Genomic DNA, 71,162 nt, shown 5'->3' on the forward strand with positions numbered 1-71,162 from the left:
CCGCAGTCTCCCGTTATCAAACCTCAGATCTATGAACATAAATGATCTCCAGAATTCCACAATGTGAGATCCGACTTGGTTAAAAGACCATAGAAGCACGCCAGTGAGACAGTAAAAGGCCAAGCCTGTGTAACGGACATGGACAAAAACAAAGACATGCAATTAACTTGTCTTGTGATAAATGGGGAATACTGCACAGTCTGAATGTATATAGTTAGTGCTTCAGTTTTAAAATATACACATCCTCCCACTCAGTGCAACATTGGTCTTGGAACAAATCCTAAACAAAATTGCACCAGTTAATTACTAAGATTTTGAATGTTTAGGTGATTAAGAACCAAGAATTGAGGAATTTGATGCCGTCATAGAAAAGACTGCATCTAACGAATCGCCTACAGCTAATTTATATTATATTACAGTGTGTGACACAGGATGGGAGCTAGAGTGGCCGGCTGACATAACAATGGATTTACTGGCACATATCTCAATTGTTCATCTGCATAAAAACATTCCCAGGGCACTGATTCATTTGTTAATTCTCAGTAACCTAGTTTACAGCACCTGAACATGGAAGAAATTTTTTTGACAAAAAAAGGAATAATACACTTTTAGGAAATTCTTTCAGAAAAGTTTTGTACCCAGGCCAAATAAGAAGAAATCTTAATTTAATGGACATAAAAAGAGATCACTGCAAGGAGAACAAAATATGTATCATTCCCCATACTGCCTAAATGCAAAGAAAAAGACTTTGAAATCCTAAATGAGATATATCCATCTAAGGAATGTATTAGACACAGATTTATGACTGCCATTTCTGCAAATCTAATATTGAAGCACTTGTCCTACAGCTGTGTATTCATCGAGAACATGTGGTCAGATGTTTTAGAACTGGCTTCGTTCTAAAGAAATATGGAACACTTCACGTTTACAAATATTACAACATGGTGTTACTGTGAAGGGGGGGGGGGGGGGTCGTTAATAACAGAATTTTTGGAGAAGATGAACAATCCCCAAACTCTACAATATGATGCTTTAGTGTCTAAATACAAGCGGAAATGATCCCTTATTACATTTTTATTTATTTATTTATTATTTAAATGTGGTCTTCATGAATGTGATTATTCATGTTAAGGGTATAAATAAAGATTTCTCAAAAAAAACAAAACACTTCCGGGTAAGCTCTAATGCGAGGACAGGTCGAAGGTTCTCATTTAATTTGCTAAAAACGTCGGTGACACAGGAAGACTCCAGAGTCCGATTCCCCAGACACGGAAAGGGACAACATGGCGACCACCATCAGCACTCAGCGGGGACAGGTACACCGTGGGCTCCGAGTTTATGTTGTTGTTTGCCGTGAGGAGCACTGGCTGACAGCTAGGCGGAACTAGCTGGACTGTAGTTTATCAACATCTCTGGCTGTTAACTCACTTCGTCGTTAAAACGGCAACACGCCGTTTGCAACGCTGACACTACTGCCCGCCGCCAGCGAGGAAACACCCTGTCGTGGTATATAACGAGTAAATGTTAGCTTCTAATAGCTAACGGTCTCCGGGTTTAACGCCAATGAACCGCTACCTGCAGTAGCTCATGCCCGGTGTTTCGGTTTAAGGAGTGACCCTGTTAACTGGCGACTGCGTCGGTTGTTGTCGTAGTTACGACAGCTGTTGGAAAGAGCAAGAGAACGTTAGCTGTCATCGCAAATGCCTCTTTGTTTAGTTTTTTTCTCCATCAAAAAACACACGTAGTCTTGTTTGAGGAAACGTGTCACGTACTAACACTCAGTCGCATTTTGAACGTTGCTTGTTGTTGCGGACTTTGTTGAAAACCGGAAGAGAACAAGTCGCCTTCGGCAGCTGGCGTAACTACGATAACAACAGACGCATTCGACTGAGAGTCACCAGTCAACAGGGTCACTCGTTAAACCGAAACACCGGGATTAAGTCGCCAAGTAAATACACGGGTCTGATGCAGAATGTCGACTGTAAAGTCAACAACAATGGCGAATAAGATAGTAATAAAAGTTAGCAAGCTAGTAATAAAAGTTAGCGAACTAGTGGATTTCAGGAGTAGATTGGGGGTAACTTGAAGTAGCCGAAAAACTGCTCTCAAGTAAAAGTGCTTACTTTGTGTAAAACAGCAGGCCTACTTAAATAGAAGTTCAAGTCATCAAAACAATGACTTGAGTAGTTTAAGACAAGCAAGTGAACTCATCATAACCCTAACCCTGATCAGATAATCTGCTACATGTACACCATGACAATATTCCCGGTTTTAAATGCACCAATAAGTAAAGATGTTCTGATAATTAGAATATTTATTATAATGTGGATTTGGCAAATAACTCAGCAAATTGTTATACATGGACCATGTCTGTCGTGTGCTGGTGTTTGTTTACACTGCTAGCACAGGAGCTTTGGACTGCCAGGAGGAGGGGGAGGAGGTTTAATAAAGCTTTATTTAAGCTCTACAGCCAGTAGACCGCCAGCTGCACGACTAACTGAACTAACTGGCTAACAGCGGCTACAGTTAGCGGTTACTGTGGCAACGAGTAAAGCTCTCTGTCCACCAGGAAGAGTTGAGGCAGAGCAGCCGGAGGACATCAGAGGGAGAAATATTTTCTCTATAAAACACAACCCAGTTTCACCAGAATCAGTGAATAAAGTTCTTTTTTTTCTTTTTTCAGTAATTAGTGAGGCACAGCCCCCCAGAAACACTCCTGATAAAATTGTAAATTCATCAAATTCTGGTTAAAAACAACAAGGTATTTGGTGTTTTGCAAACAGAAACTGTGTACGTGTTTATTTGCACAAAGCGGGGGACGTGAGATCCGATCACAATTGGTCACTGGAGACGCACGTTAATACCGGGCGGGAACAGGGCCTCTGTTGTAGGTGCTGATCAGAGTTCAGATTAAGATGCTGGCCTTTTTATGAGAGGATTTTCCTGTACACTATGATCTTTATGCTCCTGTCAGCCTTCACATGAACACTAATATTGATGTTCTACAAACACACGACACACGCACTCTCCCTTCTTGTGCAGTACTTCGCAGTGTATCCATTCTGGCCCAACGTCGCATTCAGTATCAAAGAGTTTTACATGAATGAGTCTGCGTGGACAGACTTACAGCACAAGGGAAGTGATTCTATGAAAATCTGTCGTTCTTAAATCTTAAGTCTCCTGTTCCGGGCATGTTTACCGTATTGTGCAAACCTATTGTATACACACACACCACATGTTGTGGATCACGTGCACGTGACTTGCACAAGAAGGCCATAACATTAGGATGAGTGATTTTTAGACGATCACAAGATTCGAATGATGACTGTTGTTTTTGACAGCCTGTGTTTCCGGCCAGGAGGTTCCTCGTGTTTGTTGTCATTTTATGGTTGCTTTTTAGTTTTCTTAAAAATGATACTCACCCAAAGACATGAACACACACACAGACACACACACACACACACACACACAGAATAATAGATACCACAGGCTCAAAACAAGCAAAATCCCGAAAGTTAAGCCTTTTCCGTTCAACTTAGAAGTCATACGTTGCCCTTTTTGGGATAAAAATAAGTCGGAAACCTAAAAACCGCACTCCAGTGTTTCCAATTATGTGTTTCCAATTCCATATTTCCAATATTGAAGTTGTAGCATTGAACACATTTCTAGATAAAATCCAAACTGACTCTACTATTATCAGTTATGCTGCGATATAGTCCAGTATTTTAAACTTTGAACCCTAATTTCATCCCAACAAATATGTGCATTTATCAAGTTCTTTCGCTGTCCGTCGGTCTCAGGCGTGTGCTTTCTCTTCGCATCGTCACTCTGAATCCCTGTGTTTTATGTACGTGTGCATTCAGGTGTATATTGGGGAGCTTTCCCAGGACTTCCTGCGGATCACTCCCACCCAGCAGCAGCAGCAGGTCCAGCTGGACGCCCAGGCAGCCAGGCAGCTGCAGTATGGAGGCTCGATAGGCACCGTAGGGCGACTCAGCATTACTGTGGTCCAGGTAAACACACAGGCTGCCCCTCTCTCCATCTCCACACTAATTTATCCCATATGCCTGTTTTTATTGTGTTCATGTAAATGTAAATGTCATTCACAACAAGAATAGCTCAACAATGTGTGTCCTCCCCATTGCGCATTTGAAATGATCAAACTGTACACCACCGTCCGCTGAGTACATCTGAATGCGCGGGCCAGCTGGACTGTGACTGCATCGCCTAACCGAAGCCGTTCTGTTTGCCTTGCTGTCCAGGCCAAGCTGGCTAAAAACTACGGCATGACCCGGATGGATCCGTACTGTAGGATCCGACTGGGCTATGCGGTCTACGAGACACCAACCGCTCACAACGGAGCGAAGAACCCACGCTGGAACAAGGTGATCCAGTGCACGGTGCCTCCCGGGGTGGACTCCTTCTACCTGGAGATCTTTGATGAGGTAAGCGGGTGGAGGAGGTTGTAGGGGCCGCAGGGTTGTGGATCATCTCGACTGCTAAATATGTACAGCACTGCATTTTCAACCATCAGTGCAGTTCATGCAGTCGTTTGACGTGCCCCCCCTCGGCCCTAGTGGCATATCTAACACAAATCTAAAAAAGGAGGGATGCTGTCAAATCCAAAAAAAGTGAGAAAATGTTTTCTGTTAAATATGTGCAAAATTAGAGGCACTTCATGGCATTAAGAACCCGAAACAAGCTTGGACCGGCAGCTACCTTGGATTGCTCTGTGTATTCAAGATTTGCTGCTTTTCCCCAGGCAGTATTGAGGCACATCTCCCAGCTGACCGACTCATATGGCGATATTACACCTCCTGTTTACATCAGCCATGATGGGAACCCTCTTTCCTAGTATACCTAGTAGAAATCCCAAGTTTTAGATACTTTTTGTTTTTTGATTTTACCATCTTGTTACACCCTTACTATTATTATTTGGGCACTGCATATATGGGCAAATACACAACATCAAGGCGCTACAGAGCTGTTACTCAGGTTTCTGAGGACACAGCAGTCAGGTTTAAGAGACGGGTTCTGTTCCAGACAACAAAAGGTTTTAAAATGGTTTTCAACTCGAGCAGCAGCCCCATGGAAAAAAAAAACAAACCCTGTTTTGTTCCTTCCTTTTTGCACGTGTGTGTGTGTGTGTGTTTAGTGATCTGTTAAGCACGTAATTGGTTCTCTGTTTCTTATTTGCTGTCCAGAGAGCGTTCTCCATGGACGACAGGATAGCGTGGACTCACGTCACCATCCCCGAAGGCCTGAGGGAGGGCAGTGTGGTGGATGAGTGGTTCAGCCTCAGCGGCAGGCAGGGCGACGACAAGGAGGGCATGATCAACCTGGTGATGTCTTTTGCTGTGAGTACACTTGCAGACAACCCCGTCGGACCGACTGAAAAGTGTTCGTCCTGCTCCTCTTGACTTCTGTTCAACAGCCACCATCACCTCGGTCGGGAATGTCTACTTGTCATTGCTGACTTTAGCACTAGATAAGTTTCGGTTTCGGTCACCATTTATAAGGAGGTCATGTGACCCGACAATACCACATCCACCGCAGACATCAGATTTAAAAAGACCATTTTTTGATTCGGCGTATCTACGCCGTTAACCAGCCCCCAGCCAGCTTACTTTGTGCTGCAGCTGTAAGCGGCTGTGGTTCAGGAGGTAGAGCAGCTGGCCCACTTCGTCGAAGGGTTGGTATCCTTGAGCAAGACAAAGTGGCCCCCAAATTGCCTCTGATTGGCAGAGCAGCACCTTGCATGGCAGCTGCGTCACCATTAGTGTGTGTTAGACCCAGCCAATTTTGGCCGAGAGCGCCCTAATAAGCAGTATGGGTGAGAGTATTTGTGGCACATGTTATTGAAAATACTCTGTCGGCTCCAAAAAACTACAAGTCGACTCTTTGAGCGGCATGACGCTTCGCTGAGTTTAAAAACTCCTATCATCTCTGTAGTGGAACACACACGCAGTGGTTTGTATAGTGACTGCTGGTGGACCTGAACAGGTCTAATTTGGACCCAGCCTGACTCTTAACATTAGGATGGTCCCACGTCTGAGAGCCGAGTGGACCCCGGTTAAGACCTCTACACTCGAGTCACCTTTTTAAAAGTGTATTCTGACATTGTGTTAGTAAGTTAATGAGTCTGGGATATTCACTCAATAATATTGTTTTGAATAATATTTTGGGACTATTTTTCCACACTGCGTGCCGGGGCCTTCAGCTTTTATTGTTCATGCCTGTTTGCTTTGCTGCCCTCTGCTCTGACGGTGTGGGTGTTCCCTCCGAAGACCTCGGTGGTCGTAGAGTGCGGGGGCTGTGGGGATGTGAAATCATTAGGAGTTGGATGTCATATGGTTCAATCCCATTTCAGTAGCAGCAGCAGCCACCAGCTGCAAAGCTCTCAATCTTGTCTCTGTGTCCTTTTTGCCAGTCCTTACCGGCAGGGATGATGACTCAACCTGTTGTCCTAATGCCCTCTGTGTATCAGCAAGGAGTAGGATACGTGCCCATTGCAGGTCAGACACACACACACACACACACACACACACACACACACACACACACACACACACACACACACACACACACATGCACACACACACTCCTAACCTTGTATCTGCTACGTTAAGGCCGGCTCTTACGTCAGCACCGTGTGCCCTGTGTGTTGCTAGGAGTGCCTGCAGTCTACAACCAGGGCATGGTGCCCATGGCAATGCCAGCAGCCATGCCAGCTGTTGGGGGCCAGGGTCCAGTGTGCAGCGAGGAGGACCTGAAGGCTCTGCAGGACATGTTCCCCAACCTGGATAAGGATGTGGTTCGCACCGTGCTGGAAGCACAGCAGGGCAACAAGGACGCGGCCATCAACTCTCTGCTGCAGATGGCTGAGGAGCTCTAACTGCAGAGCACAATCTCGCAGTGGACATGCCAACACACGAACACACACACACACACACACACACATATGCATGCAGACAGACGTATATAAAAACAGTCTTTACTCATGGAGAGATTGCCCGCCCTTTGCACATACATACACAGACACACACACATACAGAGTCCTCACACAGTGTGGTTGATAGCTCACTCACATACTGCAGCTATACCTGAGCTCCCAACAGCTCAGCTGGTAGCCACAGAGATCTGCCCCCCCCCCTCCTTTTTATTGACTCCTGGTTGGCCTAACAGTACATGAAGCCTGGGCTGGCTCTGCTAACACGCCGCTGTCCGTCACCACTGACACCTGATCCTCGACGCATTGCAGCAGCTGCGCTCACCTTTGGCTTTAAGAAGCCACTGGTAGTCGATAACAATGGCAGATTGTATTTGGGAAATTCTTTTAAGTCACGACAGGATCAGAATCAGGTTTGTATCACAGTAGAAACCGTATTGAATCGGCAGTAGTGAGACTTGTAAATCTTACTAGCCCAAATCATTCACAGTATCCATGGTAACCCAGTCTGTAACCCCCCCTTCCCCCATCCCAGGGTTTGATTTGCACTGTTTGAGCTGTAGTGACTCATGTTCGCTTCATCTTCTGTTTATGTCGATGTTGTTAATAGTGTGTAATAGAGAACCTGTCTGTAGTAACCTGCAGTGAGCTGCCTTCTGTTTCATCTGAAACTGCGAAACGTTTAGCGCACTCAAAATCTGATAAATTATTATGGATGTTTTAAATGATATCGAATTTTATATATGGTGAGAATCGAGAACGAAGAAACGACCCGAGGGACTGAGGTTGAGAAGAAATGTCCCCGCTGAGCACCACATCGCTCCACCCGGAGTCCTCCTTCACGCTGGTAACAAGTTTGTGGAGTTTTGATAAAGTTTTGATACAGGTGCGGCGAGCTTTGATGAGAATGAAGAAGCCACTTTCCTGATTGTTTCGAAGCTCGGCAGGATGTCGGCTGTGGAGCTCTTTTGAGACGGCCGACACCTGAACACGGCACGCGCAAATGGGGAGTCGTGACTAAGGAGGGAATCAGGGACGACCTGATAATTGATGAATCGCTTCTGAGTAGTTCCTGAATAACTCTGGATTGAGGACTATATAGTAGATAATGATGAATTACTAGAGAACAGACTGGGAGACACTATATTAATGAATCATTAGGTAATGATTAGTTCATCAGGTATCTGTGAATCGGACTAATGAACACTCTCTTCGTAAGTCGTTCCTGATTAGCTCTGAACTAGCAGCCACTCATTCTTTTAACTATTAAACTATTAAAATCCAATCACAACTAAAATAAAGGAAAGGACAGATAATCGTGATGTAACAAGGGACTACGCTGTAGCTAGTCAGCATGATGTACCATTTTACTTGAGAGTAACTAATTATTAAGTAATATAGTAGCCCCCTGTCCTCTAGTAGCTCATCATTATCTACTATATAGTCCTCAAATCAGAGTTATTCATTTGTCAGGTCCTTCATGATTCTTTCCTCTCTCGCTCCTTTTCTGTGGGCCGTATTGGAAAGTGTTAACAAAACTTTGGGGGGGGGGGGGGGGAAGGAGCTCCTTCATTCATGTTACATAGTTGGATGTAATGGACAGTAGCTTCTTACCCCGCAAGCCGAGCTTTATCTGTTTAGCCACAATATTTGTACGCGTTGTAGTTCCTAAAGCTTTCCACGGACACCTGTAAGTTACGAGATTGTTAATGTGCTATCTGCCAAAGGTTTTCGTGTAAGAGATGTCGTCTTATGGTTGTGACTTTTCATTTGTGATTCCAAAACGATTGCTGTCGAGATCCTTAAAATGTCACAGTCGTTTTAATTCTGTGTCATGTGATTCTGTTATTTGTTCAGTTCACTGCCGCACGGCATCCGGGATTCCAGACAGCTTGGTCTTCGGTTTGCAGCTTTTAAAAAGGTTCATTTATTAAAATCCCTGACGTGAACGTCAAGCCAGAAAACAAGATCAGTAGTAGGAGTGTGGGTGTTTAGTTCTTTACACGAGAGGCTGAAATTGTTTTAGGAGCAGTGTGAATCCCAGCTGGTGTGAGGTAGTTCTAGCTGTGGGAAAGGAAAGCCTTTCTGTGAGGTTTTGGACTGAGGTGATGTGACTGATTAGACACCACGACCTCGCCTCACCTCACCTGTGTCCAATGTTAGCAAGAGCTAAAGTTGTGCCCTCCGAAATGTCAAACTGTCATCAAAATGTTGACCTTTTGACCATTTGCTTAGAATGTGCAGGTGTAAATATTCAAAGAGTGAAATGTGTTTTTTTGTTTGTGTTTTTTTTGGTCATTCCCATTCCCACGGGATCAATAAGAATGTCGATGCAAGTGTTCGTAATGCAGAAATATAATTTTAATAATAATCATCCAAGAAATCCTCAGCAGAAGAAAGTATACATAACATTAGTATGTGGTGACACACATTGGGCTATAAATAATAAAATGTGGTAAGAAAAAGAAGATGTAAGGTTTCAGTCTAGCGTAAAGCGGTAATTCCTCGGTCAGCGTCTCCTGCGGCGCTGCGGTTTGGACGTCGTCCCGTCAACGCACTCTGCTTTGTTGCAGCGGCACGTCTCCACTGCGGTGTAGCTGTGCTGGACCTTGGAGCCGTCGGCGCAGACCAGCTCCACCTGCTTCTGACTGGTGATGGCCTCTTGGCAACACTCACACTGGTGCATCATCATGTTTGCTGTAGCGGAATACCTGCACACACACACACACAAGAGACAACAGCTCATTCAATAGTCGAACATAAAAGGGGTCTGCATTGCTATCTTATTTGGGGTTTTGTGTCAAAATCTAGTTTTAAGATCTTCATTTAGTTTACATTGTGCTCACATGGTGCTTATTGCTCATTAGAGTTCCACATTGGCAAATGTTTGCCCTGAGGCTTCCAAACAGGTCAATCTCGCAAAAAGTGGCGCAATGTTCAAATCTAGGGCGAAGACACCCAACCAATACATGTGTGCAAATGTGCCAAAAACTTTGGGTGAGCATTGCTGTGGATCATCATATTAAATGATGCCATTAGGACACGCAGTTGCTACTACTCAAGTGACACCAATACCGTGTGTGTAGTGCACAGTGCGCACATGGACTGCAGCAGGCTGACAGCCACCCGAGAAAAAAACGAGGGCCCAGTCATGAAACCGAATTCCACCTGAGATAAGTGAGCTTCAAATGACGCTGAAAACCTTTGCAAACTTAGTCGAACTCCCAAATTTGGGGCTGAAGTAGACTCACATGGACGAGCTTCCGCAGTGTCCAACGCAGGACGTGATGTTCACCGGCTGCGCGCTCTTACAGCCGCCCACCTCCAAGACTGTCTGCTCACTCTGGGCCTCACAGACGCTCCGGATCTTGCCTGGAACGCACATCAGCCGTTAGGCTCTTAACAATGGCACATGATGCGCAGCTTTTGTCCCCCTAAGTCAACTTTGCATTCTTAAAATGTATTCATGATTCGGTAGTTATCATTTGAATATTGCGTCTCCGCTAACTTACAGGTTTTGCAGCATCCATTCGCGTCAGTTGTCTCAGTGCCCTGGGGGAGTAAGACACAGGTCATGTTGTGTGTTAGACATGGACAGTGTGCGGGGAGGTAGGGGACAGGGGACAGGGGTATCGGTTGCAGAGGCTTGACAAACTCACAGGTTCACAGTCCAAGGGGTTGAAGGGAGGACAAGTGGTCTTGGTCTCCTTGGTAACAGGCTGTCCGTTAATGTTTTCACAGGTATACTGCACACATTTGTCATTAACGGGAACAAAAGTGCTGTTGACCTGTACCAAAAGGGAAAAGCACATTTCAGATATCCAACAAAGAGATAATCCTTCATCCATATATATATATATATATATATATATATGGATTATTAATTGGTAGAATGAACTATCTTGCTACAGCTAACATGCCTTTTATGTAATGTGAGGAAACACTCACATTACAACACACAGTACTGACCTCAATGGTATACGTTGTGTTGTCAGGTGTGGTGAAGATACAGCTCTTCTGAACACACATACCGCAGCACTTGCCAGGTACAGTCTGATACTCATGACCCTGGAGACAAAGTGTGAGAGAGTAAGGGACAGGGGAAAAAAGAGGAAACTCCTTTTTGTAATGTTAGTGTGTGTTGTTATGTCCTGTGAGTGAGCTTACTTCAGAGCAGTTTGTGTTGCAGACAACAGGTGTGCAGGTAATGATGTTCAGCTTGGTGACGGGATCCACTCTTGGGCCACAGTAACACTCCTGGCAGGGCCCGGGTTTGAAAGCCTCCTCTATAGGTTGTCCCGTTCCTGATGGCGCTGTTGTTCTTCCTGATGGTTGTCCCGCTCCTGATGGCACTGTTGTTCTTCCTGATGGTTGTCCCGCTCCTGATGCCGCTGTTGTTCCTGATGGTTGTCCTGCCCCTGATGCCGCTGTTGTTCCTGATGGTTGTCCCGCTCCTGATGCCGCTGTTGTTCCTGATGGTTGTCCTGCCCCTGATGCCGCTGTTGTTCCTGATGGTTGTCCCGCCCCTGATGGCACTGTTGTTCTTCCTGATGGTTGTCCCGCTCCTGATGCCGCTGTTGTTCCTGATGGTTGTCCTGCCCCTGATGCCGCTGTTGTTCCTGATGGTTGTCCTGCCCCTGATGCCGCTGTTGTTCCTGATGGTTGACCCGCTCCTGATGCCGCTGTTGTTCCTGATGGTTGTCCTGCCCCTGATGCCGCTGTTGTTCCTGATGGTTGTCCCGCTCCTGATGCCGCTGTTGTTCCTGATGGTTGTCCTGCCCCTGATGCCGCTGTTGTTCCTGATGGTTGACCCGCTCCTGATGCCACTGTTGTTCCTGATGGTTGTCCTGCCCCTGATGCCGCTGTTGTTCCTGATGGTTGTCCTGCCCCTGATGCCGCTGTTGTTCCTGATGGTTGTCCCGCCCCTGATGGCACTGTTGTTCTTCCTGATGGTTGTCCCGCTCCTGATGCCGCTGTTGTTCCTGATGGTTGTCCTGCCCCTGATGCCGCTGTTGTTCCTGATGGTTGTCCCGCTCCTGATGCCGCTGTTGTTCCTGATGGTTGTCCTGCCCCTGATGCCGCTGTTGTTCCTGATGGTTGACCCGCTCCTGATGCCACTGTTGTTCCTGATGGTTGTCCTGCCCCTGATGCCGCTGTTGTTCCTGATGGTTGTCCCGCCCCTGATGGCACTGTTGTTCTTCCTGATGGTTGTCCCGCTCCTGATGCCGCTGTTGTTCCTGATGGTTTTCCCGCCCCTGATGGCACTGTTGTTCTTCCTGATGGTTGTCCCGCTCCTGATGCCGCTGTTGTTCCTGATGGTTGACCCGCTCCTGATGCCGCTGTTGTTCCTGATGGTTGTCCCGCCCCTGATGGCACTGTTGTTCTTCCTGATGGTTGTCCTGGTCCTGATGGCGCTGCTGTTGTTCTTCCTGATGGTTGTCCTGGTCCTGATGGCGCTGCTGTTGTTCTTCCTGATGGTTGTCCTGGTCCTGATGGCGCAGTTGTTACTAATAGTTGTTGTTGTGGTGTTGATGGTGCTTCTATTGGTGGTTCTGATGTCTCTGTTGTTGGTATCTTGGCACCAGGCTACAGAATACACATTGATCAACGATTTACTCTCAATTCAGTAAGCTGAGGAAGCTTTCACACCTGTACTTCAGTTCACTTGTTTTGGATCAATGAAAAAATTCAGATTCATTGTTGCCTTTTTGTCTGTTTCATGTACACACTGATCGAGTGTAATATGTAATACATATGTATATGAAGTCCTATTGACTGACAGGTAACTCATTCCATGGAAAGTTCTGGTGACTGTAATACTCCATCATCAATGTTTTGTGGACCCACTGGTAAAACAAACATTTATTCTTGTGACTGACAGGCACCTTATGTGTTTATTTTCTTTTTCTGGCGTCACAAAGAGCTGATGAGGTAATAAGTGGCTATGGGTATTACTGAAAACAACAACTGGACCTTATATGGCATAAATAAGAACAAACGGCTAGAAAAGGGATTCCTTTTTACTTTCTGATGTATCAGGGAAAACCACATGACGACGCTCATACAGGTCACCACGCTTAAATAATTAGATTAGTCATATAGACGCGAGGAGATCGCTTCCTTCACAGTTCCCACAAAGAGCGTAAATTTAATAGCAGTTTAACCTTTGAATTCATGCTGAAATAATGTATCTACTTCCTTGTCCTGTGTTTGGTACAGCTGCACCAGGAACAAACTGCATCAGAGTTCGCTCAGAAGCCACCTATTCAAGTGGCCTTCGTGCAGTTGTTTAGTCCACACCAGAGTTTGAACAGTTAGGCTGAATTCACACCAAATCAGGCGTTCAGTCCTCCCATGCATTTGAATGTGGGTAGTGTGTTTATGCTGTGACAGTGGGGTGGGGAGGGGGGGGGGGGGGGGGGGGGGGGGGGGGGCTCAGGCCTGTGCTGATCGCCGCAACGCCTGATTTGGTGTGAAAGCACCCTGAAGTTGCACTGGGCCCTGTCTATCCTCTTTTAGGAAGAAGAAATCGAGAACCGCTTCCAAGTGAACTCCACGGCTGCGGCACTGCGACGTACACTATGTGAAAGTAATGGGACGTGTAAGCGATCTCTCTGCTCATCATGGCAACTATCAAGAAAACCATCTCCTCTATAATTTTGCATGAGCGTTTGGTAACCATAGTAACACACGTGCACATCAACATGTGATGATGTGCGCATGAGATTTTCCCTGATGCATCGGAAAGTGAAAAGGGTTAAAACAGAGAGGTGTGTTTGTGCACTAATCTGTGTATGTTGGAATGCTCTGTGATACTAACAAACCATCATTCTCATCCGGTTTCTACCTGTCAGTCATTGTTAGTGACAGGTGGGGTTCTCAGTCGGTCTTGATAACGCTTGTCACCGCCTATTTCTTTGTGAAGTAAAAGGACGCACAACAGGCAGCAAGGTCAAGGGAATATGTTTGTTTTGCTTGATAGTTCCTGTATGTTCAAGCCTGCTGTGCTTCTAACTGGCTTCCTGCCTTTGCCCTGTTGGATTTGTCAGCCTGCTTGGACTGCCGAACTTTAAGCCTGTGTCTGTATTTTGATCCTCCTCCCATGTTGTACCTGAACCTTGACGGATATATTGATACCTGGAGTTTGGACTGTGCGCTTACCTTGTACTCATTCATGTTGTAGACGCATACACCTTTAGGAACTGCAAAGACAAAAGACACGAGTTAAGTTACCATTGACACTATCTCATTAGATGAGTAATGTAGATGTGTGCTCAGTCTATCTCTGTACTGCAGACAAACAAATCGTTACTGATCCTCTATAAATGTAATTCTAGGTAAGACAGTAAACAAGCATTCCCCCCCCCCAAAAAAAACTTGTTTTGTTTTGAAAAGCCCTGATGTGAGGATTAATTGTTTCTGGTTTAATTCTCTTTCAATAAACTGTCAACAAATATCAAAATGTAGAAATCACCGTTCCTCCTTTCAAGACTAAATCGCTGAACTTAAGCCTGGTCGGCATGTTTCTTTTTACTGATACTGCCTTCCCGTAACCCCAAAATGCATCACAAATCAGCTGCACATGCAGCTTGTATTGTACAAATGTCTTCCTTCACATCTAACGCTGTCTTCAGTCAGCTGAAATTAGTCAGAAGGCCAGTAGTAAATCTATTTCTCTGGAAAGTGTAGTCATTCATGATAGATATAAATAGGAAACTGACAACGCAACAAAGCAGCTGAAACAAGGACCTTTCCTAAACCACCTGTAACTTTTTTTCATTACTTTTTGTCTTTGTGATGAAGTCATAAAGGTTCCTTCATTGTTCTTTTGTCGAAAAATGGTCTCGCAAATGAAAATCCACCAATCTCTGTACAGCGGTCAGCCAATTCAGTTGTTGTTATAGTTATTATCATCCATATGGGTGACAGTAGCAAACATCACCAGGGTGAAAAAAAAAAAAAAAAAGAAAGTTACCAACCAGCATCGGTAACACTGAAACCTAAGAATCCACCCGTATTCAAACAGTTTTCTTATTGCTGCTTGCAGCTACATTTTATGTTGGCGCTAATTTCTGTTTGTTTATCTGCTTTGTTAGCAACAAACCTCCTACAAGCTCACTGCGGTATGCCTCCCTCAGCACATACAGTACAGCATTACACGTTGCGCGCCAACAGATAACACTGCGTTGATAGACCAGAGTCACATACCACACTTGTAGGATTGGCAGCAGGTGCCGTTGGTGGTGCTGAGTTGGAAGCCCAGCGGGCAGGTGGTGGGAGCGGGACACAGGTTTACGTTGCATTCTGTTGGAGACAAAAGGATGGAATGATTATCAGTGCGTGAATGTGGAGATTAGCCTCGTTTTGCCTCGGAAGCAGTTGGGGGGGGTTAAAGGTCTTGCTCCTCGGCTCCTGGTAATGTGGGAGGGGCAGCCGCTTGGGATTGAACCAGTGACCTCCGAGTCACAAGTCGATGGATTTCTTCTGTCCCTAATAACTCTCTCCCGTCTGAAACCAGCTTGTAAAGTCTATATACAAAACTATATAAAAACAGCCAACATTTTGACCTTAAGCCTGCTTCTGAATAAGCGTAAGATTTAGACCTGGTCTTAGCAAGAAGAAGGCTTAAGCCTAGATGGTGCAACCGGCGCAACTATTATGCCACGTTACGACCGACTTGGCTTTGGACCAGCCGTATGCCCTGTTGGTGCAACCGGCCCCAGGTGGAGATTCAGGCATATTATATTTCACACCAATCACATGAAAATGTAAAATGTAATTTTACCGAATCACATGTAGCTCTACAACACACTACAACTGACCACATGACTGTGTTGTGCAGCAGCCGTCGGTCTTGTTGACCAGCTCCTGGCCAGACCCGCTGCAGTTGGGGCTCTGTATTGATGGGCACTCGACAGGCTGACACTGGATGCTCATGGAGTCCTTGTTGCACTCGCAGGTGTTGCAGTCACTTGTCCAGGTGTCACCAGGCTGGTGAAGAGAAAAGGAACTGGTTCAGACACACAGCTCATGCTTTGAAGGCGTACGTGAGTGCACGTTGTCAGGCAGAGTTCTCACCTCTTTGGGTTTGCCATCAGGTCCGACACAACCTGAAATTCAAGCGGAAACAAACGTTTGTGGATTTCTGTGAGAAGCATGCCATGACCCAGTCAGACTGAGTTGTGTATAGGAATCTCCTCTTACCACAGGTGGCAACACACGTGTCGTAGACTGTGTTGAATAAGGTGGTGCCACGAGGACAGAAGCAACCCTCCTTAGTGTAGTTAGTGGATGCCTCACTATCGGCTTGGAACTTCTTGTTGTATCTAAATGTCAGAAATTGAATCGTCGGTTATTACATTGGCGATAGTGGCTGAGAGTGGAAACCTTTGCTAGTGATGACGTTCAGAATACGTCTTCATGGTTGTAATCGAGTCTCTGTCTCTGATCAGTTTTTCGCTTTCGACCCGGACGTCAAACATTGTCTCTGTCTCTGATCAGTTTTTCGCTTTCGACCTGGACGTCAAACATTGTTCAAGTCGATGCTTCAATGGCAGCAGAAATGTGAGCATATGAACCGGGTAGGTGGTGTGTAAATGTTAAAATACCTAAAAAAAAAAACCCAACGACAACACTAAAAGCATCATACTGTTGACATACTTTACCTGTCATTGCATGTAGGCTCTACAGTGGGGCCACAGGCCATGTACACTTTGTTACTCGGACACTCGTGCTCTGTAAGACGGAGACATGTACATGTTTTACACATTTTTCAGAACTTCAAGCAACAACTGTAGTATGGTACACTATTGACTGTATATGTCTCACCGCACTGCCCATTGGTGGCATTCCTCCAGTCAATACAGACTCCTGCATTAGAGCACTGAGTGGCATAGGCCTCCAGGCTGGAGCAGGTTTTGTTGCCACTGTTGCATATGTCAGACACACAGGACGTCACATATGGTGCTGGGGCTATGGCTGTGTGGCACGGCGCAAACACACTAGAGGGGACAAACAAGCCAGGACAGCATGTCAGGAAAAGTGATCGATCGACTTTGCATGCAAACCTCTGTTGAGTTAGGTAGGGTAATATAGGTTGTTTATATATTTAATAAACGGCTAATACCGTGTGTACCAGATGCCTCCTACTCCACAGCGGTAAATAGTCTACACCTGAACCACCAGGTGCCTGGTCCAGAATTTAAAGGGACAAATTATTTTCACCCAACATCCAATTTGTATTTGGTGTGATTTGTTCCAATAATTTCATTAACTCTCAACACAGTCTCCTTCATTTACTGTCTAAAGTCAGTTTCTGTTTGAACACTTTCAACTATAAGCCCTGCTGCTGTGACGCATTTTTTTTTTCCAAGTAGCTGATACATACACATCCATTTTTTGCTCTTGTTCTCAATATGAAATAACATACACATATACATATAAATGCGATACATCAATTAACTGCTGCCAAAGCTGGTACTGGTATTACAGTTCCTGTAATGATCCTACACTACACTACCATACAGCTCCAAGTACCTAACCCACAATGCCCCAACATTTTGTTAACATTTGTAACAAATTTTTTTTACGCATAATCAGAAAACGCTTCATTTAAAAAAAAAAAAAGACGATAGAAAAAAAAATTGCAGTTACTCCCCAAAATGTGCCATAATTCACGGCATTTATGTACTTTACTGTGGAAGAGTAAAAGTACTTTTTTTGTGCCTGTGTTGAAAACCAGCTAACAGGATAGACACATAATTAGCAAAACACAAAGGTACTTTTTACAATGTGTTGAACTGCACCTCAAAGCAACGCATGAGCCTAAGAGAATGAAGAGGTTTCTGAATGTTTCGCGGTGCCCTTCACCTGCTGGTCAGGAGATCACAGATGGCAGGTTTGCACACAGGCTTCGTTGTTGAGTAGAGTGGTTTGGAAGTGACTGTGGTGGTCGCTTTAGTTGGTGGGGTTGTGGGGGTGACACAGGCTGTACCTGGGACACGCCACTGGTCCGCAGAGTCCGAGCAGCTCTCCACCTGGCCGTTTGGAGAACGGCAGTCGTTGGTCTGGGAGTTGTCGCAGGTCCCTGGAAAAGGAGAGGCAGCGGGATGAAGCCAGCTGTACAGCGCTGCTCTGAAGACACGTCGTGGGCAGTGGCACTATTAATGTGTTCTAATTGTTTAGAAAATATGCAAAACAACAAAGTGGACTTCTAGTACAAATACTGACGCCGCTAAAGTTAGTAGGACTTGAAGCTGGAGGAGCAGAACACATGGAACAGAACAGGTAACCATTATGTGGGAACTTTAGGGGAGTCGACTATGCCAATGATCAAATCTCACAAACGCGCCCATCCTCACAAACTGGTGGCACTTATGGTCATAAACAAGTGATTTGTGACAAGTTTGTGCACTTTGGTGAATCTGACTTGGGACACTTGTACAACCCCAGAGAAACAAGGGAAGAACTTTGGGACGAGAAATTGGAATTCGAAGATCTCCTTGCATGGGGCCCATTGTCTCTTTTAGCAGTGCCATGCTGTTGACTTACATTTAAACTTTAGTTTAGCCTTCCAGATCAGTGGTTCACAACCTTTTTCTTAAGGGACCCCTATTTTACCAATGTACATACACTGACGACCCCCACCCACATACAATTACAAAAAACTTACAAGTTGCATTATATTCATTGCATAAAAAACATAAAAAAAACACTAACACAGAACAATTAACTGTACAATTAACCTAAATAGTGAATTTAATACCTGCAGGAATTTTGTGTAAAACTAGCAATTTGTATAACATTCTATTTCATGTGGATATTGCAATGTACGGTTTTGCCTTGCATTTCAAGGAACACAATTCTATGTATCTGTGTTATTATTTTCTATTAGTCTAGTTTAATAATAGTCCAAGTAGCCTGGCTTTACAATAAATAAATAAAGATATAAACTTCGAAAATAACCCTCAATTAAATACATGTGTATTATATTTCATATATATAAAAATTCTTACCCCCTTAAAATCAAGAGGGCTTCACTACCCACCACCCCGCCCCCCCCCCCCGTGGAGCTTTGCCGACCCATGACGGGGGTCGGGACCACTGTTCTAGACTCAAGTGCCCACCTGTAGGACTTACTAGTTTCTTCCTGTCTCTTATGAATTATGAAGAGCCTTCCTGTACTTCCGATCATTCTGGTTGCACCAGGTCTGTGAGTCTAACTGCAGGTTGTGTAAGTGGTGGTTTCACCCCATGATTTGGCTACTGAGGGTCACTAAATAGGGTTAGGGTACGGATCAGGGGTTAAGTGCTCTGGTAACTCACCACACTGTCCCTCAGTGTTCCCACCAAAGAGGGATGAAGGAAGGTCAATGCTGAATGAGGAGCCACTATAGATGATTTTTGCGCCGATCTCCGGTATCTCCAAGGTGATCACCATATCTGTGCTCGTGAGGCGCAGGACAGAGTTTCTGTAGGCTGGATAGATGCGTTTCAGATTCACATACACCTGCAGGATGAGGAGACAAAGCACATCGGAGAAGACCGTGAACCAAGCACGGCAGCACTTCCAACTCCAACTGTATGCGCAAAGTGTAAAGTGGTTAATGCATCACGCCACTGAATCGCCGCTTACCACATTAGCTGCTGTTCCCTCAGTCTTCAGCTGAGTCAAAACGACCTTGTAGGATTGGTATGTGACTATGAGAGCCTGGGGGCAGAATGTGCTGTCTGAAGGATCACAGTCACTGTTATCCACGATAACAATCAGGTTATATTTAGGAATGATCTCTTTGACCAGGTAGTAAGAGCAGTTCTCGTTGAAACTGTATGATTTTCCATCAAACGTCATGTAGTGGGATTCACCCCAGACGCTGCACACACCTGCAAGACAACAAGAGCCATTTTTATGATTACAATAAAATAAATGGACATAAACGGACACACCAGGCTGGAGTCTCAGATTTTGCGGAGTTGCAATTTTAGCCTCATAGGTATATAAAAAAAACTCTAGAACTAAAAAACGAAAAAAATTAAGCAATTAGGCTAGAATTAATGAACATATTTACTGATTACTGTGACACACACATGAAGAGTGGACGGGAAACTTGGATTTGAATCAATCAATCAAATGTGAAATCCCATGAACATGTTTGTTTTTGTCTCCTGATGTATAAATAATAGGCGGAAGATTACAATATCATTTTATTATATGATAATATTTTTGATTCTCTCAGGTAGGGCAGCCAAAGTCAATGTTTCGTTATCACTACGTTGTTTTCTGAGCTTGGCGATCTCATAGAAATCTCACTGCTGAGCGGCGCCTATGAGCTCTCCTTCACTCATAGAATGCATCAGGATGCATCTACTCATATAAAATTCAAAAGTGGCAAACTGTATTGAGAGGTTACATTTACATTACATTTTCAACTTACATTCACATTCGTAGTGGAAGCAGCATCCGTCATCGTCATAGATCTTGACAGCTTTGCGTCCATTGGCACAGATTGGTTGTGTTGCTGTGGGACAGGGGGTAGGTGTCTCCGTGACCTTGCCATTGGTGCAGTTAGCTGTGGTGCAGTTGTTAACCTTCCAGGTCTCTCCATTCTGGATGGGGATCGAGAAGGAGTGAGTCACGCCGGAAACCAACGGAAAACAATAACGCGTGATTCAACTATTTGAGATGGAGGGCTCTATTTTCTCCGCCACGCCCAGTGTGTTGGGACGTGCCAAGAGCATTTTTGGAATTTTGGAGCCAGGCTCGTCTGGCGCACCTGTGGCACACTTAAATATGGGCTGAGACATGAAAAATGACACCATACATTATAGGTGGGCATGTTAAAGGCTCTGACAATCATGGCCAACCGCATTCTCTGCTTTCACCCCCTTTGAAGATCGGGTTCTCTCCATCATGAATGACAGATAGTTTGGGAATCCTGTGGAGAGTAACTTTTTAATCCCTATTACTGGATTACACGCCATTGGGCAAAAAGTCCTACATTTAAGGAATTAATTCCGTCTGCTTTCAACGCCATGTCTCAATATAATAGATGACTCTTAGGCTGACTTTAGTCCCACCCAAATTGATCATCTTGTTGATAGTGCTGCAGGCTCGCTACCAATGACACTTGACTCTATTGACCCTCTAAAAAAGAAGATAATAAAACAAGGAAAGTTAGCTCTATGGTATAACCCCCAAACCCGCAAATTAAAGCAAATATTGTGGAAACTTGACAGGACGTGGTGTTCCGCCAATCTGGAAGAATCAACTTTTAGTATGGCAAGGATTTTCAGTCAGGTTTCAGAGCGCATCATAATGCTGACAACACTGGTGAAAGTTACAAATGACCTTCTGATTGCATCAGACAAAGGACTTGTCTCTGTTCTTGTCTTGTTAGATCATAAGTGCCGCATTCGACACCACTGACCACCACGTCCTATTACAGAGACTGGAACATTTAATTGGCATCAAAGGAACCGTACTAAACTGGTTTAAGTCCTATTTATCAGATTGATCTCCGTTTGTACACGTTAGCGATGAATCCTCCATGCACGCCAAAATTAGTCATGGAGTTCCACAAGATTCTGTGCTTGGACCAATACTATTCACCTTATGTATTCAGTCCGGTTCTGTTCAAGGTTTCTGCTTGTTAAAAGGAAGTTTTTCCTTGCCGCTGTCGCCAAGTGCTTGCTCATGGTGGGGCTACACCTGCTCTATATGTAGTAAGTGTCATGAGATGACTTTTGTTGTTATTTGGCGCTATATAAATAAAAAATGAATGAATTGAATAAAATGAGAGTAGAATTTAAAATGTGGTCTAGTATTTTCTTTTTTTTTCAATTTCTGAAATTATCTTTAGTTTAGATCGATTAGATTTAAATTGGTTTACACGCAAAAATAATTGTGAATTTTTAAAATAACTCACCACTATAAAATTAAACCTGAACAATCTCTATGGCATCATGTTGCTCAATCACACCAAACTGGCGCAGTTGAGGATATAACCTCGCTGGACACAAAGCAGCTACCTGTGAAATACAATGCTTGAAGCATTTTGGAAACACAATCATGAATAAAATCACATTTGATCTATATCACACCTTTCTTGGTGGATTCACATCATTGCAGTCCAGGGTAGTTGTAGATGGGGTTGTTGATGGAGCGGAAGTAGAGCTGGGAATAGTTGTGATGGGAGGAATTGAGCTTGAAATAGTGGTAGGACGTGCGGTTGTGCTGGGTATCGGTGTTATGGGACATGGAGTGGCTTGTGTTTCGACTTTACAAGATGCATTGCAATATGCAACATAACACCATCCTAAGCCATCAGTGACATTGTACACCAAGTCTCCTGTGAAAATCAGAGTGGACATCAAAGTTCAGTGCACAACATTAAAGAGTTGCTGATTTAACAAATGTATGTAACAAGAGAGAAAGAGTTGGTTGGTGTGCAGACTGAAAACAGCCCTGCGTACAGTGACTCAGAAAAGCAGGGCTTAATGTGAAAAGTCTGGATTGAATGAGCCTGACAAACTGAACTAGGCTTAAAAGTTAATGTATACAATGCAACGTACTATTAAGCAACTTTAACATATCATGTAAGACCCCAGCCAGGTAATTTATTTTATGGCAAGAAATAGTAGTTCCTGAATAACTTTGAATCAAGGATTATATAGTAGATAATGAGTTACAATACGTTAGGTGACATATGACACAGAAATTATACCAGCTGAACTGGATGGTAGATTTAAGCACTGGACAAAGTTTAGATACCATTCAACAACTCACAGAAACTTATAATTTAGGGAAACAAGATTTCTTCAGATATGTTCAATTGAGAAATTACTTTGACAAAAACATTAAAACTACTGGAGAGAAAGGAATGAGTCTAATTAGAATAATCATTGATGCATTTAAAGGTAATAGTAACAGAAAACTGATTTCCAGCATTTATTCATCTTTTCAATTTGAAAGGCATCTTTCCACAATGTACGTTGAATTAATTAATACTGGGTAGATGTGGTAACATAAATCAGATTAATAATCAGCTCAAAGCTTGATTTTAACTTCAGTATTATGTATTTGGGAAACATGCCAAATGGGCTGAAAAAGCAGGGCTGATATTCATTGCAAATACTACTAGCAGGTAGCAAAAAGCAATAACCATTTAGGCATTTAATCATGTTTAGTCTAACCTTTATATATTCATCTACAAAACATTGGAAAAATCAGACACATCCTGACTCAAAATTAATTTTATACTGAAAAGGATCCCTGTATCCTCTGTAATGAGACCCAATGATAAAAGAAAGAAAATGACTTAGAAAGAGGAAAATGAAGACAGACCTACCAGGATTATGAGAAGTTCCATTGACAATGCAGACACATGTAGTTGTGGTAAACAGTGATTGTGTGGGAACAACTGTGGTTCTGGATGGTCTGACAGTGGTTGCACCCGTTGAGTAAACAGTTGTGCTGCCTGGTAGTGTCTGTGTTATTGGGCCAATAGCAGTTGTACCTTTAGCTGTTGATGCTGGGATTACAGTTGAAGCCACAATAGTTGTTGTCTTCAAAATGACAGGTTTTGTAAATGCAGTTGTTTTTTGTGTCGGTCCTGTGACTACACCAACTGTAGTAGTTTCAACAACAGCTGTGGTAGCGGTTGTTGCTGGGCCAGTGGTGACTACTGTTGGAGGTTTTGTTGTCACAACTTTTACTGTTGTTGCTTCAGATGTGGTTATTTCTACAGGTTTGGTTGTGGTTTCCTTAGTTGTTGTTGACGGTACTTTAGTAGTTGTGGTACCAAGAGAAGGTTTTGACGTTACAACTGTAGTTCCTGGGCCTGCTGTTGTGACACCTGGCACTGGAGTCGTAGTTTCAACAACAGCGGTGGTAGCAGTTGTTACTGGGCCAGTGGTGACTACTGTTGGAGGTTTTGTTGTCACAACCTGTACTGTTGTTGCTTCAGATGTGGTTATTTCTACAGGTTTGGTTGTGGTTTCCTTAGTTGTTGTTGACGGTACTTTAGTAGTTGTGGTACCAAGAGAAGGTTTTGATGTTACAACTGTAGTTCCTGGGCCTGCTGTTGTGACACCTGGCACTGGAGTCGTTACAACTGTAGTTCCTTGACCTGCTGTTGTGACAACTGGCACTGGAGTCGTAGTTTCAACAACAGCTGTGGTAGCGGTTGTTGCTGGACCAGTGGTGACTACTGTTGGAGGTTTTGTTGTCACAACCTTTACTGTTGTTGCTTCAGATGTGGTTATTTCTACAGGTTTGGTTGTGGTTTCCTTAGTTGTTGTTGATGGTACTTTAGTAGTTGTGGTACCAAGAGAAGGTTTTGATGTTACAACTGTAGTTCCTGGGCCTGCTGTTGTGACACCAGGCACTGGAGTCGTAGTTTCAACAACAGCTGTGGTAGCGGTTGTTACTGGGCCAGTGGTGACTACTGTTGGAGGTTTTGTTGTCACAACCTTTACTGTTGTTGCTTCAGATGTGGTGATTTCTACAGGTTTGGTTGTGGTTTCCTTAGTTGTTGTTGATGGCACTTTAGTAGTTGTGGTACCAACAGAAGGTTTTGACGTTACAACTGTAGTTCCTGGGCCTGCTGTTGTGACACCTGGCACTGGAGTCGTAGTTTCAACAACAGCTGTGGTAGCAGTTGTTACTGGGCCAGTGGTGACTACTGTTGGAGGTTTTATTGTCACAACCTTTACTGTTGTTGCTTCAGATGTGGTTATTTCTCCAGGTTTGGTTGTGGTTTCCTTAGTTGTTGTTGATGGCACTTTAGTAGTTGTGGTACCAACAGAAGGTTTTGACGTTACAACTGTAGTTCCTGGGCCTGCTGTTGTGACACCTGGCACTGCAGTCGTAGTTTCAACAACAGCTGTGGTAGCAGTTGTTACTGGGCCAGTGGTGACTACTGTTGGAGGTTTTGTTGTCACAACCTTTACTGTTGTTGCTTCAGATGTGGTTATTTCTACAGGTTTGGTCGTGGTTTCCTTAGTTGTTGTTGATGGTACTTTAGTAGTTGTGGTACCAAGAGAAGGTTTTGACGTTACAACTGTAGTTCCTGGGCCTGCTGTTGTGACACCTGGCACTGGAGTCGTAGTTTCAACAACAGCGGTGGTAGCAGTTGTTACTGGGCCAGTGGTGACTACTGTTGGAGGTTTTGTTGTCACAACCTTTACTGTTGTTGCTTCAGATGTGGTTATTTCTACAGGTTTGGTTGTGGTTTCCTTAGTTATTGTTGACGGTACTTTAGTAGTTGTGGTACCAAGAGAAGGTTTTGACGTTACAACTGTAGTTCCTGGGCCTGCTGTTGTGACACCTGGCACTGGAGTCGTAGTTTCAACAACAGCGGTGGTAGCAGTTGTTACTGGGCCAGTGGTGACTACTGTTGGAGGTTTTGTTGTCACAACCTGTACTGTTGTTGCTTCAGATGTGGTTATTTCTACAGGTTTGGTTGTGGTTTCCTTAGTTGTTGTTGACGGTACTTTAGTAGTTGTGGTACCAAGAGAAGGTTTTGACGTTACAACTGTAGTTCCTGGGCCTGCTGTTGTGACACCTGGCACTGGAGTCGTAGTTTCAACAACAGCTGTGGTAGCAGTTGTTACTGGGCCAGTGGTGACTACTGTTGGAGGTTTTGTTGTCACAACCTTTACTGTTGTTGCTTCAGATGTGGTTATTTCTACAGGTTTGGTTGTGGTTTCCTTAGTTGTTGTTGACGGTACTTTAGTAGTTGTGGTACCAAGAGAAGGTTTTGATGTTACAACTGTAGTTCCTGGGCCTGCTGTTGTGACACCTGGCACTGGAGTCGTAGTTTCAACAACAGCGGTGGTAGCAGTTGTTACTGGGCCAGTGGTGACTACTGTTGGAGGTTTTGTTGTCACAACCTTTACTGTTGTTGCTTCAGATGTGGTTATTTCTACAGGTTTGGTCGTGGTTTCCTTAGTTGTTGTTGATGGTACTTTAGTAGTTGTGGTACCAAGAGAAGGTTTTGACGTTACAACTGTAGTTCCTGGGCCTGCTGTTGTGACACCTGGCACTGGAGTCGTAGTTTCAACAACAGCTGTGGTAGCAGTTGTTACTGGGCCAGTGGTGACTACTGTTGGAGGTTTTGTTGTCACAACCTTTACTGTTGTTGCTTCAGATGTGGTTATTTCTCCAGGTTTGGTTGTGGTTTCCTTAGTTGTTGTTGACGGCACTTTAGTAGTTGTGGTACCAACAGAAGGTTTTGACGTTACAACTGTAGTTCCTGGGCCTGCTGTTGTGACACCTGGCACTGCAGTCGTAGTTTCAACAACAGCTGTGGTAGCAGTTGTTACTGGGCCAGTGGTGACTACTGTTGGAGGTTTTGTTGTCACAACCTTTACTGTTGTTGCTTCAGATGTGGTTATTTCTACAGGTTTGGTCGTGGTTTCCTTAGTTGTTGTTGATGGTACTTTAGTAGTTGTGGTACCAAGAGAAGGTTTTGACGTTACAACTGTAGTTCCTGGGCCTGCTGTTGTGACACCTGGCACTGGAGTCGTAGTTTCAACAACAGCTGTGGTAGCAGTTGTTACTGGGCCAGTGGTGACTACTGTTGGAGGTTTTGTTGTCACAACCTTTACTGTTGTTGCTTCAGATGTGGTTATTTCTACAGGTTTGGTTGTGGTTTCCTTAGTTGTTGTTGACGGTACTTTAGTAGTTGTGGTACCAAGAGAAGGTTTTGATGTTACAACTGTAGTTCCTGGGCCTGCTGTTGTGACACCTGGCACTGGAGTCGTAGTTTCAACAACAGCGGTGGTAGCAGTTGTTACTGGGCCAGTGGTGACTACTGTTGGAGGTTTTGTTGTCACAACCTTTACTGTTGTTGCTTCAGATGTGGTTATTTCTACAGGTTTGGTTGTGGTTTCCTTAGTTATTGTTGACGGTACTTTGGTAGTTGTGGTACCAAGAGAAGGTTTTGACGTTACAACTGTAGTTCCTGGGCCTGCTGTTGTGACACCTGGCACTGGAGTCGTAGTTTCAACGACAGCGGTGGTAGCAGTTGTTACTGGGCCAGTGGTGACTACTGTTGGAGGTTTTGTTGTCACAACCTGTACTGTTGTTGCTTCAGATGTGGTTATTTCTACAGGTTTGGTTGTGGTTTCCTTAGTTATTGTTGACGGTACTTTAGTAGTTGTGGTACCAAGAGAAGGTTTTGACGTTACAACTGTAGTTCCTGGGCCTGCTGTTGTGACACCTGGCACTGGAGTCGTAGTTTCAACAACAGCGGTGGTAGCAGTTGTTACTGGGCCAGTGGTGACTACTGTTGGAGGTTTTGTTGTCACAACCTGTACTGTTGTTGCTTCAGATGTGGTTATTTCTACAGGTTTGGTTGTGGTTTCCTTAGTTATTGTTGACGGTACTTTAGTAGTTGTGGTACCAAGAGAAGGTTTTGATGTTACAACTGTAGTTCCTGGGCCTGCTGTTGTGACACCTGGCACTGGAGTCGTTACAACTGTAGTTCCTGGGCCTGCTGTTGTGACACCTGGCACTGGAGTCGTAGTTTCAACAACAGCTGTGGTAGCAGTTGTTACTGGGCCAGTGGTGACTACTGTTGGAGGTTTTGTTGTCACAACCTTTACTGTTGTTGCTTCAGATGTGGTTATTTCTATAGGTTTGGTTGTGGTTTCCTTAGTTATTGTTGACGGTACTTTAGTAGTTGTGGTACCAAGAGAAGGTTTTGATGTTACAACTGTAGTTCCTGGGCCTGCTGTTGTGACACCTGGCACTGGAGTCGTAGTTTCAACAACAGCGGTGGTAGCAGTTGTTACTGGGCCAGTGGTGACTACTGTTGGAGGTTTTGTTGTCACAACCTTTACTGTTGTTGCTTCAGATGTGGTTATTTCTACAGGTTTGGTTGTGGTTTCCTTAGTTATTGTTGACGGTACTTTAGTAGTTGTGGTACCAAGAGAAGGTTTTGACGTTACAACTGTAGTTCCTGGGCCTGCTGTTGTGACACCTGGCACTGGAGTCGTAGTTTCAACAACAGCGGTGGTAGCAGTTGTTACTGGGCCAGTGGTGACTACTGTTGAAGGTTTTGTTGTCACAACCTGTACTGTTGTTGCTTCAGATGTGGTTATTTCTACAGGTTTGGTTGTGGTTTCCTTAGTTATTGTTGACGGTACTTTAGTAGTTGTGGTACCAAGAGAAGGTTTTGACGTTACAACTGTAGTTCCTGGGCCTGCTGTTGTGACACCTGGCACTGGAGTCGTAGTTTCAACAACAGCGGTGGTAGCAGTTGTTACTGGGCCAGTGGTGACTACTGTTGGAGGTTTTGTTGTCACAACCTGTACTGTTGTTGCTTCAGATGTGGTTATTTCTACAGGTTTGGTTGTGGTTTCCTTAGTTGTTGATGACGGTACTTTAGTAGTTGTGGTACCAAGAGAAGGTTTTGATGTTACAACTGTAGTTCCTGGGCCTGCTGTTGTGACACCTGGCACTGGAGTCGTTACAACTGTAGTTCCTTGACCTGCTGTTGTGACAACTGGCACTGGAGTCGTAGTTTCAACAACAGCTGTGGTAGCGGTTGTTGCTGGACCAGTGGTGACTACTGTTGGAGGTTTTGTTGTCACAACCTTTACTGTTGTTGCTTCAGATGTGGTTATTTCTACAGGTTTGGTTGTGGTTTCCTTAGTTGTTGTTGACGGCACTTTAGTAGTTGTGGTACCAAGAGAAGGTTTTGACGTTACAACTGTAGTTCCTGGGCCTGCTGTTGTGACACCTGGCACTGCAGTCGTAGTTTCAACAACAGCTGTGGTAGCAGTTGTTACTGGGCCAGTGGTGACTACTGTTGGAGGTTTTGTTGTCACAACCTTTACTGTTGTTGCTTCAGATGTGGTTATTTCTACAGGTTTGGTCGTGGTTTCCTTAGTTGTTGTTGATGGTACTTTAGTAGTTGTGGTACCAAGAGAAGGTTTTGACGTTACAACTGTAGTTCCTGGGCCTGCTGTTGTGACACCTGGCACTGGAGTCGTAGTTTCAACAACAGCGGTGGTAGCAGTTGTTACTGGGCCAGTGGTGACTACTGTTGGAGGTTTTGTTGTCACAACCTTTACTGTTGTTGCTTCAGACGTGGTTATTTCTACAGGTTTGGTTGTGGTTTCCTTAGTTATTGTTGACGGTACTTTAGTAGTTGTGGTACCAAGAGAAGGTTTTGACGTTACAACTGTAGTTCCTGGGCCTGCTGTTGTGACACCTGGCACTGGAGTCGTAGTTTCAACAACAGCGGTGGTAGCAGTTGTTACTGGGCCAGTGGTGACTACTGTTGGAGGTTTTGTTGTCACAACCTGTACTGTTGTTGCTTCAGATGTGGTTATTTCTACAGGTTTGGTTGTGGTTTCCTTAGTTGTTGTTGACGGTACTTTAGTAGTTGTGGTACCAAGAGAAGGTTTTGACGTTACAACTGTAGTTCCTGGGCCTGCTGTTGTGACACCTGGCACTGGAGTCGTAGTTTCAACAACAGCTGTGGTAGCAGTTGTTACTGGGCCAGTGGTGACTACTGTTGGAGGTTTTGTTGTCACAACCTTTACTGTTGTTGCTTCAGATGTGGTTATTTCTACAGGTTTGGTTGTGGTTTCCTTAGTTGTTGTTGACGGTACTTTAGTAGTTGTGGTACCAAGAGAAGGTTTTGATGTTACAACTGTAGTTCCTGGGCCTGCTGTTGTGACACCTGGCACTGGAGTCGTAGTTTCAACAACAGCGGTGGTAGCAGTTGTTACTGGGCCAGTGGTGACTACTGTTGGAGGTTTTGTTGTCACAACCTTTACTGTTGTTGCTTCAGATGTGGTTATTTCTACAGGTTTGGTTGTGGTTTCCTTAGTTATTGTTGACGGTACTTTAGTAGTTGTGGTACCAAGAGAAGGTTTTGACGTTACAACTGTAGTTCCTGGGCCTGCTGTTGTGACACCTGGCACTGGAGTCGTTACAACTGTAGTTCCTTGACCTGCTGTTGTGACAACTGGCACTGGAGTCGTAGTTTCAACAACAGCTGTGGTAGCGGTTGTTGCTGGACCAGTGGTGACTACTGTTGGAGGTTTTGTTGTCACAACCTTTACTGTTGTTGCTTCAGATGTGGTTATTTCTACAGGTTTGGTTGTGGTTTCCTTAGTTGTTGTTGACGGTACTTTAGTAGTTGTGGTACCAAGAGAAGGTTTTGACGTTACAACTGTAGTTCCTGGGCCTGCTGTTGTGACACCTGGCACTGGAGTCGTAGTTTCAACTACAGCGGTGGTAGCAGTTGTTACTGGGCCAGTGGTGACTACTGTTGGAGGTTTTGTTGTCACAACCTGTACTGTTGTTGCTTCAGATGTGGTTATTTCTACAGGTTTGGTTGTGGTTTCCTTAGTTGTTGTTGACGGTACTTTAGTAGTTGTGGTACCAAGAGAAGGTTTTGACGTTACAACTGTAGTTCCTGGGCCTGCTGTTGTGACACCTGGCACTGGAGTCGTAGTTTCAACAACAGCTGTGGTAGCAGTTGTTACTGGGCCAGTGGTGACTACTGTTGGAGGTTTTGTTGTCACAACCTTTACTGTTGTTGCTTCAGATGTGGTTATTTCTACAGGTTTGGTTGTGGTTTCCTTAGTTGTTGTTGACGGTACTTTAGTAGTTGTGGTACCAAGAGAAGGTTTTGATGTTACAACTGTAGTTCCTGGGCCTGCTGTTGTGACACCTGGCACTGGAGTCGTAGTTTCAACAACAGCGGTGGTAGCAGTTGTTACTGGGCCAGTGGTGACTACTGTTGGAGGTTTTGTTGTCACAACCTTTACTGTTGTTGCTTCAGATGTGGTTATTTCTACAGGTTTGGTTGTGGTTTCCTTAGTTATTGTTGACGGTACTTTAGTAGTTGTGGTACCAAGAGAAGGTTTTGACGTTACAACTGTAGTTCCTGGGCCTGCTGTTGTGACACCTGGCACTGGAGTCGTTACAACTGTAGTTCCTTGACCTGCTGTTGTGACAACTGGCACTGGAGTCGTAGTTTCAACAACAGCTGTGGTAGCGGTTGTTGCTGGACCAGTGGTGACTACTGTTGGAGGTTTTGTTGTCACAACCTTTACTGTTGTTGCTTCAGATGTGGTTATTTCTACAGGTTTGGTTGTGGTTTCCTTAGTTGTTGTTGATGGTACTTTAGTAGTTGTGGTACCAAGAGAAGGTTTTGACGTTACAACTGTAGTTCCTGGGCCTGCTGTTGTGACACCTGGCACTGGAGTCGTAGTTTCAACTACAGCGGTGGTAGCAGTTGTTACTGGGCCAGTGGTGACTACTGTTGGAGGTTTTGTGGTAACAACGTGTACTGTTGTTCCTTCAGATGTGGTTATTTCTACAGGTTTGGTTGTGGTTTCCTTAGTTGTTGTTGACGGTACTTTAGTAGTTGTGGTACCAAGAGAAGGTTTTGATGTTACAACTGTAGTTCCTGGGCCTGCTGTTGTGACCCCTTTTACTGGAGTCGTTACAACTGTAGTTCCTTGACCTGCTGTTGTGACAACTGGCACTGGAGTCGTAGTTTCAACAACAGCTGTGGTAGCGGTTGTTGCTGGACCAGTGGTGACTACTGTTGGAGGTTTTGTTGTCACAACCTTTACTGTTGTTGCTTCAGATGTGGTTATTTCTACAGGTTTGGTTGTGGTTTCCTTAGTTGTTGTTGACGGTACTTTAGTAGTTGTGGTACCAAGAGAAGGTTTTGACGTTACAACTGTAGTTCCTGGGCCTGCTGTTGTGACACCTGGCACTGGAGTCGTAGTTTCAACAACAGCGGTGGTAGCAGTTGTTACTGGGCCAGTGGTGACTACTGTTGGAGGTTTTGTTGTCACAACCTGTACTGTTGTTGCTTCAGATGTGGTTATTTCTACAGGTTTGGTTGTGGTTTCCTTAGTTATTGTTGACGGTACTTTAGTAGTTGTGGTACCAAGAGAAGGTTTTGATGTTACAACTGTAGTTCCTGGGCCTGCTGTTGTGACACCTGGCACTGGAGTCGTAGTTTCAACAACAGCGGTGGTAGCAGTTGTTACTGGGCCAGTGGTGACTACTGTTGGAGGTTTTGTTGTCACAACCTTTACTGTTGTTGCTTCAGATGTGGTTATTTCTACAGGTTTGGTTGTGGTTTCCTTAGTTATTGTTGACAGTACTTTAGTAGTTGTGGTACCAAGAGAAGGTTTTGACGTTACAACTGTAGTTCCTGGGCCTGCTGTTGTGACACCTGGCACTGGAGTCGTAGTTTCAACAACAGCGGTGGTAGCAGTTGTTACTGGGCCAGTGGTGACTACTGTTGGAGGTTTTGTTGTCACAACCTGTACTGTTGTTGCTTCAGATGTGGTTATTTCTACAGGTTTGGTTGTGGTTTCCTTAGTTATTGTTGACGGTACTTTAGTAGTTGTGGTACCAAGAGAAGGTTTTGACGTTACAACTGTAGTTCCTGGGCCTGCTGTTGTGACACCTGGCACTGGAGTCGTAGTTTCAACAACAGCGGTGGTAGCAGTTGTTACTGGGCCAGTGGTGACTACTGTTGGAGGTTTTGTTGTCACAACCTGTACTGTTGTTGCTTCAGATGTGGTTATTTCTACAGGTTTGGTTGTGGTTTCCTTAGTTGTTGTTGACGGTACTTTAGTAGTTGTGGTACCAAGAGAAGGTTTTGATGTTACAACTGTAGTTCCTGGGCCTGCTGTTGTGACACCTGGCACTGGAGTCGTTACAACTGTAGTTCCTTGACCTGCTGTTGTGACAACTGGCACTGGAGTCGTAGTTTCAACAACAGCTGTGGTAGCGGTTGTTGCTGGACCAGTGGTGACTACTGTTGGAGGTTTTGTTGTCACAACCTTTACTGTTGTTGCTTCAGATGTGGTTATTTCTACAGGTTTGGTTGTGGTTTCCTTAGTTGTTGTTGACGGTACTTTAGTAGTTGTGGTACCAAGAGAAGGTTTTGACGTTACAACTGTAGTTCCTGGGCCTGCTGTTGTGACACCTGGCACTGGAGTCGTAGTTTCAACTACAGCGGTGGTAGCAGTTGTTACTGGGCCAGTGGTGACTACTGTTGGAGGTTTTGTGGTAACAACCTGTACTGTTGTTCCTTCAGATGTGGTTATTTCTACAGGTTTGGTTGTGGTTTCCTTAGTTGTTGTTGACGGTACTTTAGTAGTTGTGGTACCAAGAGAAGGTTTTGATGTTACAACTGTAGTTCCTGGGCCTGCTGTTGTGACCCCTGTTACTGGAGTCGTTACAACTGTAGTTCCTTGACCTGCTGTTGTGACAACTGGCACTGGAGTCGTAGTTTCAACAACAGCTGTGGTAGCGGTTGTTGCTGGACCAGTGGTGACTACTGTTGGAGGTTTTGTTGTCACAACCTTTACTGTTGTTGCTTCAGATGTGGTTATTTCTACAGGCTTGGTTGTGGTTTCCTTAGTTGTTGTTGACGGTACTTTAGTAGTTGTGGTACCAAGAGAAGGTTTTGACGTTACAACTGTAGTTCCTGGGCCTGCTGTTGTGACACCTGGCACTGGAGTCGTAGTTTCAACTACAGCGGTGGTAGCAGTTGTTACTGGGCCAGTGGTGACTACTGTTGGAGGTTTTGTGGTAACAACCTGTACTGTTGTTCCTTCAGATGTGGTTATTTCTACAGGTTTGGTTGTGGTTTCCTTAGTTGTTGTTGACGGTACTTTAGTAGTTGTGGTACCAAGAGAAGGTTTTGATGTTACAACTGTAGTTCCTGGGCCTGCTGTTGTGACCCCTGTTACTGGAGTCGTTACAACTGTAGTTCCTTGACCTGCTGTTGTGACAACTGGCACTGGAGTCGTAGTTTCAACAACAGCTGTGGTAGCGGTTGTTGCTGGACCAGTGGTGACTACTGTTGGAGGTTTTGTTGTCACAACCTTTACTGTTGTTGCTTCAGATGTGGTTATTTCTACAGGTTTGGTTGTGGTTTCCTTAGTTGTTGTTGACGGTACTTTAGTAGTTGTGGTACCAAGAGAAGGTTTTGACGTTACAACTGTAGTTCCTGGGCCTGCTGTTGTGACACCTGGCACTGGAGTCGTAGTTTCAACAACAGCGGTGGTAGCAGTTGTTACTGGGCCAGTGGTGACTACTGTTGGAGGTTTTGTTGTCACAACCTGTACTGTTGTTGCTTCAGATGTGGTTATTTCTACAGGTTTGGTTGTGGTTTCCTTAGTTATTGTTGACGGTACTTTAGTAGTTGTGGTACCAAGAGAAGGTTTTGATGTTACAACTGTAGTTCCTGGGCCTGCTGTTGTGACACCTGGCACTGGAGTCGTAGTTTCAACAACAGCGGTGGTAGCAGTTGTTACTGGGCCAGTGGTGACTACTGTTGGAGGTTTTGTTGTCACAACCTTTACTGTTGTTGCTTCAGATGTGGTTATTTCTACAGGTTTGGTTGTGGTTTCCTTAGTTATTGTTGACAGTACTTTAGTAGTTGTGGTACCAAGAGAAGGTTTTGACGTTACAACTGTAGTTCCTGGGCCTGCTGTTGTGACACCTGGCACTGGAGTCGTAGTTTCAACAACAGCGGTGGTAGCAGTTGTTACTGGGCCAGTGGTGACTACTGTTGGAGGTTTTGTTGTCACAACCTGTACTGTTGTTGCTTCAGATGTGGTTATTTCTACAGGTTTGGTTGTGGTTTCCTTAGTTATTGTTGACGGTACTTTAGTAGTTGTGGTACCAAGAGAAGGTTTTGACGTTACAACTGTAGTTCCTGGGCCTGCTGTTGTGACACCTGGCACTGGAGTCGTAGTTTCAACAACAGCGGTGGTAGCAGTTGTTACTGGGCCAGTGGTGACTACTGTTGGAGGTTTTGTTGTCACAACCTGTACTGTTGTTGCTTCAGATGTGGTTATTTCTACAGGTTTGGTTGTGGTTTCCTTAGTTGTTGTTGACGGTACTTTAGTAGTTGTGGTACCAAGAGAAGGTTTTGATGTTACAACTGTAGTTCCTGGGCCTGCTGTTGTGACACCTGGCACTGGAGTCGTTACAACTGTAGTTCCTTGACCTGCTGTTGTGACAACTGGCACTGGAGTCGTAGTTTCAACAACAGCTGTGGTAGCGGTTGTTGCTGGACCAGTGGTGACTACTGTTGGAGGTTTTGTTGTCACAACCTTTACTGTTGTTGCTTCAGATGTGGTTATTTCTACAGGTTTGGTTGTGGTTTCCTTAGTTGTTGTTGACGGTACTTTAGTAGTTGTGGTACCAAGAGAAGGTTTTGACGTTACAACTGTAGTTCCTGGGCCTGCTGTTGTGACACCTGGCACTGGAGTCGTAGTTTCAACAACAGCGGTGGTAGCAGTTGTTACTGGGCCAGTGGTGACTACTGTTGGAGGTTTTGTTGTCACAACCTGTACTGTTGTTGCTTCAGATGTGGTTATTTCTACAGGTTTGGTTGTGGTTTCCTTAGTTATTGTTGACGGTACTTTAGTAGTTGTGGTACCAAGAGAAGGTTTTGACGTTACAACTGTAGTTCCTGGGCCTGCTGTTGTGACACCTGGCACTGGAGTGGTAGTTTCAACAACAGCTGTGGTAGCAGTTGTTACTGGGCCAGTGGTGACTACTGTTGGAGGTTTTGTTGTCACAACCTTTACTGTTGTTGCTTCAGATGTGGTTATTTCAACAGCTTTGGTTGTGGTTTCCTTAGTTGTTGTTGATGGGACTTTAGTAGTTGTGGTACCAATAGAAGATATTGATGTTACAACTGTAGTTCCTGGGCCTGCTGTTGTGACGACTCGCGCTGGAGTCGTAGTTTCAACAACAGCTGTGGTAGCGGTTGTTACCCGGCTAGTGGTGACTCGTGGTGACGTTGAGTAAACAGTTGTGCTGCCTGGTAGTGTCTGTGCTGTTGATTCCGTGATTTCAGTTGAGGCCCCAATAGTTGTTGTCTTCAAAACAACTGTGGTAGCGCTTGTTACTGGGCCAGTGGTGACTACTGTTGGTGGGTTTGTTGTCTCAACCTTTACTGTTGTCGCTTCGGATGTTGTAATTTCTACAGGAGTGGATGTGGTTTCCCCTGTGGTTATTGATGGTGACGTGGTTAAAAAAACTGCGATAAAATCAGAAACATTGTGATCAATGCTTACTTATTATAATATTAAGACTTTCACACAGATTTCTTCTCTACTCGTGTCCTGTTTTTGTATAAAACTTTCTTTGGCATATAATATTTAATTTTTTATTACACCAGTTTGTGAGAATATGAAAGCAGGATCATTGGGAATGCCTTGCCGATTTTCATACCTGAAGTTGTTGTTCCAACTGTGCTGAATGTAAAGGGGGCTGTTGTAGGGCCAGGGGTGGTGGTCGTCAAGCATGGGTACGTGTTTCTTGTTACGGTCCCATTGGCCCCGCACTCAGCTGTGATGCAGTTTCCTAGCCCATCCGTTGTGTTGTAAATGGTAGTCCCATATTCATAGGTTTTTCCATTAATGTAGCACGTACAAGCTGCAGATAGAGAATGTCATGTATTCCATTTTCTTTTACATACATTTATCTCTTTCATATATATATCTTTGCGTATGATCACATGAATCAATAAATAAATACACTGTCAGTATATATGTGTACTTACCGTTCACACTGTAGCTGCACTTTATTCCAGAGGCGGTACAGGAGCTTTAAAATAGAAGGAATTTTCACTTTGCGTTTTATTTGGAAAATTGCTTTGACGCTCAAAATAAAAATTTGGATCTAATTCTATTTAAAAAAAAAAAAAAAAAAAGAATCCTACAATAACATTTTCTCATTACCATCTCTGTATTTTGTCCAAATATAACAGACATTTTTCATGCCATGAGAAGCCATAATTATATCTCATGAAGTAAAGCAAATTTCAAGATGTAAATCATGAGTAGGAAATGTTTGGTTTTCATTAGCAACCAATTGACACAGCAAATCAGAAGACCGTGAGTCTTGATATGTTCTATATTTCCCATATAGTCCCAGGTATCAAGACTTGTTCATGTATCAATATTGAACATTTTTATGGCTCTCCATACTGTAGTAAAGTTTGCCAGTTTAGTAAAGGCAGAGGCAACAGTGACAGATAAACCTAAACACCCTTACAATTTGGACATCACTCTTAAACACTGACTGCAAAGTTGACATTAAAATTGTACTACATCTGCAAACAATTACAACAGGCAAGCTTAAAAACAAACAGTTATGAACAACTGTTTTTATTTTGAACAATAAAGAGCTTAGAATTCTCCGGCCATCGTGCTTGATTCACTGGTCAGTGGCTGTTCCATTGGTCTATCCTATGCTGATTGGTCAACGTCAGGATACAATCACTCAAAAAAATGTATATAATCTACTCAATTATTTTACATGACCAGCATGAGTGTCCATATGTGGTATACATATCACTGCCTAATGTGTGCGAAGCCCTTAGTCTGAAGATTAATCCTCTGTGTGAGACATACCAAGTGTAACAGTTGTTCGTCGGAACCTTATCTCCGATGCTGTAATGGATGCCTTTGTCATCATAGCAGCCACATTGGTCCCAGGCGGCACACTTCATGCTGTCTTCATCAAAGTAGGGCTGGGTTGGGGGACACTGTGGATAGCAGCCTGCAACACCATTATAACATGTTGATTAACCTCAGTAGGAATACAAATATTGCAGAATAGTAAACTACTGCCATTCATATAGTGCTTTTATCCAGAGCGCTTTACAGTTTGGGGTGGTGTCCTCACACAGATTTCATGGATCACTGAATACTGAAAGGTGATGATGACTCAGTGGTTACCCTCATTTCTTTGCTGAATTATTTTGTTTCCTTTTGAGGCCTGGTCTCAGACGTTGGCCCAACCCCTGGTGTGCAGCTCAGGGGTTGGGAATCTTATTCATAACACCAATGCAGCAGAGCAAAAACAAAGCAAGTTTGAATGAGGTCTTTTTCCTGTTTGCCTTATGGGTGAGCCACCACATTGACCAGAATGGGTTTATTTAAATGATCTAAAATGTTCCATCCATTACATTTCTTTTTGTTTTGATCAATGGCTTTAGGGGGAAACTCCTGACATGGGAAAAAAAGCTACTTTATATGTTTATTCAAGACACAGATACAGAACAAACTAACCAAAATAATTGAAAAGTTAGCAAAATACAGCCTATAATCTATGATTCATTGGTTTGAATCACAAAAGGTTTTGCAAGCATATCCATCAAAAGTACAACAGACCCAGAAAAAGAGGGGACCCCTCTAAATACCGTTTAGCTCCTGTTTTGTCCATCCCCAGTGGAAAAAACAGCACATTTGATCAACACTCATTTTCATCTCTGAACAGATGAAAGGTCAGTCGATAGTCAGTCGACAAGAGTTGCACTCAAAGCCTGGTCTTAAAACACAGATTCCACCAGTCAAGAGGATGATATGCCAGAAGAACTGTCCAATGTACCTTCCAGGGCAGTGATGAGGTTGGAACAGTTTCCTGATGGATTCCTGCACGTCTTCATGCAGTCAGCTCCACAAGGCTTGTAGTGCCACTCACAGCCACCAGGGGAGTTATAGTAGTCACAGAACACAGCTGCAGGAGACAAAATAAGTAAGCTCTTCTTGCAAAAGTCAGGGTGTTACATAATATGACAAATACATAAATATTATATATTAAGTATATTTTAATCTTTTGGCTAAAGACACAATTCCTGACTTTGTTTTAGCACCCAAGAGTTCCCCGTCAATCGCCAAATCGTGCAGCTCAGATTTTTCTGGTGTGACAGTGGCCAAACTTACGGCACAGCTTTGGAGTCCTCCATTTAACGCAGGCCCCAGCTTCATTACAAGCTTTGGCATAGGCAGCCACAGCAGTGCAGAAGCACTCGCAGTCCCCGCCAGCGTCACAAGCACAAGAGTCTCGCACGCAAGAGTCAAAGTATGGACCGGGGTCAACCTTGAATACACAATAATGTACAGTTTTAGCAGAATAGTAAAAGTCGAGGATATCAAAAATGTTGTCCCGTGCTCCTAGTAGTAGTAGCGGCAGTGGCATTGGTAGCAACAGTAGTGATAATAATCAGTTATTATTAAGCACTTTTCAAGCTTAAGCACAAAATCCAAATGAAAGGATTTACAGAATGAAAATGAAAAAAGCCGACCCATGTAAAGGCACACAAAAATGAGAACATATATCAACCAGCACTGAGCCCTTACATACACAATAGTGTGTAAGTGCAAATAAAAGAAATAAGTTCACAGTATATATACACATATATATATATATATATATATATATATATGTGTATATATAAGCACATATAAAATTTAAGTAAAGGAAATAAACGTTCCGGAGCCAGACCATGGATAGCCTTGTAGGTGATTAAAAACATTTTAAAGTGTATTCTAAACGTAATGGGCAACCAGTGCAGTGATGCTAACATTTGAGTGATATGACAGGACCCCCTAGATTCAGTTAATAATCTGGCTGCTGAGTAATCATACAGGCTGCGCTACTGGTGGGAAATAAAACATTTATATCATTTCCCAAATACCACGGCAATTAGGGATAAGGTTTGTGTATATGTATACATTTATGTCACCATAGTTACCTGTGAATGACAGCTCTGGAAGGTCACACTGGTGATGATGCTACACTGTTTCTGGGACCAGGCTGCCCGGTAGCGGTTGGAGGTACAAGGATCAGTGATCAGTTGGGCGTTGGGGCAACTGGATGTAATCTTCCAACTGTTACCGAATACCAGAACGTCTGCCACCGTCTCCTGGGAGCGTGTGGTGTAGTCATTCTTGCTGTTGCCGTCGTAGTTTCCGCACAGACCGCAGACTTGACCCTGAGAGGGAGGAGCCCAGTGACAGGATTTACTGCTGTATGACACGACTGATGCAGAGTAAGGCGCCTGCTTGTTGTCGACACTTCTGTGTGACCGAATCCACGGTAACAGCGCCCTACGTCACGTTCAACTTTGCCCTGTTTGTAAATGTTTACCAAAGAGCTGCTGACTAACAAATGAGCCTTGCACCATAACATAAAATAGATTTAATAAGATGTAATTTAAGCTCATTTAAAGGTGGATTGATCAATTTTCCAGGAAGTCCAGGAAAACATCCAAACAACCGCCGTCATAGCCCTGACTTTTACGGCCAGTGTGTTAGCAGGCAGCGAGAGAACTCTGTCATGTTACAATTCACCAGATAACTTGAAGTGCAATATTCGCCCCCTTCTTAAGCTAGATGCAGTGCTTTGCGCAAAAGCCACTTGTAAATCAAGACATGCAAACTTGGTTGTTTACCTGGAACTGAGGGCTGAGTTTAATGAAAAGACTGGTCTTCTGGTCCCACATGAGCACAATTCCGGCCTTGATCGTCACCACCAGGTAAATACCCATCTTGTGTACCTGAGCAGGGAACACTTGGCTGCTGCCCTTCACCACCTGGAAGGTCTCATCTTTAAGTTGGAATTCATTATCCTGTGGGAATAAACATATATAAATGAGCATGCAACAGTTAAGTGAGGCGGAACAAGCAATCCCTCGCTCGATCAGTAATTTCCCCTCCAATTTTCACCTGAAAAGCTACATGATATTTTGTGAAAGGCTTAGGTTCCCTTCCTCACAAAGGAACAAAATACAAATTGACTGTATGGCCATATTAAGGCCGCATTTCATTGGCAGTGTCATTGAATGTGCATGTTTGCACAGGCTGCACATGTCCAGGATATATTTACTGTATTGTGGGCCTCCGTATCATAATCCATGGGATGAAATTCTATTATCATTGGTTATTAGATTTCATTTCATTTCATTTATGCCTCCAATTATGCTAGCAAAGTTAAGTTTCAGTTTAGTTGAACTCTATTTTGCTGGTACCCCCCTCTATAAATATTGTATTGCTAACTTATCAAAGCCATTATAAGGCTTATTAATCATAAATTAATAATAGCCCAGCCTTTGCGATTATCATTTGAGCCATAATCCTAGCCCAACCTTACCGTGTTAACATAAAAATGAGTTTAGTTTGATATTCTGATCTAGTGTTTGAGGCAGAACACATGGACAGTGTAAGTGTGTTGTGTTTACCCCCAGGAAGATCTTGATGGTCTTGGAGCAGGTGGTCCCTGTGGTTCCACAAGGAACATTCTCAGTGATAATCCTGAAGCTCCCACTGCTCTGACCAGTGCCGCAATAGTCCTGAGTAAGGCACAGACAGAAGATACAGTTACTGGACACCGTACTGGACACGTTTCCTGCAGATGCTGTTTCATATGGAGTAGCTTTTATCATGAGGAAGCCGTAGGTAACGCAATGTATTGTGTGACTGTGGTCCTTCAAATCCAAAATGCAATCCATCGGGTCATTTTGCGCATTTCTTGACAGCGGATCAGTTTTAAATATTGCAGGGAGTAATGGAACAAGTAGGAGCAGCCACAATGTGAAGAGCTGCAGCTACTCCTCAGCAAGGTAACCAGTTTTACTGTATCCTGCTGTTGAGTGCAAAACTGCTCACGCCATGTACAGCATGAAGTCAGATAATGGTTGTTCATGGCACGATAGAAGAAGGCAGATTATTGACAGACTTTTTTTTATTAAAACAATGTGATTTTGTTTGACTGCACTGTAAATAGATACGTAAGTTGCTCTTCCGTTGTATGACAAAGTAGCTGCTTAAGGACTGTTTGCTGTTGCGTTAAACCGCATTTTCTGTTGCCATGGTAGCCACAGGCTTGTTGCCAAATAGACAAAAGGACTGACATCTCAACATCAAGTTGAGATGAAATAAAAAATGACTTTTTGACCACATCCACATCATATGGTGCACCTATTTAGCGATGTATGAAGTGTTGTTTCTTTGGATTCTTATATCAAATTCCAATCATGTTTTCGTCCTGTAAAACAAATGATGACGTGTGCTCACATAAGCTTGAACCAACCAGTAATCATCATGACATGCTCCCATCAATCAATCTTCAACCTTTAGCGGCACAGAGCTAAGATTCTTTCGTTAGCGAGCCAGCAACAGCATGGCACGTCGGTTATGACACGCCCACTTTTCAACGTTCAAATCAAATTCCTCCCAACGCCACGCCCCGCCTGCCTATCCTGCTTCACTAGGAATACGTCACAATACGGAAGCCAGATACGCTCGAAATGCAAGTTTCATCTCCATTTAAAGGATTACAACTTTAATCACTATACATCGGTTCGTCTGTCACTTTACCTGCAGGAGTGTGTATTCACACTGTCCACTGAAGTCAAACCTCTTATCATCAAACGTGACATAGTGACCGTCGCCATAGATCCCACAAACTGCATCACAGACAGTGGTGGTACATGTGAACTTCCTTCCACTGCAGTAGCTGGGGAGACACACACCAGACACAAACTTTCAATCGTGTAAACCTGCTTAGAAAAAGCATTAAATTGCAGTTTGTATACCCCTGTAATGCATGTGCTGCCCAACTGATTATGGCAACTGCAGACCTATATCCATTGATCAGGTTTTATTATGAAGAGACAACTAGCAGAGAATGTAAGACGTATGATAAATATCACAGAATATGCAAAGAAAATGAACACAGAAACTTTAACATTACATTGTAGAAAAAGTACTCAGGCACCCTGGCACCCTATCCAATGCTGCTGCACAAATCTACATATTGAACCTCTGGCTAACACGATAAGAAATCAAACAAATATTGGAATTAACATGCTAATATTGCTCTCTATGCATACGATGTAGTGGTATACACTCAGAGCTTAACCACATCATTCCCAGCTCTTACGGAGGCCATGCATGAATATAGTTCTGTCTGAGGCAATAAAATAAACTTTCAGAAATGTGAATCCTTAAATTTTAGGTAACAATGGTACCACCTGCTTTAAAAGATAAGTATGAATGGGAATGGGATCCCGAAAAACTTTATTGCTTAGAAAGTATAATCCCGAAGAATTTGGATCAACTACATTAATAGAAATATGAAACCACAGAAAAACAAATTAAACAAGATCACAATAGATGGAAAATGGTTTCATTATCATTAATATTATATATTATATTATTTCAGACCATACCTTTATTAGTGCTAATTAGTTTTACGAATTAGTAGTTGCCTCTTTTAGTTTTGCCCAATATTAACTACATTCTGGGAAGAATTACATAAATATTGCAAAGCCTCTTATTTGTTATGAAGAACTTGTATTACTTGGTACAATACCGATTGAAATTGTGTGTAAGAATGAGATGTATTCACTTGAAATTCTAACGACTTTAAATCACATATAAGTTAAGAAGATGAAGAATTGGTTTCATTATGAAAAACAAACACACGTGCCTGAACTTGAGACATAAAAGCTATATCTATTACATTACAAATGAGTGTGTATTGGACTTTTGGCATCACCATGTTTGTTGGGCAACCTCTGTGAGAGGAATGTTTAGCAAATGCATTTACATGGAGGTACATACTATACTGGTGTGTATGTAAAGCACTGTACAAACCAGGTGTTGCAGTCCACAGTCAGTGTCTGTCCAGGCTGGTAGACCTGTCCATTGTGCAGACATGGACAGCTGGTCTCGTTGATACAGCCTCCTACTCCATCTGACACCAGGCCATCAGGGCACATGCAGCCTGATGTACAGCCTGTACTGATCTGTATCCAACCAAAGTGGAGGGTGAAAAGGGGGTTACGAACCAGACCACGCTGGTATGTCCAAGTGTTTGATTTCTGTGCGTGTGCGAGTGCCATGCTGTACTTACGCAAGCCATATCCAGAGTGCTGCAGCTCTTGTAACACTCGGTCCCGGTGGTCCCAGGTTGAGCGGTGGAGCAGTCGAAGTAAACCATGGGGGCGATGCATGATGGTGAGGCTGGGTGAAAAATAACGAATTCCCGATGAAGAGTATTATGATCGTGTCAAAATTCCAAAACGCCATATGCATAATTCCATCCAAAATTCCATGTAATGCAATTCAACAATTTTCTCTCAGCTTGGATCTGGCAGAGAATTTAAGACGCTTGGCCACTCAACAGGCCTCTGCAATAAACTTCACAATCCATTATTGTATCATTCACAGCACAATAGCATTCTAATCTCTTATGGTTATAAGAATTACAGGGATTTTATTATGTCCATATGTGGGAACCTACATCGTAGTTGTGTCCCTCCTGAGCAGCTGAGAGCTCCTCCTCTGCAGACACTGTGAGAACAGGTATGAGGGGACATGAGAAACAATTAATGTGCAGCCAACGTTAATCAGCTAGCATGGATTGCCATTCAATTTTGTTTGGACATTCAAGGCATATCCTAAGGCCTTTGGTGATTCCCTGACTTTTCATCTAGCACCACCCACAGATTAATATTTTTGGTTCAAAGTAAAATGTCCAAACAACTATATATAAAATATGGTATAGATATTCATGTTTCCCACAAGATGTAACTGTAATCACTTTGGTGATCCTCTGACTTTTTCTGACGCCAAGTTTCACTTCGTCCAATACTTTGGTTTTTGACCAAATACCTGCAACATTAATGATAGTCCCACTTTGGGTTTAGTGCAAATTAAAAATCCCCCCAATTCATTTGAGTCTGAATTCAAAGTGTAAAATGTATACAAAAATGTCCTGTCCATAATCCCAGTTTACCTATAAAAACTATAAAAACAATTCCAAACTGTTGTATGTTTGTTATCTGACCCCTTAATGCCCAACTCTTGACATCGCTACGCGTTGTATTTACCACGTGGTGCCGTCTTTGCTGACAACCTGTCCAGGAGGAATCATGGTGTCTTTATCATAACAGGGACAGCTTGCACTGGGCACACACTGTCCCTCCTCGTTCATGTAGGTTCCCTCGGCACAGCCACAGCCGTCCACTGTGGTGAAGCTGGTCTGGCAGGAGTAGTCAGTCTGGCTGAGGGAGTGGCAGGTACGACCGCAGCAGGTCATGTTGTACTCATACACAGTTTGTGCTGGGCATGATGTAATGAATTTGCCTAGTGGGAGAAATAGGAGTTGAGCGCCAGATGAATCAGATTTTTCATTAAGGTAAATTGTTGTTGCAGCAAAGGGTCAGAAGGTGCAAAGGGTGCATCTACCGTACCTGCTACAACATTCTACTAGCTCCACAGCTGGGAAACCTCTGTAACGCTTCTCAAGAAGCTATCCTTGCCCCAAGCACTTTCTCAGCCTACCTAACTGGCTGTAATTGTTTCAAGGCATATCACGCCACATACCAGCTGCCATTTCCCCCTCTGGACGTCATGTCCATTTGCAAAAACACTGGGTCCTCCACCATCCAGACCCACTTAGCAGGAATTCATTTCTTCATCCAACTAGTCACTGGCCCCCCTTGTCGTTCTACCTCCCACTCCCACATTACAAAGAACCACGAAAACAAGAACCTGTTGTCATGGCTAGACGCTTGCCACTCACTTCTGACCTTCTCATCCTCTGTATCCATTCTCTACGGCTCTCTCTCAGGCTACATATCCCCTATGGTTGACTTAACCCTAGAATCCATGTTCTTGCTGGCTTTCTTTTGACCAGCCTAACAGATGGCATCCTTCTTAAACCTTCACCCTTCCCCTTTACATCCATTCATCTGTCCTCGACTTCCAAGACCTCCAGATTTTCCATTAAACCTTTAAATGACATAACGTTGTGGCGTGGTCCTTGCTAGTGAAATGGCAGGTGTTGCTGGGACATAACTGGCTCAGGAAAAGCCAGACCAGTGCCATATGCAATCCGCCCCACAGTAGAAGCAGAGCGGAAAAATCTGGACTGGGGTTCTGTCAAAGGTGGATTGGAGTGAATGTGCCACGCCTTGCGGTGCTGAGGAAAACTTCCAGCACAAATCAAGAAAACCAAGCAAGGTGCTAATTTCCACCATAGACAGGCCACTGATGTACACAGTGGAAGTGGAAGAGAGCGTATGGATTTCTTGTTTTTTTTTTCTTTTTCTTGTGACCTCACAAAACACGTTTTTTGGCCATAACTCAAGAATTGATGCAGTAATTCTGAAAAAAAAAAAAAATCACACATTTTTAATAGGATACAACGATGAAGTGATGACATTTTTGACCCAAAAAGGTCAAAGGACAATTTCACTGTGACATCATAATGTCCTGGAAAAACTCTTTTTTGGCCATTTTCAACACCATAACTCGGGAACAGAAGGGGAGATTGTGACCATATTTCGCAGTTGGTCAGACACTGAATAGGCCCCACTTTCACAATCAGATATGCTGCACTTGATTTGCTCATGTTGCATGTGATCGGCTGTATGTCATGTGCGTCCCCGGCGTTTCACTCACCACAGACGGTCGCCCTCCAGCCACTGAGCTGGATGCCTGCTGCTGAACAGGCATGAACATACGAGGAGACCGCGGCGCACATGCAGTCTTCGCTTTTCTCGCAGTTACAGCTGTCATACATGCAGTTCTGAAAGGAGACACAGTGGGCACGGACACATTAACGGGGACACAGCGGCTTTGTTCGTTTGTCGTTACAGCTTTGTGTGCGCAGACTTACGTCTTTGAATGTGCTGGGGCTGATGACAGAGTGGCAGGGAGCAAACACCCCCATGGGATCCGTTAGTTTGGAGCACCAATACTGGGCATAACTCTCTGAGACACAGAAACATACAGAAATGAAGTGGTTGCAAGATATCGTATGCCCTGAAAGTGGCATGCTTAGCTCCAAAATGTAGCATGATATGACATGACAAACATTACAAGACACTGGAGGAGAGAGTCAAGCTGTACCCTTGCTGATGCCTTGGCTACAGGGGTGTCCGAAGCGCGTTGTGACGTCGAGGCAGGTGGCTCTGGTTTTCCATGTGTTGGCGAACGCTGTAGCAGTGCCCTCCACCAGCCCACTAATCACCCTGAAGTCATCACTCATTATGTTGTTGAAGTTCCCACACAAACCTGTTCGGTCGGGGTGACACGCATTCACACAGATATAAATGTTTAACAGCATGTTTTCATGTTTGTAATTCATGTATTTGGTACTCCATGATATGGTATTTTATAGAAATGTATGCCTTCTGGATTAATTGTATTATCGCATGGAAATATATAATTCTAATGTTGAACGGTAGAATTAGATTATTGGTGATTTTTTTTCAAGTGCATTTGTATCGGGGAATGTGAACCTGTTGGATTCTCTGCTAATCATCACTGATGGCAATCAAGCACAGAGCGAATCTGATGAGGCGACATAATGTAATCCGGTAACAAAACAGTGTCAATCCTGGTATCCTGGTATGCGCTGGAATATACTGTATGCCTTTTGTGCGAAACACTTTGTTTCTGAATGTAACTGTTTGATTCATCTGTGAATACTGGTAAACACAAGATTAAGCTACACACAAAAATGTGGAGGAGGCGCTTTCCAGACACAACAAACAAAACATACCAGAGGTGGTCCCTTTGAGTGAAGGGTGAGCTGAGATGAAGACCTGCATCATGGGGGACAGTTGGACCATCACTTTTAAGCCCACCTTGACGTTTATGAAGATGTAGAAGGATGATGGCCTGAAAGCACTCAGCTCCGCTGCAGCAGGACATTGAAAAACTCAGTGATTTTTTCAATCAGTCACGGAAATATACACACTGCAGGGTCTCCCCCATTCTTTTTCAATGCTTCTCAAAGTTGTTTTTTTTTCTCCCATGTTCATCTTCTGATCTTTATGTCTTATTTACGTGCATCTATGCAACCAATGCAAATTCAAAACTCTATAAACATGTTATAATGTTGTATCCAGCGCTCGAGTGGCTAGATTGTGGCTGTAACTAATGACTCTCAACAGACTCATTTTCAGCTGTTATTATAACATGTCTTCGGGTCAAAATATCATTTGAAGTAACTCACGTGTAAACAGTGGAAGCTGAGAAAGAATCTGGTTCACATAGACCTGCCCAGACGCCTGAATTTTAACAACCTGTCAGTTTGTGGAAAGACACATTTTTAGATTACATCAAACGGGAAGCCCGCAGCATTTGCAAAAAGAATTGTTTAAACCTTTGCATCAAACTTGGTGCACGGCGTTGGTGAGGATTGCACAACAGGATTGTCAGGTAGGCCATCGATCACACAACTCTATCACAACTCTCCAAACTTGATTGTGATTAATGCAAAATATGAAAGTATTTGCAAGTTCCGTTTGACATGGATCCGTTCACCAATGTGTCGAACAGAATAGTGAACAGTATATCTGTGTGTGTGTGTGTGTGTGTGTGTGTGTGTGTGTGAAGCTTACCACAGAATTGCTGTATAAGGCCAGAGTTACCGCTCTGAGGCAGGTTCTACTGTCAGTCAGACCGCACCTGACCAGGTCCACCAACACGGTGTACAAGGAGCCGTTACTTTGCTGCGACACACATTGGGACGAAACTTGAGATTCGACATAATGACTGAAAGACTGAAAACTGCTGACAGTAAAATAAATTAGAGACATCGCACTCATGTCACCGTGTTTTAGGGCACAACTCAAATATCTCGCGTCATTAAATGCTACATGGGTTCCATCACACAGCACATTCCTTCACATCACATCACGCGGCATGATGACATGTCTGTCATTCTCCTGGTATGCAATGGTGTAACCCTGGTGTGTATGTGGTGGTGATGATGATGATGCGTGCTACCTTCGCCAGAACGTAGGAGCAGTCCCCGTGAAAGGTGTAGACTTTCCCATCGAAGGTGTTGATGTGAGCCCCTCCCTCCACAGAGCAGCTTCCCGGACAGTTCTCCTCCGTACACTTCCACTGGCCACTCTGGCACACACTGTCAGCGTGCGCGCACACACACACACACACACACACACACACACACACACACACGCAAAAAGGTCAAAAGTAATGCATTACACTGTGTATTAATGATATTGTTGATCTGGTGAAAACGACATTGATTACATTAATCTCATGTGTATGTAACGATAAACTGAGATGCCCTCATTATTTAGAAAGCAGGTCACATAAAGAATATCAAGGTAAAATGAAGAAACACTGCATCCAGATCAGTATCACCTGCGACATGACAGCATACTCAATTGGCAATCTGCCGCGTGTTTGAATCATGTTTCATGCAGACTTGAAACTAACGGCAGAGGAACATGAATGGTGAAACTGCCTGCAGCTACTTAAAACAACCCCACCGAGGACCCCACGCACCTCCCTCCCTCTTCCACCCTGAACACACATGAAGGAAAAGGCTGGTGGCTAAAATAGGAACGCTAAAGATAAAGTAAAGTTCCTCAGGCAAAATGTATTGTTTGGGAGTGTTTGCCCTCATCCTCTTTTATTAGTAGTTCTAGGGCATGTGGGGGGGGGGGGTTTAGGTGCTACAACAAACCGAGGGAGTTTTTCCTGAAAGTAAACATTCACTGTCACCAAGTGCTTGCTCATGGTGGAAACTGTTGGGTCTCTGTAAATAATATTATAAAGAGTAAAGTCTAGACCCGCTTTATATGTGAAGGGTCAGGAGATGACTTTTGTTATGATTTTGACGCCACGTAAATAAAATTGAATTCAATTGTACTTGCGCAAGTTGGTACAATTGTGACCCATCAGCGGGTCACAACTTTAATGCATTTTAATGCAATGGTAAAAAGGGGGTCGGGGTCACATGTTTTAAAAATGAATTAGCGCTTGTAGCCGTCTCATAATTGTGATCCTAAATGAATCATTTTCAACCTTTTAGAGTGGCACATGCAAGATAAAAGTCCACCTTTTGGAGATTATGAGTCCACTACACTGGAAAGATGCAAACACTAATTTTTGCCCAAATAATTAACGGAGCAAACAAGATGTTGAAGTAAAAAACAAAGGGCAGTTACGAAATAATGCTTATTCATGTATCTCTCTACTCACAGCAGTTGTATTTATTTGTATTTGTATATCTCAATAAAGGCGCCCAAGTTCTCGTCTCACCAGGATCTACAGCTGTAAGAGTAGGACTCTCCTGACTTGTAGACTTTGTTGTTGTGCAGACATGGGCACTGGTCCACTGCAACACAGCCAGTGTTACTGATGTCATCAAGGACGGTTCCTGGGGGGGTAATAATCATTACTGTCATGTTTCATAAGCGTGAGACATGAGTGAGGTGGCCGATGTGGCGTATATATGCAGTAGCGTAAAATGTGTGTGGATACCGGCTGGGCAGCTGCAGCCGTCGTGGCAGTGGCTGTCACATGTCTGGCTGGCCTGAGGGGTGGAGCAGCTGTCGGGGCACGAACTGCTACACTCTAGGAACTCCATGTTGTTTGGGCATTTCTGGTCTGTGGAGACAAGCACTCTAATGTCACTGTACCCATGACAATCAGACAACCCCGCTAAAACACGAGGCAAACAACATGTCTGCAACTCGGGGAGAGAGCATTCAAATGCGTCGTCTTTAGGTGTTGGCGCCCTTACAGCAAAACGTTGCATTCCTCCATTGTTGGGGCTTGCCACCTGCATGGACACACTCCCTGGAGAACTCCGAGATGGTCTTGCAGAGGACGGAGTCGGTGTTGTCTTTGGAGTTGCACATGTCAGCCATGCAGGCTTTACTGAAGGACTCCATATCCAGAAGGTTTTGACAGCTGCTGAATGGAGTGCCGGAGAAGATCTGGTCACAGAATTGCTGGAAAACAAAAACAAGTCAGTCCGTCTCAAAAATGTGGATTCACAGCGGTGGAATGTAACGTCACTGCATCATGCTCTGATCTCAGTGGAATCATCCTTTCATGCCCGTCCACACTGCTGCTTACAAATATTCCACCTGGAGAGGTCAGCTACGACTTATTGCACAACATCAGCTCAGCCAACTCAGCCAACTGACAAACAGATCTCTTTCGAGATATTTCGGGGGCCCAGGATGCACAGACTGAGCGGACAAAGTAGGTAAAAGCAACATGAAACATTGTACTGCAGATATGTGGAAAAGCGTAAACTCAATGTTGAGCAGCTGCAACAGAACTATAGTGTCACTATATCATCAGTAAATTAAAAAAATATGAAGTTAAAAGTCATGTCAAAAGGTATTCAACAATACTGAGAGATAAATAAAGTCTGATCACTTATTGGAGTTAAAATATTGTGGTGATTTTTAGAAATGATAGATAATGCTCATTAGTAACAATATATTTTTTAATGTAGTCCTGCTAAGTAATGTAAAATAAGACAAACCTTAGTAGCAGCAGAGTCAGCAAGTCTATGTAAATAGTCAAGCGTAATAGTGATATGATTAAGTAATAGTACTCAGTGTCTGTATTAATTTCATTCTATTTTATTAATTGTAGTCAGCAGAGTTCATCACAGTTATAAAAGTCCTCCGGCTGTAACAAGTTGTCATTATGGAAAAAAAAATTATCAAATGAAGAACCTGCCAAATATGAAGTCTTTAAAGCCACTATGTATGATATTCAGAACCACTAGATGAGCATCAGCATCTCAGACCAAAACAAATGGGCGTGTTGGCCACACCTCCCCCCTAATCACTCTCGGTCTCCTCAAAAACCACCAGACTCCATTGACAAAAACATGCATTTTACTTTGCAGATCACCCGCAGGGGCCCCGGTTCGATTCTGGCCTGGGCCCTTTGCTGCATGTCTTTACCCCTCTCTCTCTCTCTCACCACATTTCCTGTCACTCTTTACATAGCAAATAGCTGTATGCTGCTATTTAAATGTTAAAAAAAATCTCATACACAGAACCGTTAAATATATATAATATTAAAGGTAGTACATTTTGGGTGTCCAGTCCAGGTACCATTTTACACAGGTAAGATCTCATTCTTCACACACGGGACTCCATGAGATGTTTCATGTAAATGCGTTTGGAGTGCGACGAAGACTGAAGAGGTCGTGTCTAGTTGGTGACCCCAGATTTGTGAAACTCTCGCAAGATTTGTTTGTGTTGCTTCTTTCTAGCCTTTCTGCCAGAAAGCCTTTACCCCAGGAGACCGTGATCCGTGTCCCGCGTGAAACCAAGTCAACTTTGACTTTTATTATTTTAACCCAAACCATGGTCTTTTCCAGATCCTAACCAAGGAGTTTCGTTGCCTAACCCAAACAAACTCCTTTCATCCACCGCGACCTCCTACGTCAAGTACTTTAAAGTAATTCAGTCAAGCACTACTTTGCTGAATCTCTTGTGCGAGAGCTCCGCAAATCTAGGGTTACCTATCTTGACACGGCTGAGGGAAGAGTTACCTTATTGCCGCAGCTCACGACCGGGTTGAGCTCAGGCTCATCGCAGCTCTCTGTCGGCCCGTTCACCTTGTAGGTACTAGCGTAGTCTGTCACGGTCAGCTGAGCTCCTACGGTGCAGTCAGTCACACAACAATGGTCATTGTGATAATTAAGCCCAGTAACTTGCAGTTAAGTAAAAAAAAACAAAAAACTTGCAATCTGTATATCTTTTTTTGGTGATGCTCAACATTTTCAAGTCAATGGGGAAAAATCCTTTTCAAACGTTGCACTGCAGAAAGGTAAACAGTCAGAATTTACTAAAAATAGTCGCTAGCTCTAGGAACTTGAACCTTGTTTGGGTGATTGTGCCCTTGGGCTAAACTCTCTGGATTTTCCAGCGTAGTGCTGCATAAATCAAAGGGTTAGACTAAGGTATTAGGTCAGAGACAGTTCAGGTTAGGTTTGCTGAGTATAATACAGGTTGAATCTATTATGTATCTGGTATATTTGTTTTTCGCCTGAGATGGCACAAATTCCTGGAGGAAGAGTTGCAGTAACTCAATGTCATCAACTGTCATTATCAGTTACTAGTAAGGGCAGTTTTAACATGTATAGTACTATTATTATTATTTTTTAAAAAATAAAAAAAGCACAATCTGCAGTATATCATCGCTCCGAAAAGGAAAAGGAAAAGGATCTTACCATCTTGCAAGAAATCGTTGGATACAGCGTCAAAGTTTCCACAGAGTCCACATGTCTGGTTCTGGTATTTGTTGTCTATTTCAATCTGCGAACACACCCCAAATGTACAGCACGTCATTGGCAAAATCATGTCATTTATGATTCAAATCTTAAGGCTCTGAAGATTTCAACACATTATTAATGGCGGTTTGACATATGTCAGTCTTTCTATGTAATCCATTTCATATCACAACTTGTCTGCACTCTAAACACAGGCTAATGAGCCAGAAAGGGTTAGGAAGCCGGTTAAATCATGTTGGGGGGAACCTCAGTGTGCAATGTGTTGGTGTGTGAAATTGATAAACTCTTGGCTTAAGCAAGTATTTGGTTTGTGTAGTTATCACAGGAGCGTAAAGCTTTTGCTCCGCAGCTGGTGCATGACCATGACGTGCCGTTTCGACTGCAAATAGAGGTGATATTTGTAATGTCAAGGATCATCTGTACGATCCAACATGGTGACTACTGCCTATTGCCGTCCCTCCCAGCGCAAGCTCAAGAAAAATGGCTCCCACCGGATCGTATTAAACGTAATTCGGTTTACATATCTGTCTGATATAGAAACTACATCAATCTCTAATGAGGAAATCCTTTAATCACATCCATCGTCATGACGTAACGCACTCGGCCACATTTTTACTTCGCTATATTTGCATTGTGGTTTTTCAGGCAGGCTTGTCTTATTCATATTGTTTGATTATCTCTCCAGGACATATCCCACAAACTTGCCCAGTGACTCACTGCTGCTCCGCAGTGAGCCTTGATAAATATTTGCCAGGCTTCTCCGTCACCTCAGCCATGGAGATTTTTTTTTTGTGTGTGTGTGTGTGTGTGTGTGTGTGTGTGTCTGCCTCAAAACAGATCTCAGTGAGATTTGAGGTTAGGCCAAGGGTCATGGAGGAACTGATTTTGGCATTGCCATTTCGAACGTGGTTCATGTTTTCACTCAAAACACTCTCATGTAGACAGAGAGTGTATTGTAGTGCTACAGCGCTGGCAAGAAGACGAAGAATTTATTGACAGAAAGCTAATTTATTCATTTAATTGCTCATAGTAAAAAGGAATGTTTGAATGTATAGAACCAGGAGGAGTTGATACCTCCACCCTGAAGGGAGCAGCTCCAACTCTTTATTTAAAGGGTGGTAGAGGTATGAGTGGTAATTACGTTTGCCTTTTGACGGACTCTATTAAAAATGTGGACTTTTGCTCCCCGCTAATATTATTGTCTAACTTAATCAACTTGTTCAGTTGGGTAGATTAGTAACTATGAGGTTACTCATCTAATGAGCTGATAGGACTAAACTACACTGGCTAAATAATGGCATCCAAGTGCAACACTTGTATATGTAGTTTGAATAGCTTTCGGACAACAATGGCGTTCTGTGGAAAAGAAGGATCGGCTTATTACAAAACTTGCTCATTGTTGGCTTCGGTCTTTTCATGGGATTTGTGGGTAATAATAATGAAACGATAAGATAACCTCCTACGAACAATTCAAATGTTTCTTTGCATGCATAATACACGATAATACACCGGAACGCAAAACTGAGGACAGATGTGTGTGCGGGTGTGGGGGGTGTGCTTCGTACATCCAGGGAGTCATCCAGGTTCCAGGTAACTCTAATCCCCAGCTTGGCTTCGACAATGATGCTAGACGTGGTCCCCTTGACAGTCACCCCGAACGTGACAAGTGGCAGGGACACCCTGCAACAAGCGCAAGAGAGGTAGTATGAGAACGAGACAGAAAGCAGGAGCTGACACAGGAAGTCATATTCCAATGGGACGCAAAGTAATAACGGTGTCTCCTTCCTCCATGACCAAAAACTTACAAAAATAACAGAGAGTCACGGAAAGCAAAAGGAAGTGGCCAGACGCTGCAGTCATGTTAAACCCCGTCTCCAGTCTTCACAGAGCGATGCAGGAGGTCAGACAAAAATGTCTAAAATCCAGATGCATTTGTCTTACTGCCATTTGCCGTTAGCAGGTAGCATGCGGTTGATTTATCCGTTTGTTTACAGAAATTGCCAAAAGAGGTGGGTGTTTATGGCCCCAGCGCTATGAGTGACCCCTGTTAAATGACACCGGGTCATTTAATTCAATGTTAATATCGAAAAAACGTCACGATTCATTCAGGTGGAAACTATCGCAATGAACCGAGCGTGGCTGAGCGGTTGTGAGCAGTTTGTTTATAGAGAGCCTCTGCTGCTTATGACAACTTCTGACCATCCTTCCGAAGCGTGACTACGCTTTCCTACCATCCATGCAGCCTTTGTTTGCACTTCACGCTACCACAGAGCGAAAATCAACTTGATTTGAAACCTGATCGAGCAGCTAATCTGCCGTTGTGTACTGTTTCATTTCTTCTTTTGCTGCCACTGGGAGGCCCTAAAATTGCAAATGGTCCGATCCCGTCGATGAGATTTAGCGGTATAGGCATCCCACTGATAATTAGAGATCCAGAAATACAAAATACTTCATGCATTGACAGTCCTGAGCCCAATTATTCATAGATGAACGTAGAAGGAAAAACGTCTGAAGAGGTCAGAACTCCCCCACTGGCTGATATCTATTTGGATGTATATGATTGGTTGTGTTTAATATATCTATTTTTTAAACTTTTAAACCCCCCCCCTACCCTATTCGAATGTTCCTTGTAGCGTGTTTTTATGATGACCCTGATGAAGGCCACAAGCCTAACGCGTCGGCCTAGCAATACAGTTGCTACAAGTGTCGCTGGAGTTTTGACCTCCTAAGCAACCACTGATGCCAGCGTTAATTTGACATTTCAAAGATCTACATCTTTTAGACATAAGACATTTGTATTCTTTTCTAACTGATATTGCTGATACTTAATCTAATCTAATGAGCTGATAGGACTGAACTACACTGGCTAAATACGTCATCCAAGTGCAACACTATGGCTCTTGTATACAGCTTTTAATAGCTCTCGGACAACAATGGAGTTCTGCGGTCAAAGAAGGATCGGCTTATCAGACCGCGGACACAGACAATACTTGGCAGAAAGATAAATTTGTTGTTGGTTTTGGCCCTTTCATGCGATTTGTGGGTAATAATAATGAAACGATAAGATAACCTCCTTCAAACAATTCAAGTGGCTTCAGACAGCATGCGCGGGGACAGGCGTTCTTTTCCATTTTAAAACACAATGAAGGACAGCCGCACCTCCTTTAGTCTTTGTAAAATCAATCTGCAAGAACAGTTAGAATATATCGGGAACTGCTGACATGCTGGTCCTCACACTGTCCGCTGTCCAAGAAAACAGAGAAAAGGTTTGTGATGTTTTCTCGCTGTGGCCAAATTGACGAGGAGATGGCCGAGAGGCTCCCCTCTCTTAAACTTGTGGTAATAAATATTCTCTAATCTGACCGAAATAAGGGAAGATGAATAAATAAATCAATTAAAATTGTGCTGGGAAAATACCTACTCTGAAGTAGGAGCTTAACAAAAAAAAAAGTCCCTCAAAACAGTGTTCTAAGAGCTACGGAACGGGCTAAACACTCTTTACTCACAGTCAACACTTAATAGCTTTTCTTTTCTACAAAGCTTTCAGTCTTATCTAAGCTATCTTCGTCACTGTTTTCAAGATATAGAACAAACTTTCGAGCTCTACTCCTCCTGCAAAAGCATGTATGTAAATATGAATGAATGACTTAAAGTAAATATTTGATTAAAAAAAAAAAAAACAGAGTCTCAGACTGTGCCGTAGAACATATGAGGTGTAGTGTCTCAGGGATACATGCAGCTGACTGGTCTGGAGCGAACTTACGTCTTGCCATTGACAACCACTGAGCTTCTGGAGAGCTCTACCACGGAGCCCTCCAGCTTCATGATGATGTTGCTGATGGTGGGGATGTCGTCGACCGTCTTGCGCCTCATCTGGATGTTGAAGTTCTCGTAGCTGTCCTTGCACTGCGAGATCAGGACGTGGTTACAGGTGGAGGCCAGCTGGAAGAAATCCCCATCGAAGGTCTTCCAGTGATAGTGTCCCCAAGTCGTGCACACTCGGCCGATGTGAGATGCATTCGCTGAAACGACGTTAACATATTGAAGCGCCTTATCTAACTGACACGACCAGCAGAAATCTACTTTGGGGCATTTGTGTAGTTACCTGAGTTCAGGTTCAGTGTGTTCAGAGAGGGGACGACGGTTACTATAGTAACGAGAAGAAATTATCATTTTAGAAAGGACTTGTACAGTATGTGTCAGATATTCTGTCTCAGCTTGCTCTGACACTTCACTGGAGATACACGAACAATACTTGCACAATGACTCGCAAAATGACACAGGTTTGTACGGATTGTAACGGTAACGGATGATTGGCGATCAGTTTTTGAGCCTTGAATTGAAGTTTTAAAGCGAAAGTCGGTAAATGATCTAAAACAATATCTTTGGAGCCTCTTATGATATTTCACAGACAAATGCAAAGGAAATGTAGAAGTTAGACATAGAACATCTAAATTCAAATTCATCAATTTAAAAAAAAAATAATTTTCCTTCATCACATGCCAAAGTGAACTTCTGTTGAAAGAGTGTGAAGCTGTAAGCAGTTTCCAGGTCATCACTCACCAGTCTGGGTGACCGAGCCGACCAGCAGCGTTAGGTAGATGAGCCATAATGTGGATTGGAGCCCTGCGGTCCCCATGCTGGTCCTGAGGATTGACCCACTATGTGAGGACTCACCTGGAGGACGAATCCTTTTATAAGTTGCTAGACCTGCCAGTCAAGGTGGAGCTACACCAGTTCCTTCAGGTAAGAGAGAGAGAGAGAGTGAGTGAGAGAGGGTGGCTCCACTACTTATCCCTCCTTCACTCTAAATATCTTCAGCGTGTAAAGGGCCTGTGACATTTACCTGTTAAATAAACACCCGACACTGAGCAGAAGTTTACTATTTGTTTGCTGAGTAAACATGTCATCCCCTGCATCACTGCACCGAGCAGCGCGGTCACCCAACAGGCCTCAATACAAAAACCTCTGGCAGCAGGATCTTCGAAACGGGTGTCAAGTGTGTTGGAACAGGACGGAATAAAGCGGCAGGGAATGGTTTCAGCGCGCCATCATGGGTTAAATGGCTTGTTATGATGGTTCAGTGTTTTAGCATCTTAAACTGAATAGCACCTGGGATGCAAGACGTGAACTCTGTCTATGTACTTCGTCCCTATCTATAACCATAGTTCACTTGCCATGCATGGACATTGTATTGTGTCCTCCTCCATAAAACATCCGCGCAGTATAAGGATGCCACAATTCCGTTTCCTCAGTCATATGCACAAACTGAATATATTGGTAGAGGAAGATAAACTCTGTGACAGTTGGGTTCAATGCAATTCTTCCACATTTTGGTTAAATGCGCTTATTTGTTTGACCCTTACGTCTGTACAGTACAATAGGTTACTGGAGCCGACATGCAGTCAGTTTAGCTTGGCACAAACGCTGGAGACAGCTAGCCTGGACCCGTTCCAAGGTAAGAAATCCACCGAATAATTTTAATTTCATCCGACAAAAAGAGGTCAAGACTAAACACCGTGTTATGCAAATAAAGCACAAAACTGTGGCGATGTGCCTCTAAGAACTATTTCTTACTCCAAAGAACAACCCCCTACCCAGCCAATTAAAAACAACTACCATATCCGCATCGTATGACCAAAGAATTAATTTAATTTGTTTACCACCAAAATACAATATCCACTTGCGGTGACTACAGCATTATTAACCTACATAAACGCCATTTCTAGAAGACATGATTGCTATGGGAAGCGTGAAGTGGAATATACTTCTGATGGTTGAACATACGGAGTTGTATAAAATCCATTCAGCCAATAGAGGGCGTCACGGTTGTTACTGCCATCAATGGATGAAATGGATGGAAATATAAGTGACTGAACATGGAAAAATAACTTTCAGCACCATTGAAATACTGTAAATAAACAAATAATAATGTCCATTAAAATCCACAGTGAAAATGGAGTCATGATTATGTTTTCTTAAGGAGGAATATTGCCAGCCAACAGGATTAGAGGCTGATTAATGATGCCTTTGTTCTGGGAATGACTGTTTCCTCAGAGGTATCTCCTCCACCCCCACTGTAATAAGGAAGTGTGAAACCATTGTTGAAATCTGTTATCAGATCCATTTGGAGCAAATTCTGTGTAAGCACGCTGCCGTTAACAGTTTCGGATGAATCACCCAATTAACATCGTTTCACTTTCTCCTGCCAGGTTTTCAATCATGTATCAATCCAAGGGTTAACTTTGTTTACCATCTTATTTTGCAAGTCAGTATCTGCTATCATCGCTGCTTTTGGAACTTTTCAATGTCTTTCCATCTCGCGGAGTATGCTGATGTGCACATGCAAATTAGTAGCCTTGACTGTGCTGCATAGTAGTATTCTTGTAAGCCAGAGATTTATACCTGCTCCTGGGTTTTTTTTTCTCCTGCCAAAAGTATCTGGATGTCAACCCGTCTCATTCCATAAACTGTTTCGTTGCTATCTACTGGAAGCGTCTGAAGATATAGCATTGGTGGCAGAACGGTCTACTCTGGAGCTCAAGGTTAAAAAAGGGAAAACATTCCATCTTAATGTGTCAGGCTTTATCTTTACATTCAATGAACCATAAATGAGGTCAAATAATTTTTTGAGATATCATTAGGCAAGCTGAGTTTTCTTCACGTTAAGCGTATAACGTGAGAGCGTCCCATATTTTTCTAGTGGGCTCATCAGTTTTGGGAGTGACTGTGGTATAACAATACATCATCAGCAAATAAAGACAATATTCGTTCCCCCGATAACACATCTGTCCCCTTAATGTCAGAATCTTTGTCGAATCCATTGGCTCAAGGGCTCAATAAACACGGAGAAGAGGAGTGTTCCTCGTTCTTGGATGAATGAATTCGATAAATCACGCGTACATTTTTGTCCTTTGATAGTTTGCCATACGGTGCTTTAAATGTTTCAAAGATAGACTTGTGAAAGCCACATTTTGATCACACTTTGCTGTAAGAAAGACCATCTGACCAAGTCAAACGCCCTCTCTGCATCTCAACTTATAATGGCTGTCTCTATTTCCTGTTCTGTGACATTTGTGTGACACAATTATAATGTGCAGTGTTCTCATGATATTATCTTTTGTTAGTCTTTGTCATCCTATCTGGCCTAAATGGATGGGCTCTGATAGAATATTTTCTATTCTTCTGGACAGTATGGATATGAACAATTTATAGTCCACATTTAATACGCTAATGGGACAATAATTACCACAATCTAGTTTGTCTCTCCTGTCCTTTGTCCTTTGTCCTGTCCCACCCAATTAAAGGCTTTCAGTAATGTTGGAATTAAATGTTCCTGCATTGATTTATACCTATACCAATCTGAAGGTCGCCATTCATTTGTGGTTGGGAGTACAGTGATTTATAATACTTTTCAAACCTCTGTTGGATTTTTTAGACATAAAAGTTTCAAAGATTTCCCACCGACTTCATACTGATGCTGTTTAGTAAATAACTTTTTTGTGCGTTTCTTATTTTTATCATTATACATTCTATTTTTATAGTATATTATCATTATTATTATTATTATTATTATATATAATTCCTTATTTTTGTGATATTTGATTTAGCCTCTTCATTCAAAGTGTCCACATTGTCTCTCTTAATCCATCCTCCAGACTCTGAAGCCTTTGCTTTCTTGTCATGAAAAGTGATAGCTATTATTTTCCCCCTGATTGCCGCATCCCGAAGCATCCCTAACCCTAACCCTCCCCATTGTCAATCAGATCTAAATATGTTTTCGTTTCGTTCTCTAACTTTTCTTTGGTCTGTGGATTATTGGAAACATTTGAATTCAGTCTACAAAGCGTAGATCTTGATTAACTATTGAGATAAAGTGACATATATATATATATATATATATATATATATATATATATAAAGGACCATGGACTGCGATCGGTCCCATTCTATGAAGGTTAACAAAAGTCTCCTCCACAAATTAAAACCCCCTGGCTTTTTGTTGTCATTATTTCAAATATCTCACCTGGGGGAACGTGCACTTTAAAAAGACTTACTGAGGCTCCTTCCACTCTCCCAGTCATCAGAACAAATCTGCCTTCTTTGTCCCCGAGTTCTGATTTGTGTTCGTAATTTACAGCACTTGACACCAGTCCCCTTTGACTTCCTGATTTGTAGGAAGATGAATATACATGTTTAAAGTCCATTTTGTTGAATATGGCATGCCCAGTGTCACTAAAATGGGATCCTACTTATCATTATCCTTGTCCTTATTTAGTTTTGACCAAATTTTCTCTGTCTCTTAATCTGATTGAGCTCCCCAATCGACGTAAAAAGAAGATACTGTTGTAGGTCTGCATTTAAGCCATATAAATGGAAGCACTTTAACCTTAAATAGTGTTACAAAAAATCTTGTCTGATAATATTAATGGGAAATTTGGGGATTGAAGTGAACGAAAATGAAATTAAGATTAAGACATCCAAACTGTAGCGAGGAAACAGGATTGGGTCTTGTACTCTGGCCAGGACAAGCTTGGTTTAACAACTACATGTTTGTGGTTTATAATTTTCTTGTTACTAATGTAGTCTTGCTCAATCTAGCAGAATGTTAAGAGTTATTATGACTTCGTGAGACTGAGAATGTGCTTTATGGACACATATAATAGGAAATCAAATCTATGCTTATCAACTGCAATCACTGAATACAAATCCCTTCGAGTTCACCACTGATACAACCCAGGGTCCCGTCCACTCTCAGTCTGTTCATGTTGAAAGAGAATCTGCTCATTTATGTGACCACGCAAGGAAGGGACCCTCTCACATATTTGACTCTGCTATGCTTTAAATTACTATTAGACATCAAAATGCACATGTTGATAGATAAAAATTGCCTGCAGCTACGTAGCAGTCTGAATAAGTTGGAGAAAAAACGAATAGCAAACCCAAACATGTTGCATTTTGACACTGAATATCTAATCAGTGCGCAAGACGTCTCAATATGCAGTAGCCCGCACCCATTTCTTAGTCGGCTGTGGAAATTGAACACAATATGGGACATTGTTCAGGTGAAAACATGACGTGTGTTACTCCAAGGAGGTGAAGGATTGTTGGGCTTGAGTTGATGTCGGAGGCCTGCGTAAATAATCCACAGTGACTCAGCTCCCTCAGTCCAGGATATGCATCCTGTGGTGCATCTTGAATAAAAAAGAAAAAAAAAAAAACGTCTCCGTGTTTACGTTGTGTCAATAAAGACCTATGTTCTGACAAATGCCACTGATGTAACTGTGGTGTCAATGCAGAAAATGCCACGTTGTTATGCACTATGTTACAAAATTATTCAGATTCAATTAAATTTTTATTTATATAGCACCAAATCACAACAATGACACTTTACATATTGAGCAGGTCTAGACCGGACTCTTTATGATACTACTTGAAGGCACCTTGAGGCCTTCCCTTTCATGCTTTTGGGTTTTTTGTTAATCTACATGAACTGAAACCAACGCTGAGCTGTGAGTATAGTCAGTCGGTGACGGACCGGAGGACGCCAGGCCCTGCTCCCGTTACCCAGCTGGAGTGAGTCGAGCTCGAGGGTGAGGTTCGGGTAAGCCAGCAGCCTTTCTGGGGCGTTCGCAACCAAAGGCTCTCGGCATGCGTCGTAGCCTGTTAGCAGCTGGTATAGCGGCAAGGCTCAGTGTTGATGAGGTTCGCCTCGGGGAACAATGTTTCCTGTTGGACAGGTCTGGTTGGCCAGTACTACATATTGACTCAGATGTGACATCACACCAATCAGTCCTCCAAGCAAAGACAGCGTCAGAGGAGCGTGATTTGGCCAATGGCCGGATGTGTTCCCAGACTCTTCAGACAAGGCTGCCCATTGGCTACAGCAAACACATATACTCTCTGTTTATTTTTGCACAGCCTAGGCCCAGTTAAAACACCCAGACTTAGTTGTTGGAAAGTTCTGATTGTTTGTGTTTCTTTTCTTTTTATGTAATTCTTTCTTTTACCAGGTTTCCATTCATTTAGGATTTACTTTCTTATATGTGCTTTGATGTTGTTTAGTCTGCTTCTTGTTTCTTTTAATGGACAACTTGCCCAGGGCCTGCAGATGAAAATTGCCCTTTTGGCTAAATTTGACACATTTAGGGCCTATCATATTGATGTTAATTATTGAGTATTTGCTCCTTTAAATGAATAAATAAAATAAAGGCATGCATATATATATATAGTCAAAACACAGCAATAAGTAGTTCAGTCTTCTGAGGTAGATATTAATACAAAAAAAAGTTCATTTTTCATTAACAAAGTGGTTTGAGTGTGTATGAAATCAAACTTTATTCTTACCCAGACTGTGGTGGGGAAGCGCATGCATTTAGTGGGAAGCGCATTCATTATTTTATTCTGGATTCCATCAAAATAAAACAGTAAATGCAAGCCATACAATATCAAAACCAGCGTATGTGCAGTATTTCATCAGAACCCATCAATTGGTTAACCAGTTGAATCTCCATTTTCCAACACAGAACAACAAAATTCTACTCAAATTCTTTCAACCTAAACCTCAAAAATGAAATCTCTCTAGTCTCTATACACTTACTGTATAGATAGCCCAAACCAATTTCCAAATCAATCTTCAGTTGACCTCAGCACATCCCTCCAATAACTTAAGTTCATATTGTTATCAAGAAATTCTTGCTTTTGGAAACAGAAATGAATTCAAACAACACGAAAACAACAACAACAAAAAAATCTGGTTCCCACATTAAAGCTTAAAGCATCCAATTTGGAAATCCTAAATGCCTCCCAGTGACGTCGGATTTGCGAACGAATGTCTTTCTTTTTGAATGACTCTTCAAACGGAGGACGGAGTTAACTCGATTAACCAAAATCCTGTTATTAAAACAAATAAAGAACCCAAAAGAGACATACTGTGGCAGAAATACAGTAAAGAATGAAAGGTTTGACCATAAGTTAGACGCTATAAAACATTTTGCAAACGCAAAGCAGTCCATGACTTAGATTAGGAGAGGGGGGGTGAGACAGTCACCAGTTTGATAGTGAATAAGGTTCCCAGTTAGATTCTGGACACCAAAAATGAAATGGTGGACAGTAAATATAGTGCACTAACATAATAATAATAATAATAACTATAATAACTTTCCAGGGGACTGCAAGGTTTTGCTGGTGGTGACAAACAGGATGAAAGCCAGCAAAACTGGAAAAAAAAACAACACGACTTTTACCTAACAAAGTCAAAGACGTTCATTTAATCATTTTGCATAAACTCAATCCAGTGAATTCTATAACTCTTGTTCTCTTTGTGGACATGCTGATGAAACATCTATCAATTTATTCTTTCGGTGTAAAATAACAACAACATTTTGGTCTGATTTGCATTCTCATGCTTTCAATGCCACTGATGTTACTCACTGCTCTCAGAAATAAGAATTAGTCCAATTCATTGCCCTTTTCTAACGTCTCTCCTTATTTATTTTGTTTTCATCCCTTATTTCTTAATATAACCCCCATCAGTGGTCGGGATGCATTAGATTCCAACATATTTGATGCATATTTTATTTCATTGTATTGAATGTTGTCTGAATTTTCGTTGGTTTCGACATCAAAAGGGGCGCTTTTCTTCTTGCCACGAGCTTATGCAACACGGTGTTAGTATGATAAGCTGAAAGGAGCACATTAAATTGCAGATAATATAGTTAAAGTGGCGTGGGAGCATCTCTCAGTCGGCCATCGTCACGTGACCCCTAAATCTGTATTTATTCACCAATTTGTTGCCTTGACCACGACACAGTGACTGATTGACAGATGCAGACAAATCAGTCTTGAATTCAGACGCGTGGGATAGAACATGATACATGTCCATGTAAGTGCTGAAAACAAATAGAATATTGTACTTATTATTTTAGTTGTGGTGAAATCCGGGACAATTTGCCGTTTTACAGATATTTGTCGGGACTCAGGACACCCAGCTTGAAACCGGGACAATCCCGGACAAGCTGGGACATCTGGTCACTGTAACCATGTACAACATCATAAGCTGTTCAGGTATCTGAGAACCAAAGCTAGACTTTATATCATGTCTGTTGCATCCATGTTGTATAGAGTTTTAAAAGCTTTATTCTTTTCTTCATTAAGCCTGACATACAGTGACTGTGAAGACTAGAACAATATATTTATTCAATATGACCATAGCAACTTAGCTTAATAATGTGTTTCAGAAATGCGTTTGTTTGATTGTTGCTGTGGTTGTTGAACCTATTCTTCACAGTCTCCTCCACATTGACACAGAGCTGCTTTCATTTGCAATGCTCCCGGCAGCCTTTCTTGCAGCCACAACTTAAAGGTTCCGTATGGAGTTTTCAGGAAGTCTTTAATTAATTAATCCTATTATTGACACAGGTGGCTGTTAAGAGGATGGCAGTCAGCATCCTGTTGCTCGCGCCCGCAATCGTAGTTCCAGTTAGGAGATGTGGGGGTTTTTTTTGGAACCAGAAGTGACCATATTTGGAAGAAAAGGTGGAGCTGGAGATGATATGCACGCTTACTTATTCTGGCAACCTGACTTCCCCTTCGCTCTGTGTGAAGTAGTTGCTAACAAAGTTAACTTGTAAATGTGCTTGTTTTTATGTAGTAAAACTCCTAGAGTGTCTTTTAGTCCAACCAAACGCCACCTTCCTGATTGACAAAATGAACAAAATGAACTTACAAAATGAACATCATGCTGTATTGAAGAAGACTTGAAACTAGCGATTGAGACCATAAACTCATTAGGAAAATGTTTACTGAAGTAATAAATCAAATGAGAAGTAAGGTCATTTCCTCATAGTCTTGTATACAGTCGGACTTCCTTTTGCAACCAGTGGAGTCGCCCCCTGCTGGCCATTAGGAACAATGCAGGTTTAAGGCACTTCCGCATTGGTTTCACTTTTCAGACCTGGAGTTTGGTGCTTGGCTTCTCTCTTTTACCAAACGAAGGCTTATTTGCCTTGTTAACTGTAAAACACACTTCATTCAAACTCACCAAAACCGCCTCGGTTAGTCTTTCCATTCTTCCACAATCCACAATCACCCACTCTGCTATGGTTCGAAATAAACCTTGTATCCACAGGGTTAGATGTGAAAATGGCCTGGCTCTGACACGCTGTTTTCCCCTGCTGGACGTATTACTTTTAAGTTTATTGTAATGATAGAAAATGCAGTCTGTTTTGTTTGCCCAGACAAAAACTCTCAACTCTTTTTATTTCCAAGTTGTTGCACGCAGTTCACCTGCAGCTCCTCCTCACCATATATCCCCTTGATCTTCTGACTTGGCTTGGGGCTCTGCACTGGGACACTTGACCGACTCAAGTTTGCTCAGCTTGCAGCAAGTGCAGATCTTGCAGTACTTGCAGAAACAGCTTGGAGCTATGTAAAATATTTTCCCTGGTGCAAAAGACAACTTGGTGTGCACTACTGATTCACTGGACGCACTGAAGGAGGGAGCACTCCATCCACGGCACAAATCTCTTCGATCCACTTGAGAGCTCTTCTGTAAATAGTCATACAGACCCCTTGGTGTTTGAAGGTCAAGGGACAAGGACAAGGACAAGCATGTCTTATGCTTCAACACTCCTCCAGCACCATCAGGTGCGCCCCTTCCATGAGAACGCTCCGAGAAGTTCCAGGTGATCTTCTTGAATCCTCTTATAGGGAACACTGCTCACTAGGAAGCAATTTGCCCGATCGCCATACTGAGTTGCTGGCCCACCACTCAGGACATGCAGGGTGTCGATTGCATGATCATTTCCTTTCTGGAACGGCTTCATGTGTGCCCACACTGCACGTTCATCTTGTTGCAAGGACTTGTGGTATAAAACTGGGAGCCATTGACTGAGGAAGCAACTCCGGTGTGCATTGTTGCCTGTTGTCTTGCCACCAAAGTGAAACGCCTGAATCTCAGTGTTCTTTTCTGAGAATTATTTTTTGCCGTTGACTCACTTTTCTATATTTCGCAGCCTTCCGTTTTTCTTCGTTGATTCTTATTTCTGTTTTTCTGCCTCCTTAATTGAGTTTTAAGCTTCTCTATCTCTGCTCTACAAGGACTTGGTGGTGGTGATGTTGGTGGACTTTCCTGTTTTTTGTTTTTTTTTGTTTTTTTTTGCTGAAACGGGATGTACTGGCGTGCTACATTGCACTGGCACTCGTTAAATGAGTAAGTTCAATCTCTCCCCGTATCCCTGCATTCCTTCTGCACCTATCAGCTCTGTACTGTATCTGCCTCAAGCTGACAAAACAAACATGTATGAGCAAGTATGACAAATCGAGTGGGTAAGTATGGATTCCCTGAGTGGAGTAGGTATGCATATTTCATGTGATGATAGACAAAATAAGGGTTAAAAAGGACGAAACATACATTAAACAAAGCTATTGGATATAAAATACAATAACAATTGTGAGATCAAATGAATAATAACAGTTCATATAATGCACTTATATGAACTGCTTGCAAAAAAAAAAATCACTCATCTTTGGCATTTTTATGAAAAAAGTGGCACACCAAAAGACTGGGGGGAAAGGGTACCGAAGTGGGAGTGCTGAGACAACCATGGCTGCATCCCAAGTCTCTCAAATTGCGTCTTAGTCCCTCCCACCGGGGATGCGTGGAAGGAAACCAAGCGAAGAGAGAGGAAGCGAGGAAATGTGTTGTAAGAGCAACGAGACGTCGTTTCCTCTGAAGCGTTTCGTAATCAGATGATTTACAGTGACGCGCGACTTCAACACCGTAATATATTGCTCCCAACAACTTGGCTTAAAAACGCCTCAAGTAGAAAGTCTCTTATCTGACTCCTTTTTCGGGTATTTTTCATGTAACGTGTTGATATGTGTACGGATTAAGTCTTTCAAAACTACACACTGCTACTTCTGCACTCCAATTGCTTGTGTCTTTAAATCAGGGTGGTGTTGACAGGTAAGTCGCGATCATTTGCTTTCATTGACGTATCAATGAAGGATCAATGCTAAATTAAGTAAACATCCTTGTTTACCGAGACTCCTATGAATACTTGTTCTCTCCACCCATTAGCCTGTGAAAGATCGGACTTGGGGATGTGTGCTGTGGGGGAACCGCCTTGCCCAAAGGCATTGTGTCACACGGGGAGTGTTTGTCTGTGTGTAGCTCTGCACTGTCATCACAGCTTTGCAATTATCTTTCTGTGAGACCTTTATCTCACATGTCCTGGGCAAATACTCAGGGTTGGGAAGTGCATTGGAAGCAGGATGTGGCCACAGCCTGCATGTGTGGAGGTGATAGGCTTCTCACACAGCTGCTTGATTAATGTATGTGGAGTGTTACCACAGGTGAAGGTGGAGGCGGGTTGACACACACCAGTCACTCTGATATTGAATAACAACCACAACGTGGCTGGTACAATCACTTTGTCCTCAGAAACCTCACACAACTATTGAGCTCACAGTTTCCCCGGAGCACTGAGAGCGCTGAGACATTATGCTACGCAGCTTCAAACTACACTTCAATCAACACCTGTCAATACAAATCGTACATTATAATCCTGACAAACATAATGTTGCATTCTGTTTTACTAGAGTTAATTTAGCAACAGAAAGCTGAGCACAATGCATTCCAGTTCCAGGACTGTAAGACTTCCTGTTGCAACCGGACGTCTTGAGCTTCGAGCTAGAATATGCTGTAAATACAAACGGTGCATAGCTGTTCTGTTGAACTGCACTGAAAGGCAGGGGTGTAGTGGGAAAGAAATTCAGCCCTGGACTTACCCACTGGGACCAGCCCAGGGGGGCGCTCGGGTCAGGGTCAGTGAGGGTCGATTACATATGTACAGCACACACCAGTCAGTTACAGTTGGGGGGGATGTAATGGGACACATCACATTTTGTGACACCTATTATATTACAAAAAATACATAAAATTGAATTGAATCAAAACATCAAATATGTCCTCTCAATTTGGTGCCGGGACCGCTTATAAGTTGTGGAGACCAAATTTGAAGTCAATCTGCATTCTTTCTAATGGCCAGCAGGGGGCAAAAAATTAGTCTGATTGTATAGAAGTCTATGAGAAAACGACCCTACTTCTCACTTGATTTATTCGCTCAGTAAACATTTTCCTAGTAAGATCTACTGTCTTCATTAGTAGACACTCTTTTGTACCATCTAGTGGTAGCAAAAGCACAACACACTTATCAGTGTAAAACCAAGATTACGACATTCTACGAGCTAAACGTTTATGTTCAATTTTAGTTCAACTTTATGGTTGAAACTTGTTTATTTATCTTTAATAGCGTTTGTAGTTTAAAATGGCGTAAACATTTGGCAAATTTTAGCAATTGAAACAAGCTAGGATGCTGGTAATCAGGAAGTACTCGTTTGAGGACGTCGGGACTGCCCTGCCCAAGCCCAGTCATTGCAGAAACGTTTGCAATTTTCCGCAGTTCTGGCACTTGTGTCAATTTTCGTGAGCTGTTGAGCATCCCAAACCACTCAAAAAAAAAGACGAGCAGAATAATAATAATCTGTACAAAAACAATAGTTCCCCAGCTCCTCCGGTGCTCGAGCCTTCCTAATAAATGCAAATCAACTCAGAGCGCATTTGAATGAAATCTTTCAGCTGCTTACGTCACATTCATTTACATCTAAAGCAAGTCCCTGACAAATACTGGATATGAAATCCTTCTAGTTTTGAATGTGCTCAGGGAAGAACGTCTCCCTCTGCTCCACCGGTTTCCTTTCAAGTGTGGAAAGAAAATGTGTTGTAATGAACCTTCAGCTCGTACGCTACATTAAATTAAAACTGGTGGACTCTCCTCCCCCCGTAGCTGACATAACAGTCCCTCAGTCAATGTCATTTAAACGTGTTGAAACTGATGTTTGTCGTGGAGGTTTGATTTTATTTGCCTCTAAATCTTTGTAAGAGAAGGGTATGTGGCGATGAGTCTAATTTGGATAGTTACACACACTCACACACACACACACACACACACACTCACACACTGTGCATGCAGTAAGAGACCAGGAAAACGGACAGCTGCTTGTTCTGAAGCTACAGTATGATTTTTATTAATGAGAACTTTGTGGGTTTACAATCTTAGCAAGCTAAAACTAAGTACGCTAACACATTAGACATAAATAGAGGAATTATGTATGCAGATGAAGTTGACACTGATTCAGTTATGGCCCCTATGTATTCATGCTGATTAAGTGGCCAACGCATACACCAGGCCTGGTTTTTGGCTCATCTCCTGCGTCGGCGTGTCTTGGCGCGGGAGTGAGCGGCCGCCTTTTCGCTGCGGCCAACCACGGAGCACTCCGTATCGAGGCACCCACAGGCATCGATGTGGGTGTAGCTGTAGGTGATCTCGGTGCTGTCAGGGCAGGAGAGCTGGATCTGCCGCTCAGATGTGGCCAGCTCCTGGCAGCAGGAGCAGGTGTGCTGCAAGGATCTCATTTTGGAAGAGTAGCTGAGAGACAAGAGAGAGGACGGCATGAAGAATGGGAAAGGGGGGGGGGGGTTCAAATTCAACTTTACAGAGCTATGTTTAAAAAGCTCATCAATAAACTTTTTTTCAATCTTCAATTTCAGTTTTAGTCATTTCTGCCCCTATAACGTGATAAAAAGCACAACAGAAAAAAAACCAAACACTGATTGACACTGATGATGAGGGGGACTCACAAGGTGAAGGTACCACACGCGCCACTACAGGACGTGACATTGACCAATTCTGGGGAGTGGCAGCCCTTGCTCTCCAGGTGCACGGAGGTGGTGGTCATGCCGCATGGACGACTCTTCGGAACACCTGAGGCAGGCAGGAGAGACGTGTTGAAAAAAATGACCGGATGTAATGATCACAGCGACACTTGGCTCGCCTGGATGCAAACCGTGAACTAAGCAGAGAGAACCGGAGCTCATCGTTCTCACTTAACTGCTCTGGACTGATACCACTAAACTGACTGCGAACACGTGAACAAATTGCTGAATATATATGACGAGGGACAATACTACCGATGATGCCTTGAATGTAGGATTTGTCTCATCTAGTAAACCATAAGATATTTGGTAATAATTTCTATGAGGCCCATAAATCTAATGTATTATTTACACTCTTGTACACTGTACACCTATGTATCTTACAGTCACTGTAAACCTTCAAAATTCATTATTGTACCTTACATGCGCAGTCATAGGGCATCATAATCATGTGACTTAATAAGGCCAGGTATCAGAGCTGATCACAATGGTTCTGCTCATTTTGCGTGAAAGGTTGGAAGCTCTGA

At 43.1% G+C, this 71,162-nt stretch overlaps 3 protein-coding genes across 5 annotated transcripts in view; 1 reads left to right on the top strand and 2 right to left on the bottom strand.

Moving 5' to 3' along the window:
* The first annotated feature begins 1,179 nt into the window (after positions 1 to 1,179).
* Positions 1,180 to 7,587, top strand: tollip (toll interacting protein). Of its 3 annotated transcripts, XM_070909315.1 has the most exons (6): positions 1,180 to 1,316; positions 3,864 to 4,013; positions 4,263 to 4,445; positions 5,205 to 5,357; positions 6,431 to 6,515; positions 6,672 to 7,587. In XM_070909315.1, exons 1-6 carry the CDS (start codon positions 1,284 to 1,286, stop codon positions 6,893 to 6,895), a joined length of 828 nt encoding a protein of 275 aa, XP_070765416.1. In that variant the 5' UTR covers positions 1,180 to 1,283; the 3' UTR covers positions 6,896 to 7,587. The 3 variants fall into 3 exon arrangements, with proteins under 3 accessions (XP_070765416.1, XP_070765431.1, XP_070765424.1); XM_070909330.1 differs by lacking the exon at positions 4,263 to 4,445; XM_070909323.1 differs by lacking the exon at positions 3,864 to 4,013 and having other exon boundaries at positions 1,284 to 1,316.
* Positions 7,588 to 9,301: 1,714 nt separating this feature from the next.
* Positions 9,302 to 57,495, bottom strand: muc5.1 (mucin 5.1, oligomeric mucus/gel-forming). The gene is made up of 55 exons (XM_070909342.1): positions 57,420 to 57,495; positions 56,962 to 57,003; positions 56,620 to 56,878; positions 54,422 to 54,536; positions 52,797 to 52,881; positions 52,116 to 52,222; positions 50,334 to 50,544; positions 50,072 to 50,197; positions 49,850 to 49,967; positions 48,563 to 48,701; positions 48,175 to 48,285; positions 47,787 to 47,856; positions 47,331 to 47,468; positions 46,676 to 46,840; positions 46,443 to 46,537; positions 46,226 to 46,352; positions 44,650 to 44,905; positions 44,061 to 44,110; positions 43,671 to 43,780; positions 43,412 to 43,563; positions 42,131 to 42,269; positions 40,993 to 41,103; positions 40,207 to 40,383; positions 39,508 to 39,747; positions 38,696 to 38,852; positions 38,361 to 38,489; positions 37,382 to 37,529; positions 36,529 to 36,572; positions 36,216 to 36,401; positions 35,215 to 35,613; positions 33,727 to 34,926; positions 32,167 to 32,628; positions 30,023 to 30,690; positions 28,550 to 29,734; positions 24,335 to 27,262; positions 23,296 to 23,947; positions 22,049 to 22,296; positions 20,383 to 20,554; positions 19,584 to 19,831; positions 19,274 to 19,457; positions 17,819 to 18,035; positions 16,778 to 16,950; positions 16,615 to 16,684; positions 16,154 to 16,275; positions 16,028 to 16,059; positions 15,772 to 15,940; positions 15,158 to 15,253; positions 14,111 to 14,151; positions 12,407 to 12,535; positions 11,117 to 11,233; positions 10,919 to 11,017; positions 10,609 to 10,737; positions 10,462 to 10,501; positions 10,201 to 10,321; positions 9,302 to 9,660 (listed from the first exon to the last, which is right to left on the bottom strand). Exons 1-55 carry the CDS (start codon positions 57,493 to 57,495, stop codon positions 9,459 to 9,461), a joined length of 13,986 nt encoding a protein of 4,661 aa, XP_070765443.1. The 3' UTR covers positions 9,302 to 9,458.
* Positions 57,496 to 70,122: 12,627 nt separating this feature from the next.
* muc5f (mucin 5f) overlaps positions 70,123 to 71,162 on the bottom strand; it is a 9,328-nt gene continuing 8,288 nt past the window's right edge. Inside the window, exons 11-12 of the mRNA XM_070906787.1 lie at positions 70,561 to 70,684; positions 70,123 to 70,348 (exon numbers count right to left, since the gene is read on the bottom strand). Of these exons, the coding sequence (XP_070762888.1) occupies positions 70,123 to 70,348; positions 70,561 to 70,684 (350 nt within the window). The remainder of the gene's footprint in view (positions 70,349 to 70,560; positions 70,685 to 71,162) is intronic.

This window comes from Enoplosus armatus, chromosome 1 (genome assembly GCF_043641665.1).
Source record: "Enoplosus armatus isolate fEnoArm2 chromosome 1, fEnoArm2.hap1, whole genome shotgun sequence".
Taxonomy (NCBI): Eukaryota; Metazoa; Chordata; class Actinopteri; order Centrarchiformes; family Enoplosidae; genus Enoplosus; species Enoplosus armatus.

Excerpts from the sequence above, each read along its gene's own strand:
- tollip (XM_070909315.1), top strand. The coding sequence starts at position 1,284 with ATGGCGACCACCATCAGCACTCAGCGGGGACAG. Across the intron at positions 1,317-3,863 it reads TCAGCACTCAGCGGGGACAG|GTGTATATTGGGGAGCTTTC; the intron begins GTACACCGTGGG and ends GTGTGCATTCAG. Across the intron at positions 5,358-6,430 it reads ACCTGGTGATGTCTTTTGCT|TCCTTACCGGCAGGGATGAT; the intron begins GTGAGTACACTT and ends CCTTTTTGCCAG.
- muc5.1 (XM_070909342.1), bottom strand. The coding sequence starts at position 57,495 with ATGGGGACCGCAGGGCTCCAATCCACATTATGGCTCATCTACCTAACG. Across the intron at positions 38,490-38,695 it reads GAGGACTCCAAAGCTGTGCC|CTGTGTTCTGTGACTACTAT; the intron begins GTAAGTTTGGCC and ends TGTCTCCTGCAG. Across the intron at positions 15,941-16,027 it reads CTGATGGCAAACCCAAAGAG|CCTGGTGACACCTGGACAAG; the intron begins GTGAGAACTCTG and ends TCTCTTCACCAG.